We start from the raw sequence: 56,275 nt of genomic DNA on the forward strand, positions 1-56,275 counted from the left end.
CCAGGAGAATTGAAGTCTTCCTAGGACAGTAGGAACACAGAAAACTAAGAAGGAGGAATGTCTTTTTTCCTGCCACCTTAATTCTCTTTGCTTTCAAGCCCTTCCTCAGTCCTTGCCTTTTATTTTTCTGTAAAAGGAGAACGCAGTGCTAAGGAAAGTCAGCTTGCAGCAGCGTTGGTTCATGGGAAAGCCTGCAGAAGCCACCTCCAGGCACTTCTGTAAGTACATTTTTTCTACGCTGGGCTGTCAGTTGTGCTGCTCTATTCTAAGCATAGAGCCATGGAGCAAGATGCTTGGGGTGGATTTGTTGGCAGATCAGTAGGGACTCATAATATTCCTGCCAAATTCATTTTCTCATGTGACCTGAGCTTGACTTGGAACATGGATTTCCTACAGAGACAAGTTTGAGCAGTGCCAGGAATTTGAAGGCCAGGTGGTCTGCAAAGCTTCTCCCCAGGCTCTGCGATCCTATTTCCTCACGTCATTCTTTCCAGCCAGCACGGAGCTCAGGCTGGGGTGCTCACAGCAAACGGAGTCCTCAAAACCAATGCAATTGCTCCTTCCCACCACCACCAATCCTCTGGAAGAGATTGCGACAGAAGTGGGAGGAAAGATGAGCACGTTTCTGCTAGGAAACGGATTCAGACAGGCTTTGACCAAGACTGCTAGTGAAACTTTTCTCTGCCAGAGGAAACTCTAAAAAAAATCTCACTTTTTCATCTCAGCAACATCGAAATTGGGCTTAGCTAGTCCAAACTGTTGTGTCCTTGCTAACTCAGAAAGCCTGTATTTGCCCACCTGGAAGGGAAAGCTATCACACAAAGACAGATAGGCTTTTCTGAAGAAAGCTATCCATAGCCACACTGGTCTCTTGGGACAAGAAAGTCCATACATTAATTTTAGATCTCTGGCAATCTGCATACTAGAAATACCTTGTGGCTCTGATCCATACTGACTTCTATTAAGGAAACAGAAGCTAGAATGAGCTGGAAGCTCTCCCAGATGATGCTCTCTGAATATCCATTGAGAAAAAGCAGTCTACCCTAATATATTATTTGCCCCATCCCTAAGAAGCTCTTATTAAAGAAAGCAAGTTTGGCTTCCTGAAGAGGCACAATAGCATTGTCAGAATTGTAATGTGACATCAGGCCAGGACCTGGACCAAAGATGATGCTTTTCTCACTGTTTTGTCTCAGCAGCAACCAGGGGTAATGCACAGATTACAGTTGTCTGCTTCTGGACTTCTTAATCTCCTCATACCACTAAGGAAGGATCCCTGCTGTCCCACCCCTGACACAGAGCAGGGAGTGGCAGTCTCATCCTAAAACGGTTCCTGTCATTTTCTCTAGAAACGTTAGAGAAGTGGCAATGGCCCTCCACACATATAATCCCATATCTATAATTGCTGCCTTGTTGGCAAATTCCTGTCACAGATTGCACTCAGCTCTATCCCACCCTCACATCAGATGCAATCCACACCAACCTGTGCCTGCTGGAGCGCCTGGCTGAGGTAGCGGGGTGGAGAACAGCTCACTGCACTGCCACCCTCGGGAAACTGAGCAGAGAACTCGGATTTCGGCAAGTTTGAACCCCCTGCCTCGGCTGAAGCCATCCCTGTACCAGGTCTGTCCCCTGAGGGCCTGAGGAAGGGATAGATGTAGCACGTCCTTCCCCGCCACCTAGGAAGGAGAAGCCTGTACCAGGCTCTGCTCCCTCCTGTCAGACTTAGATTTGGTTGCAGCAGCCAAGCTCTCCCTGCACAACTACAATAACGCTCGACACGGAGGGAGCGGTATCTTCCATTGAAGCAGCATTTGAAACAACAGCACAAGCCACCAGAAAGCAACCTTCCTGTGTTCTCATTGTCGGCATCGTGCTGACGACAAGGGAACACTCAGAAACCCTGTGTTTCTCCAGTCTGAGAACAGCGGGATGAACTCAGGAATAGCTTCACCGGGAGCAACTGCAAACTCCCTTAGCGGACACGCTTCTGCTGGAAGAACGTAGCTGGGAGAACGTCAGCAGCAGCTATGAAATTCATTTGCATCAGACTCACAACTTTTTGGCAGTAGGCTGACCAGTCTGAAAATCACTTCTAAAATCCATCAGAATCCAGTTTAAACTTAGTCTTCCTTCAGCTGTAGTTCCTTCACCTCCTTTTTTCCATGCACGCAAACAAATCCAACCTGACCACCTGTCAGTCAGAAAGGAGAGGAGAAACATAGGTCAGGGAACGCTCAGGTACAAGAAGGGAGCAAATGGCAAAGTAGATCGATGAAATCCAAAATTCTCGCCTAATTTAAGCCCTGCTTTCTTGCCTGGAAGAGCCAAGCTGCTTGTTCACAATGTCTGTTGCTGGTAAGAGACCTCCACTTTCAATTGCTCTCCCTTTTACAGTGCTCTCAGTGAACAGACACTTCTCTACATACCTGCCAGCACATGATTACGAGAACATTTTTAAAGATTTCATGTTAGGCCTATGTGGACGTCAACTGGATCATTTTAGGGGAGAAAGACTATCAGTGCTAGGTGGTCCAGAAGCACAAGGGCAGCTATTTTGGACATTCGTCCCTGCTTGTGGATGATTATTCAATCCAAAACCCTGCTGAGTTGCCAAGTTCCCCAACACAGTACTTGCACGACAACGAAATTTCACATCATCCCACTGTATGCATTTGGCTATAGATACTTGATATCTATAGGTATCACTTCCTGCCTTGTTGAGTCACCTGTAAACAGAATTTGTCTGTAGGGTCAGAAACTCTGTTCCTTACATCAAGCACTAACTATAGTCCTTTGCTGAGTCTGCTCCATCACAAGGTCCCAGGGCGTACCATGAAAGGAGTGCCTGGACACCGCTGAGCGTTTCCCAGGCAGCAAACTGAGCTTATTCTAAAGAGTCACTTCCCCATGAACACAGAGGGAACTCCATTAGCCAGGATGGAGAAACACTCATTTCCACCAGAGTTACAAAAGCTGACACCACGCCTCAGTTCAGCTGTCCTGGTGTGCCGTTCCTTACTGCCTAACCAGTACGGATCTGCATCAATTCAAAGTTGCACACCAGCACCGCAATGTTGGCGAACAAATTCAGTCCATCCAGGAGGGCTACAGGGTTTTAATAGAGGCCACTGATCCACTGTGATCCTGATTCAACACCAATTTAAACATATTGCCTGCCTGAAGAGCTGCTCACAAGCGCAGCCATGAAGTAACACAGGAGAGAGTGACTCCTGACATAATGAGACCTGCCAAGCTCATGCTAAGCCAGAAGCTGTTTCCTTAGCTAATTAAAGGTCGCTCACCAAAGCAGTTCCTCACCATATTGCTGCCGCTGCCAGGCACTGAGAGGCAGCCCACCAAAGGGACAGCACAGCAGCGTGGAACACCCTTTCTCACACCTTTGAAGCTTGAGGTTTCAAAGCTTCTCCCATTCTGATCTTCATCTGAACAAAAGGAGGCCACCCCCATGGCAGCTCAGAGTCTGTTAGCCCAGGAGAAGTCCCCATACAAGTCCTTGTTTTGAACTCCAGCCTCGCAAGAAGTAAAAAAGTTCCTCAATTTATACAGGCCATTCTGGAAGGGGAGCTTTCTGCTAAATGCCGTGCTTGCTCCTGGTGCTGAGAAAACTCCCCTGCTGGTATGCACATTCCCACCACATTGTACCAGCACTTCCATAAGAAGCTTTGGACTCAGTGAAGTGGTATTTTCTGAGAAGAACAGTATTCACTAGAAAATTCCCACCCACCTCAAAACCTGGCTGCTACAGTAGTAACTCCACACAGCTATTGAGATCGGTTGGTGGAACCGACGAGGGGAGATGCAGAAGCAGATGAATGCTTTTCTCTTTGCACCAAAGCTGGTTTTGTTGCTTCTACCCCTACTACAGTTTGAGAGACCACATGACTCCAAGGCCAGAATTTCTTTTTATTCTTAGGCTTGCGTACATTTGCATCATGAACATGCAATGCAAACCACAAATAAATGTATGCACGTATCATTGCCTCTGCTCTGAGTGGTGCTAAGTCTGCTTTCCTCCTTCCCATTCCCTTATTCAAAGGTGCACACTGTGGATGAATTGACAAACGCAGCAACAGTTGTCCAAGAATAACATCCCAAACTCTCAGTCACTCACTCCATACATGGACGTATGTCACCTTAGCCACATCACAAGTATGGCTATCCTTTTCAGAGAGGACCAGAACAAACTTGTCCTACATTTTCTTCCTGCATGCAAACAAATGGCAGAGGGATAGTATATAAAAATCACCTTCCTGCTCCAAACCTACCATGATGGAATGTTTTCCATCTCTCTGATACTTTTTTCCCTATGGAAAGAAGGTGCCAAAGAGAAGAGGCCATACAGCAGACAACCTAGTTCTTTCCTTGGGGCTGAGCAGCAGTCCAACCCCAGACAGCCACAAAGAGCTTGTGCTGAGAGCATGCCAGGGCTCAGCAAAGCTCAGCTTTACAGTGCTCAGAGAAAGCACGAAACAGCAGCCCCGTCTGCAAGTCCCGCTTGTGTCAAATTTTGTCACTTTGCAGCAGTCTCAGCCCCAGCTCTCGGTTTGGTCCTGGAGGACTTGCAGGGACAACGGGCGACTGCAGGAGCTGGGTGCCTGCCCAGCAGGTGCTGCGTTGGCAGCCAACAGGGCTGGTGGGTCCCAGAAACTTTCCCACCCCGTGGAAGGCAAAAGCCTCGGAGGCTCGAGGCCCTGCTGGTCTGTGCTCCTGCAGGGCTGACACTGTGCACGAGCCTCGTCAGGGACGCTGCTGACAGCGCAGCACTTCAAACACTCCCAGCACTGCAGAAATCTCAGAAAAGAAAACTCACTTTCTCTCAGGTGCAGCTGGAAAGGGGGGGGTGGCACATTAGTTTGCATTGCATTTCTAGGCCTTGGTTTTTTTTAACTAGAGTATTAAATACGCTATTACAAGCACAGTAGGAAAAGTTGACTTAGGGAGAGTGACAGTATCTCCTCTGAAAAGTCTCATCTATTTGCTGAGAAATTTTCACTCACTGTCTTTCACTAGCAGGAGACCCACACTGAGAACTATGAAGCAGAAAGCTTTTTTTCCAGAGCGAATTGCAAGAAAAAGGAAGAGAAATCAGTGAAGCTTTTAACGTGAAGCTTTCCCTGTGGAAATGTATCGTTGTACAATACAGGTGTACAAAAAAATGCCAAAGGCAAGAAAAAAAGATTTTGGCTTGAAAGAAACAACTTAAACTTTGGTTAGGACTCACCTTATACTGGACTTGCACAATAGAGGGGAAAAAAAAAATCTTTAAATAAAAGAAACTCTTAAGAGGAAACACCATTGCTGAGATCAGGTGAAGCACTATCCAGGTCTATGTTTGAAAAAGTTTTGCAAACACAACTACTTGGCTAGGGAAAACAACATACCCATAACTATTTTGGCAAAAGTCAAAGTGTAGGTGCAGTTGTACGAATGCGAGCAAGAGGCCCCGTTGGAGCACCGGGCCTCATGACTAGCTAAACCTCTGCAGGGAACCCAGAGAGTAATTAAAACAATTCAAGGGCAAGGATGCTGTGTGAGCACAAAACAGAGCATGAAAAACACATAGCTTTGTTGCTCTGGTATGCAGGCTGCACCTCAGATATGAAACTACTTGCATTAATTGGAGGGAGGTAGAGGAATCAAGGCTAAAGTAGTGAGTGTATGAAATAAAAAAAAAAAAAAAAAAAGCATTGCCAGTATGAACCAGATAATTGTAGATAATTGTAGGGGAGTTTTGGGATGTAGTCTTAGGAGGCTGCCTGTGCCTCGGCAACTGTATCAGCAATACCCCACAAGGCCAACATTGCCTGAGTAAAGGTGCTGGAAATATCAAATTTGAGTACAGATATAGCAGAATTGAGACCAAGGTGGGGGGGGAGGGAGGGCGGGGAGAGGTGAATTACTTGTTTGCAAAGAGGTGGGGTAAAGAAAGGGAGGTGGTAAAGGCAAGAAAAAAAAGGATGGGTCCTGCAACAGAAAAAAAGGGGGAATAAGACATAATATCAGGTAAAGAAAAAAGAGGGTGGGATCTTCTGACAGTAGGAGTGCAGGCACATACAAACAGCAAGCACTGAAGCTACCTGTGCACCCAAGGCCACCAGGACACTGAAGGAAACACCTGCGGACAACCCACACAACTCTCCATCAGGTCCATGCCTGAAAGACTCAGTGGGGGCGAGTGAAGAGGGACAGGCTTGCACTCTGGCACCAAGTAGTGTGGGTGGAAAGGGGGGCAGAATTATAATAAAATAGTTGGGTGTGGTTTATAAGATCTGAGAATGAGAATTAGTTTTATATTTGGTTGTAACTCTGCAAAATGATACAATTGTAAATTAATGGTAACTGTGTATCTATTAATAGTATATCTATAATTAGGCTACTTAATAGTATGTTGTTTGATCAATAGATGTTGCTGTCTATTAAAGCAGTTATGACTCAATATTGACTGCAATCTAAAAGGGGAGAATTGGACCCTGGAGTAACAAGGAACAACAACAACAACAAAAAACCCACACCAAAAACACCTCTTTATTGCTATACTTTCTCCAAGAAGCTGGTACTGGCTGTTGGTTATAGGTATGAGAGGCTAGTGGTATAAGCTACTTGGGGGTGGGAGGGGTGTGTGATTTGCTGATACAGTTATATCAGCAGTCTTGTATCAGCCAACCCAAGAAGTTGCAGACATTGACGTAAGATTTATCTGCTTACTAGTCTGCTCTCTTTGTATCTTTTACTCTTCCCAATTATATTACAGATATAATAATCTTCTTGATTAGGAACAAGAGGCTTTTTCACTCTTTAATACTGCAGAAGCATCCAAACAAGGTGAAGAGTGCTCTAGGTATATGAAGCCACTGTCCCTCTTTAAGTAAATAGCTTTCTTTACAGGCATTTTTGAGCTGCTTATCTCCATGGTCAAAGCCTTCAATCAGGCAGATAAAGAAACATGCTTGTTGGCCAGCTAAGCAACCTGCCAAAACAGAATTCCCACTGCCAACACTGATACCACTTCGTTTAGATGTAGTTTCTCATCCCACAGGCTTCGGCTGTTTGAAAGGAAAGCAGTTCTCAGAACAGATGGAGTTGGTAATAAAGCTCTTTCTAGGAGATACAAGGATTACACAGGGAATGAAATGGCGAAACAGTGTCTGGAGTACATGTTGTAAACTTGAACCACTCAAAGTAAAATTCCCTTCCCACTGAGAACAACGTGGTGGGGCAAAGTGGAAGTGACAGCGTGACTTTCCAAAACATTAGCTATCATGGCTGTTTCCCCTCAGAACATTGGCTACCCAAATACTACTTGAGACACACGATCCAACCTCACACCCACAAAAAAAAAAAAAAAAAAAAAAAAAAAATCTTGTGACTTGTCATTTTGAGTCAGTGTCAGGAGCACTGCCAAAAAAAAGGATGAAGTAGCTGCCTCAAAAGAGCAAGAGAGAGTCTATGCACCAGACGGGGAAACAGTGCAGGCACTTGCCTGCGTATAGCAGAGCTCCTGAGCTCGTCTACAAAGTCGTATTTGGTTTCTGCTAGGAGATCTACCCCAGCCATCCTGCTTTCAGTGAAGCAGGAAGATTTGTATCCTGAAAGTCCAGTGTTGTTCCACTTTCCCGGGCTGTCTGCTTGTGCTTAGACTGAAATCTCTGCAAGGCAAGGGCCAGACTCCTGGGTAGCTGCCGAGCAGCTACCACAGGGCTTCTGCAAAGACGAAAAACTGCTTTGAGTCAGCACTTCGAAAGCCACAAGCACCAGCAACACTGTTCCAATAGGATGGGGGTGGGCAGAGCAAAGGGGAGGTAAAGAACAAGCCCAGTGTGCAGGTAAACCGTTCTAGTCCAGACCAAGGCTCCATTTAACCCAGTAACCTGTTCCCAGCAGTGTGGACAAGCAGGCATGCAGAGAAGAGTAGAGCAGGGCAGGCACGTATGGTATTTCTCCCACATATTTTCCCAGCTTCCAATGATTTTCATCTCAGAAGAGGACCCGAGCCTGATTTGGTTTGTTTATTTAGTGATCCCCAGTGGGTGTCTCTTTGAAGCATTTGCCCTATCATTTGATTTGCTTTCTTCATTGTTATTGAGCATTAAGCTGACATTTTAAATGAAGGACCATGATGATGTCATTCCTAAAAAAAATCTGGAGGTTATGTTCTCACAGTCCTGATCTGAAGTACCTTGCATTTTGTAATAAATTGCTATATCCAATTTTCACTGTCTTTGCAGACCTTAGTGGGAAAGGACTTTTACTTTATGTGATTCTAGTTTAAATGTATTACAGTAATCCTAGACATTGTCTCTCGTTACTATTCCCTTTGCAATTGTGCTTGCTTTCATCAACTATCAGCTAGGTACAACCAAAGTCCAGTCAAACCAGACAGATCTGTAACCCAAATCTCTTTACGTGACTCATACTTGTTCCATGCCTAAGGACAGTTGCCTGGATTCTCACCCTGGCCCTGGACATACAATTTACCATTATGATAGTATCCAAAAACACGAAGCAGGCCTGAGCCTCATTATTCAAAGCAAGGTCTCTTGGATTGCATTGGATTGGCTTTTAAATTTAATACATCATGGTTGAAATCTTGGCCCCCTCTTTAATTTATGGGATTACTTTTATTATCTTCGCTCAGGCCAGGATTTTGCCTGAGGAAGAGCTCTACTGTTTAGCATTATTTTGTAATTATCTTGTTAGGTGCTCTCCTGTTTGCTAAAGTACGTAGGCTTTCCCCTCTTCAACTTCACTCAGTGGCAGAGCAGATGATACTCGCAGCCTTCAGAGCAAGAAAGACTGAGATGGCCAAACTGATCTTTTATCCAACTCTGTCATGCTACAGAGCCAATTTCTCCTTGTCTCCAGCTCAGAGAAGACTACTGCAGACATTTGCTTTAGGGTTGAATTTAGCTTGTAGCTTTTTTCCAGTTGGTGCTCTGTCCAGGAAAGACCTTTTTGGCAACTGCATTTTGAAATTCTATTCCAACTCTGGATCTTAAACTGAATTGGAGAAGTTTACTGGAGATGAAGTAACCCTCCCTCCTTTCCTTACTGATCATTCCCTGCCATCTGCAACAGCCACTAATTTCTGCATAAAGCACAGCTTTAAAAAAAGCTAGTGCAAATAACAAATGCACAGTGTCACTAGTGGGCAGTTAAATAACCAGGAAGACAGAAGGAAAAAAATTAAGCCTAGGTTTACCTGATTGGGTATACTGTTAAATTGTACGTTCCTAAGAACCATTGAACAAAATGAACGTAAATGCAGTATTTAGCATAGTCAAACAGAAACGATTCATTCCTGAAAGTTTCAATACTTGCTTATTTGGTATCAGCTTTATCAGACACACCTCCCTTCCCTCTAGCAGACAGATTTGTTACTAAGAAGAACATAGAAACCAAACTGTCCATCTTGCAAAATTTGGTCTGACTTTGTGTGATTAAGATGGAACGATTTGGATCGCGATGTTTTGCAGCCAGAAGGGCTAAATAAGCCTGTCTGAAGTCTTGACCCAAATGCTTTGACTTCAAGAGAAGAAACTGGCAGTGAGAGAAAAACAGTTTGCTGCATTGTTCCAGCAGGCACTGAGGCAGAGCTATGCCGTGCAGCAAGTAGGTGTGATTAGCTCATTTGTCATTAGTTTAAACTAACATGAAGCAGAAAGCAGAAGTCTAAGCACACAGAAATAACACCCTCCAATTCTGATTAGCCTCTTGTTTATACCACATTGTGGTAGGCTAAGGCTGCATTGGCTCACTTAACCCTTCTGCAGGCGCCAATGTAGTAACTCCTCTCTCCCTTGGAGAAAGGAAGGAACACCTCCCTCCACAGAGACTTAGCAAGAGACAGGGAAGTAATCCTGCAAACTACTACCACCACCACCATGAAGACATCAAATGTTCTTGTTCTCATCTTAGTCCTGCTTTACATCAATGCCAGCACAGAATGGCCTACGCACACAGTCTGCAAAGAGGACAACTTGGAAATATATTACAAAAGCTGCGGTGAGATTTTTTAAATTTCCGTTTTCCTTTTAGCTGGGCAACAAAGTTGTTCTTACGCAGTGAGAGAGGCTTATAAGCCAGGCAATGAATGGAAGGGTTACACTCCCAAGCCAGTAGTGGCTTTCGCAGCTAGAATATTTTTAGTCTTTCAAATATAGTTGGTTTGGTTGACACACATGCAAATCTAACTATATTTGGATAGAAGATAATGAAGAGGAAATAATGTAACCTAATTCAGAATAATAAACAGCTGTCAAAAAATCCAGTTCAGCTTGAAAGAGATGACTAGGATTTTTATCTTGAAGTTAGGTTAAAAAAAAAAGAGGAAGACCCTAGATCTTTACCTTTTTTTACCCCTGGGGTGACACAGACTGTTCAATGCACTGATCTGCTGTTTTCCTAATGTGCAGTAAGGCTGTGGTGATCTGCTTTCTGTCCTCCCACTTGGAGTGAGAAGGGACCCAGCGTGACAGTGGGAAGGATTCGTGTTCTCCACCATTGCCACCGTGCTTAGCAAGACTTCAGCCGCAGCACTTAACAGAGGCATTTCCCAGGGACCATAGGGTTTTGTTTGTTCTTTAAATCTGTAGAGAAGAAAAGGAGCAAGCGGCACTGGAATGACTGAAAATGAATTCACTGAATAGTGCCTGCTTTCCACCTCTTGCTTTGCTGGCCTTGTGCCTCTCCTATTGTGCTGATCTGCTTTACAACTGGGACAAAGGGAATTAGATTCACAGACGCCTCGTTCATTTTCCGCACGTGATGTGAAAAGCGATTCATGGCAAATGAGCACCCTAGAGTTTGTTTTTCCAATTCATCCTGATACAAAGGGTTTCCCAGGGGGCTTTTTCTCCCCTGTAGCTTTCATGCTGTTTTGCACACCCATTAAAATAAAGCCAGTGAGGGACAAGAGAAGTAAATAAATATTTGTAATGCTATTCTTTACTGGCTTCCTCCCAGGAGACTAAAGCCAGGCTTCACATGTTATAAATGGGTATACTGCAGTAGGAAAATATTTAATTAGATATTGAATACAAGCTTTGGTATTACCTTTATTTTAGTAAGAACTCATTGTATAAGTTAATTCTGTTCCCTCAACAGGTCTCAGTTAGCATGAGGTGCCTTGACACAGAGGCACAGGCTACAGTTTGAGTCAATTCAAATGATGATGAAATTTGTCTGCTGGGCACGTGTCAGTCAAGCATTGCTTCTTACTATGCACACCACTGGCCTAGCTAACGAAATGCATTTGTTTAGAGCTTATGTGTCACTTATTTTGGTTTGCCATGCACAGAAAGGTAATAGGTACATTCATGCAGGAGGAATTCACAGCTTGAGAAGCACAAGCCAGAGATCATACAGGTCAGGTCCCAACACTAAGAGTGGTTTTCTGTTCTCCCGGGCATAGCTATGGGAGATGAGAAGATTACATAGATGTGGAAACAATGCAAGAATTAAATCAGATTCCTTGTATGAAGCACAATTCCTCGCTCCCTTACAGCTCTGGGAGATTCAGTTGTGGCAACACTCACAGCTGCTGTCACAATGTTCTGCCCTGCCTTTTTCCAGAGGCTACCACACCTGTAGCATCAGACCAGGATGCATCATCTGCATCTCTGCTGACCCAGATCACAGTCTGGTAGCTTGCACAAAGCAGAAAAATACAAGGTGTTTTGGGCTGAGCCCAAAAAACTGCAGGTGGTGAGGATAAATCCGAATGCACTAGTCTATATTCCCTTCAGAGGGGGCACTGCTCTTACTGAGCTCACTGGCAAGCTCACAACGGTGCCAAAGGTGCCAATCACCCTGTCAGGAGAGGGGAAGCTTTGTCTCCACTTAATTTCACTGTAAAACACAACTAGATGGGCAGAACATAGCTTCATTCTTTAGCTGTGTCCCGCCAATTGTTCTCACCCAGAAGGGAACAGACATGCTAGTGCCTAGGTTTGAGAAGACCCTTTCCCAACAAACCTTCTCATGATGACTTTGTAATGTCAACAAGCACAGAGTCAATGCTAGGCAACTGCCCATACTCTAGCTGTTTCAGGGGAAGACTGCCCCGCACGTCTCTCCAATCTGAGAAATCCCCATGGTATTTTCTGCTTCACTGAAGATGCCAGAGGATGACATATTTTGGGGATACAGTGGCCACAGTGAAGTATCTGGTATGAAATCTTGGGTAAAGGATTCCCTGTTGGCTTCAAGAGGGTCAGGATTTCACCTCTATTGTTGTTACTATAAACTCTAGGATGTTATCAGTGAATCAAGGTTGAATCAAGTAAAATTTAAGGAAGTTGAGAGAATTTTAGCCAAGTACTTCACAACTTTATTTCTGGAGCTGAATGACCTCTATCAGCAGAATAATAGAGTTCAGTCTGAGCATTTAAAATGGAGCTAAGTGTTCATTTTTACTTTGCAGTTTATCAGATCCTCTCCTATAATGCAGTAAAAATCTGACTAAAGCCAAAAATATGAGCTAATATAACTGTGATAAATGTAGCAGAGAAGCTTAGGTGCATAACTGAAGACAGACAGAGAAAGCGTAGCAATCTCCTGTACCCAGGAGCAAGTCCCATTTCCCTGCTGCAAGCACCTGCTCTAGCTGCACCCTGCCCCTACAATGCATAAGATACAGGCATGCATCAAGCCCCCAGCCTCACTCCATGTTCCGGATCCTATAGAAAGGATCCCCATTCCCACCCAGCCACGTCAGACTAAACGCTCAGTAACCAGGACCCCAAGGCATGCATCAAAAGAAAGGGCTAGACAAGACCCTAGTGATCAATATAATGCACTTGTAAAAAAAGAAGTCATCTAAAAGAAATCAGACAGAAATTCTCAGCAGCAAGTCCATGGTGAGAAACTCAGGTTGAGAGACAGGTGGTCTAAAAGTAAATAGACAGTATGCTGCCTCCTCTGTATAACCGCAGGAGACATAACACCGAGACAGCCTATAAATAGCAAGGCATTTCCCATCAGTGCCACTCTTCCTCCCAGGAACAAGTGACAAAAATGAAGGAAAATCTCAAATGACCACAAATCACTTAAGAAACCTGGGTAGGGATCCCGAGATAAAAGCAGCACAGGTTAATATCTCTGACTGAGAAAAGAGAACTGTAATTGGCAAGTCTACGCAGAGACATGAAAAGAACCTGCTACACAAATGGCTGATTCCTATCCCTTTTAATTTCACAGTGATTTTTACAGTAATAATGCTTTTGATCTTTTCAACTACATTTTAAAAGGCAATTGTCTGGGAAGAGAAAGGCGGGAAGGCAATGGTACCGAAGTGCCCCTAGCAGATTCCAGTGCTATTTGAGTGTCAGTCACCCACCTCAAAGTACAAAGTGCAATGCAGTGAGAGCCTACAAAATGTAACTCTTGAACACGTCTACCAGCACCTGCTTCCAGAGCATTCATGTAAGCCTAATTGTCTTAATTAGCCATGAAAACATTCTTACAATGTAGCATTCAAATGGGGCCCTCTTCATAGGGTAAAGCAGGTGATTGCTGCTGCAGACGCATGAAAAACATTTTCCAACTGCTTTTACAGCTCTTTCTTGAAATGTTAGCTGGGCCTATGTCAACAAATCAGTGTTTCAGAATGCCTGGTTTTGTTTCGACCAGCAAATCCAGACCAGTATGCTCAGTGATTAATAAAGCTCTACATTTAGATTAGGACCTGGGAGATTTCAGAGCTGCCTGCTGCCTGAAACTGTAGATTTCTTGACAGTGTAGAAAAGGTTACTGGTAAGGCAGAAGGTTCTTAGAAAGGGTCTGGAGAGCATCAACCATTAAGGACTTTGTTTTCTGTGCACAGGAGTAAATAACAGGGAATTCAGGAAGATCTTCAGGAGAGTCAAAGTAGTAGTATTTGAAGATGACATCCTGAGAGATACTCCCTAGGCTTTATAAAACATTGTTCAGACCACATGGGATTTTTTTACTATCACAGACAAACACATTTCCCAATTTATGTTTGACTTTGCTTTTTCTTCTTTTTTCATCTGAAGCAATGTTAATAGCCATTAGCTGAAGTTTCAGGAGAAGGAATAATCAATCAGTATTCATTTCAACCTCCAGAACCTAAATATGAAACTGGTTGTACCCTTCTTTACAAGTTTTATATCTTCATATCTACAGATTTAAAAATAATAAAAAATATTTAGGGCTATGGGTAACCATTTGCTTTAATTAATGTCTTCTGCTAGACAAAGAAGCAGGGTCCTATGGTCATCTAGAGAATTATTTTTGCATGCCAATGCCTCTTCCTAAACAGAGCAAAGTCAGACTGAACTTATGTCCCCTGAGCTCCATGACTGCTTGTATAGCTTCTATGTCACACTTCAAGCAGGGTCATTTCTATAAAGCTTTTTCCTGCCCTGCATTGGTACAGTAGGAGAGAGCAGCACTACCCACTTCGGTACAGGCTTGCACTGGATTGCATTTACAGATAGAGAAACTCTCATTTGTATGGCTTTTCTTTAAACTTGTGAGCTCAGATTTGGATCTCCATTAAAATGGCCCCTTGAAGTCAACAGGGTTATTGTGGGGTAGAACCTCTTCTGTTCAGATAGTGCAGTATAGACACCCTCCTGTTAAACTCCACTTTGAGGGAACTTTTCAGTGCTTAAAAAAAGGAAAAGAAAAAGTGGAGACTGATAGGCTGGTTAGATTACAATTTTCTGATGATTTGTCTGTCCATACTGAATAGTTTCAGTCTTACTAGGGTCCCCCTCACACACTCAGCCCATCATATCCTTTCTCCTACATATTGAGAGATCAAATATACTATTTCTCTTAAAATCCTTTTTTTCAAAAATAGACCTGCAACACCCATCCCTGCTCAATCAGCAATACCAACTTGTAAACAGACTTGCTAAATTGTCATCATTGTAGCACTAATTTTACAGCACATCACTTTCTGTTTTCTGTGTCAACCAATGTTACTAGTCCTTTTTCCTCCCTGGCCACACACTTACATCCTTTAGTTAAAAGATATAAGTAACCCGATAGCTTCAGCTGGCAAAGAAAAGTCTGAAAAAAATTCTCACCTCATGCAACTTCAGGGCAAATGTTCTTCTAGACACTTGGTAAAAGAAGGTTCTTTTTCCATTATTCTTTGTTTTTTTGGCAGACAGATTGAGCCAGATGCTTCTCTTGGACTTATTTATTTATTTCGCTCAAGCAGTCTCCAGCAATTGCTTCTGCTTCTAAATTATTAAAGCCACATGACACCAACTCCCCTCTGATCTTTTGTTGCATAGATCACTAATGGGCAAACAATCAAAGAACTTAAGAATTTCACTTGAAAACATTTTGTTTGTTTGTTTGTTTGCTCTGTCCAAGCCATCTTGGTGTCATAGCCTTGCTGCTATACTCATCTGGTATAGCTTATTTACTCCAGGGGGAAGGCCAGATGTTGACATGCATATTTCTGGCACCAGATCCTAACAAACAGAAGCTATCATCAGAATCAAGGTAGCATAGATATGAGTGCACATGCAAATCTTCTTTTAAAGTTTTGGTCCCTCCATGAATTAAAACTACCTTGTCTGTTTCATTCTCCACTTCATTAGAGAGGATTAAAACTTTCTTTTCCTATGTGACCTCTTAAGGTGGTTCTGATTTAATTTCACCTCTTCTTTCAGACAGGGGAAAGTATTTAGTAAGTTTTAAAATGTAAATGGTAAGGACGAGCAGGAGACAACTTCATACCTCCAAGGTACCCTGGCAAAAACATTAGGTTCAGCATCTAGACTTTGAACCATTTGGCAAAATCAATATTAATGCTTTCACTGAGACTCGTAGTGGAGAGAATTAACCTCAGCTGAACTTTTCCCCCCATGCTTTAAATTTTCGCATCTAATTTAGTTCTCAGAGGTTTCCTCACAGTGTCCATTTCTTCACCAAATCAATGAAGGTCCTGCATCATGGACTGCAAAAGAGGGTTGTTTATGTGTGACAGCCCCTCCTGCTTATCTCCAGCTGCTAAATCTAAACTAGCAGATACGTTTTCCACCTATTGACTTTTGCCATGTCTTCGGTTGTTGTAGCTGCTGAGTCACTAAGGAATCACAAGCAGGAGGGGTAACAGCCCACAAGGCAAGCCATAGAATTAGGGGTTCTCCCCTTTGGAAACAAATAGGAGAGACATACCTAGAAAACTGTATATTGCGTTACAGTCAAGAAGTACTGTGGGCAAGGCAGAACTGTCATTTGCTACTGCACACTAAATTTGAGTCTCTATGGAGGGAGAGGTCTAATATACTAAACAGGTGAGTCACAGCTACGTTAACAGTTTGATGAAAATTTGAGCTTAGCTTCCTGTATTACATAAAATAGAAATTATCAAAAGGCACATTCACTGCATCAAGTCAGGAACAAGAACAAGCCACACTTACTCATAAGTGCTCCCGTGTAAAGCTTTCTGTGTAAGCATATGAAGCATTGCTAGGCTTTCCTGACATTGCCACACCATCTCATCTAGAGCTGTCATCAAGGCCTCAAAATAGCTCTGGACCCTACAATGCTTACAGTTTACCAAAGAAAATAGAGGCAGAAGATCAGGTTCTCGCAGCAAAAATATCCAGAATAATCAAAGAAAAATTAACACACCTCAGAAAAATGCAAAAAGGACTTCAGCATTATTGTGTGTTGGTGTCACTGCACCAACTTCAGGGAGGCTTATGGCAACCTAAAACTAGGGAGGAACAGTGGCCATCAGGGACAAGATACCTAAATACCCTGTACAGAACCACCATGTACCAAATCCAAAACCTCTGATCTGTCCCAGATGCTGCATTTAGACTCAGGAGAGCTTCCAGTTGCCAAAAGCTAGGATCTTGAAAGTTACCACAAATTAATTCAATGCACCAGTTTCCTCTTCACCTGAAAATGGATGGCTCCTGTCAAATGATCCAGCAGTGATTGGGCAGGCAGGAACCCAGCTAGTTTCCTCAGCAGAGGGAGCATGCCTTTCCAATTATAGCTTACTGCCACGCTCCTGTGGTGGATTTCAACCCATCCTGGGAAAATGGGAACATTTAGCCCATTTATATGCTGCTGATTACTGTTCTATATAATCAGCGGTAAAGTCTGTTATCCCAGAGCATGGCATGTGTCTAACAGCAGGGCAGTTTCTAGTAATGTTTGGTTCTATTTCTGACACAAGTCTGCAAGTCTGTTGTGAATCCCCAGTCATACTGGCAAGCACTGATGTCCAGAGATCTCTGTCTCAAGTAGAGCAGTATAAAGAATGATAAAAAAACCACATGAAGAGAGAAGAGACACAGCTGATTAGGAATACAGGCAGTTACTGTACACATCTTACTCGTGCAGCGCATGGTGTTTTCTTACCAACAGAACAGAAGAACAAAGACTTTCTCTCTCTAATACATTCCCTGCTGGGCCCAAATTAATGCAGCATTTTCTTGTTACACTGCTGTAGTTGAAGCCTGCCCTGCCTCCCTTTCTCTCTCAAGCTAACTAGGACAAATCAGGATTATCAAATACAGATACAGATCTGTATGTGCTGTCTCTCAAAGCTGGCATCTTTCAGTTTTGTCTTCTCAAACAGGCTTAGACAAAGCTTTGTCATACCACACAAAGCACAGAAACCCTCCTTTTCAAATACCATCGCTGGCAAAAGGAAGGAAAGTCTCCATGAACCTTCAGACACTGGGCCTCCCCTCAAGCCCCGGCAAACAGCTCTAACAAGCCTGCTGTCAAGAAAGTTGGTTCGGGCAGGAAAAGGCAGGGAGACTCAGGTCAAGTCTTTGGCAAGGCTGCTTTATGCATGCTGGTGACACCCCCATCCCCAAACACAGCCCTCCAGCTGCAGAGAGCCCCTCACACCTGCTGTCTTTACAGGGGCTTCCCTCCAGCTCATCACACCACACAGCTCCTCGCCCAGGCCACCGGCGGCACCATGGCCACAGGTGGCAGCTGGGTGACCTCAGCTTGGTACCGGGCAAATCTCTTCCTCTCTTCTCCATCTGCCGCACCTCAAGCCCTTTACTCACGGGCTGAGCCCTCCGTCCCGCATCTGTTCCTCACACCCCAAATGCTGCTACTATTGCAGTCAGTGCCCCAGCAGCACGTTTGGAGAAGCTACCAGCCTTCCGAGTTACTGCTTCTGAATATTTGCAAATTTGGACATCGGTTATACTCAGCAATGAGTTTTATTTGAAATAGCAAGAGACAAAGTCTTCGTCCTTTATTTAAACTAATTTCGTGAGACACTGGAATCACCTTGCTCCAAAGCTAGGGCCATAAACATCGGCCAGTAATGCCTCTGCCTTAATCTAACCAAGCAGTATATAATTGCTCTTTGCATTACCAGTGTTCAGTATTCTTGAGAGAGGAGTGGAAATGATTTAAATATTGCATAAACACTTTTTTTTTTAAGCCATATTTTAAGTTTCTCTTGCTACTGTTCTGGGGTTTTTTAGCTTATAGGTTATACTGAGGCCAAATCTTCAGGCTTCCCTTTACAGCCATGTAAGTTTTATCAGAAAGGAAGCAGAGTTATTCACTCTACTAGACATCTCCAAGAGCTTCAGGTTTAAGGAGACCTCAGAGACCACAGGTTGATAGCACTGTTTGCAAAGGGGAATGCCCACAGTCTGTACCCCCAGGACATTATGTGTACATGAACTGCAATCTTCCCTATTCCTTCATCTGCGTGTTGCCTAAGCAAGCCAGAAAGGTACAGGAGATAAAACATACCATGACTTCTGCAAAGGAGGCCAGATTGCCTGTCCGAACTAGGCAAAAGCCCAGAGCTGGTCACTTCTGAGGTGAGCGTCTTGGGATGAAGCATCCTCATGATAAACTAGACACAGCCAACATGAGTCTCACAATTTTTTTCTGCTCCCCTCTGAACAGAGGGTCACTCTGCTCCTCCCAGCCATGTCTGGACATGGCAGTGGCATGCAGTGAAGGCAGGCCCAAAGGGAAGCTCATTAAACTGAAGGTGCTCAGGGAAATCTAGATGCACAACTGAAGAGCTGCTAATTCACCTGATGCTTCTTCCTCAGTACCTTATAAGTAGATTCCAGTGTGAAATATAACCTTGAGCATTCAGGTTAATTTATTTAAATATACATTAAAGGGAAAATGTTGAGTGAATACATAAACTCTGAGATCCCAAACAGTTCCTCATTCTTTTCCTCTCCCTTCATCACCTTGAATGTTGTAAGGACTAATGATTTAATTTTATTAAGAGCTTTGAAGGTGAGGAGTGTTGGGTAATTACTAAATAGGTTTCTTCCTTGTGCTAATTTCCAGTTCCTCTAGCACCAGTCTGTCCTTGTATAACCCTAGCCAAGTGCAGCTATGTCATTCCATTCAATTCCGTGGCTTATCTGCTCCTAAAGGTGTTCTTTTGAAACACCCAAAGCTTACCAATTTGGAGAGTCTTCTCACCACTGCAAGACTTACAGATGTGGACTCTTACAAGCAAAGCTTGCCTGCTTGCTGCTCCTATTGACTCATACCACTGATTTTCATGCTTATGTGGAAACAACGTGATTTTAGAGCAGATTCAGATGAGACTAAAGCCAGTAGAGGATAGTTAACAAGATGGGGGGAGGGAGAGAGAAGAATAAAAGACAGAGGCTGTTGTACACCAGCCCAGAAAAATTCCTGTAACAGGTGCTTCCCATCTGGCCTTGCAGCTTCTGTAATGCCCAGTTAGTCATCTAGCAGCTCAGGCTCCGAGGAACATAGCCATAGTGGGTTAGCACATTATCATTCCCAGCTGTCTGCTGCACCTTCCTGCTGGAGATCAGGTCCCAGAGCACAGGAGGCTGTGGGGTGCAAGGGCAACCCCAGCTTGGAGCCCTGTGGCTTGGTGCACACCCATGTTCAGCAGAAGCGTGAGCTGGTGGCCCCACAACTGCAGTAACTGAGGCATGAAAACGTGTTCCCATCTGTTGTGCCTGTACTGGGGTAATCATCTCCATCAAAGGTACAAGGCTTGCAGCTAGGAGGTTCACACAGATACACCACTGTAAATATGTCTGAGCTAATTTACCTATGAACCTTCTGCCAAGAACAAGAGCAGCAAAAGAAACTCTAGGAAGAAAAGTTCAGGAGCTCATGTGAGCTTCTAGGCTGTACTACGCACGTCTGCTCAGTCTTCTACAAAAACACAGCCAAATTCATCGCTGTGAGCGCCTCGCAATAGAAAGCCAGGCTGAAATCTTGCACTATGGTGCCACTACAGGTCGTATGCAAGGAAAACCACATACCAAGCCAACATAGCAATATATCTCCACTAGGGTACTTGGGTAAGAGTGAAATGGGAGGTGGGACGCATGGGGTCCGCTGGCACTATGCCACGTAAGGGGTGATCAGTGGCAAGATGCCAGGTACATCCCAAATTTACCTCTCACAAAGCAGGATTGTACTACAGAAGCCAGTCTTCAGCGAGAGCTGTACATTCAGTGCTAGATACAGGTGAGAGCTCAGCATTAGCCACAGCATCAAGTTCAAATAACAGGTCTAAGATCTTACAGTGCATTGATTGTTTACAAAAGCCAAAGACTTGCCTTTTTCTCAGAGCAGTTGCCTGAAAGATTTAGAACTGTCTAGAGAAAAACTTCAGTCAAAATCCTGCTCCCAGACACCTTCATGCTAGCTGTAAATATGTTGCAGCCCAAGCCCTTCTCACTAGATAGAGACACACAAAAAATGCCCTTTTTCCCCCCAATAAGCAGTTTTTCACTGATAAACCTCAATGTGTTTGCAAAATTTCCAGCAACGTTTTAAGTGTTGGTGATATATCAAAGCTGAACTGGAAAAGCAAAACTCTGCAACCAGTTGAAGAGTTTCTAGCTTTAATTATGGAAGAGGGAGCAGATTGAAGGGAGTGGGTGGAGGGAAGTCTGGGAACATACAGTACTGTGCACTATGAAATGTTGCAGGGAAGTGGAAGGCTGAAGGGCAGCCCCACATATTTTAGAGATTTAACGGTAAATGTTATTGCTCTACACATGTGAAAGACATAACATGTATTTTTTTCAGTCTAACCAGCTCACTTCAGATTGAGGCAAACAAGGAAGAATAAGTATTAAACCTCCATAAGAGGCACACAGTGACTCACAGTTGTGCATCTGAGATGAAACACAAAAATGGCAATTGCCTCAAGTTGCCTTTGCCACACGAGAGACTCCTCAACATTTAAAGAAAGAGGGGTATAGCACATTACCTTAGTTCATAGTGCACAGATTAATTAACAGACTTCTTCACTTAAATGGTTAAAAACCACTATTTTCTTTAATTTCCTTTTAGCAGCAACATTTCTGCCTACATGTTTTGGAATCCAGACTCCCTGGCACCATAGCTTTAGCAACGCAGCCATCCTTTCAGTTGATTTCAGCAGGAGGCCCCCATGTACACCACAATATCTAAGATGTTGGATTGAAAAGTCATAGCCTGAATTTCCACAGGGAGATAGTCAGAAAATTAATTAGGGTTTCTTTTGCCGGTGGAAAAGTTTATATTTCTGAGCAACAGAGTAACAACACAAAATCTAAGTGTTCTAATTCACAAATTAGATGGAATTTCTCATGTGAGTGCTTCCACACTCTCTTCCTCTCTGGGGACCAGACAACACTTCTCTGGATACACCAGAGTCATATGCTGCTTCACTAGCAGTGCAGTAGAAGACACCCATGGCTACAATGCACCATGAAATATGTCATCTGGCAAAAGAGCTCAACCTATAGAAAAAAAACAAACAGGCATGAGACATCCAAACTAAAACAATCCTGAGGTCAGGTTCATTGTAAGAAGCCCATGCTTTCCAGAGATGCTTGGTTTCATGAACATTCCCTTTCCATCCAAACAGTTATTGGTGAGAAATTTTGAATTAAAAATTCAACTTCTAGCCGTGATACCATGATTTAATTTGTTGACTAAAGCACAGCCTAGTCTTTTTGAAAAGAGAAGAGCATCATATGTGTTACAGTGCCTTTTTTGACCATAGCTTCCTCTGGAAATTACAGAGCCGACAATTTTAGTCATTTGACAACCAGCACTGTTTGTAGGCATCAATGCCCAAGTTGCTCTGAATCTGAGCAGCTGCTTCCTGAACCTTATCATCGCACCACACACAAAACAGAAACGAGAGGGGCTCTTGCAGAAGTCCAGAGGAAAGAGGAAACCAAGCCCTGAGAGGTGGTAGAAACCAGAGGGGAAGCAGGCGTAACAGTCCTGGAGAAAAAGAGAAGTTTGACATGCTTTCCGGCTGGAGCAGGAAACTGCTCTCCTGCTCGATTGCAACAGCTTCTGAAGCTGCAATAACAAAGTGAGAACTGACAGCAATACGGAAAGGGAGGAAAGACAACCCTCTGACTCTTGTCACACTTGAGCTGATAAACAACTCCAGGCACTAGTTTTGTTCATTTGTTCTTTCGTTCATTTCATGCTCCCCTCTAAGCAACCAAGCTTTGGTCACCCAGGCTTGCTCCCTGCCAGCTGCTACAGCTGTGGGGCACTGCTGCAAAAATAGGGTCAGACTATGGAGATGCTAGCTCAGCCTCACAGAGGACACTCATGACTCAAGTTTCACCACAGCATCAAAGGAAAATTCTCCCAACCCATTATTTTCAATTCAGTGAGAAGATTACCTCAAGCAACAATAACTTCGAAACAGAATTCAATTCCCAAGTCTATATTTTGTCACCACCAGCTCTATGTAAACCGGGGAGCCTACGGCTACTTCCGCATGTGCCGTAGTTGCTTTGCTTCTCTGGTTTCCACAGAGAAGGAAGTTGGATGCACAGGTTGGCTGAAAAGCCACCATGAGGGACAAACCTATGCCTAAAGCACGTCTTGAGGCTCAAGATGATATGCTTCCAAACTGGCCAAGTCTTTCACCTCCAGCCACGGCTCTGGAAAACACTTGCATGTGCTGTTGGTTGTGGTAGCTGAGCTGTCAGTTGTTGCTGCTGGCTGTCACCAGAGTGACGCATTGGCAAGCCTCCAGGCATAGCAGAGAGTCTCATGGAGGCTAGCAAGGAAGAAGGTGGAAGTGGGGGGAAAGCAATTATGTTTGTACAAGAGTTTGGGAGCTTGATGCAGAGAAAAGGGTACTGTAGGAACTGGTAAGAGCCAAAATCATGTCAGTCATCAGCTGTAAGGCTCCCTTTGACCCCAGCTCTGCTAAAGTCTCCCAGAAAGGGAGAAATGCAGAATATTTCCTGGGTTAGAAATATCACATGATGGTGGACCCAGCATGAAATACTGCAGGATCTCAGTTACACAATTTTATTTTCATTTTTGGACTTTTCATCCCACTTCAGAATTCAGTTTCCCAATCAGCCTCGACAAGCCATCTTGCGATATAAATGAATTAAAAAACATCATCATAACCAATTGCTAAACAGTGCTGAGGAAGGAATGGCGATGTGCAGAGCCTGGGAAGAGCAGCTGTGCTAAGACTTCACTGTTGAATAAGTATTGACTACCCACCACTGTGGGGAACTTGCTTTCCCTGAACTTGGCTCATTTTCCCACACAGTAGGTTTTAGCCACACATAGGCTATCATCTGAATGTGCTTCAGATTGAAGTGGCAGGAAGGACAGAAGTAGCTATTAAACACAGGATATGGGAGCTTTGAGCACATCTTGAAGAATTTTTAAGGAATATGTAATCTGTTTTTTATAACACTTCTATATTCTATTGTTTTCTTCTATACAGTCAGTATCTCATTAAAAATACAACTTCTTATCCACTGCTTTGTCTCCAAACAGATCCCCAGAAAGATTTTGCTTTCAGCATTGACCGTTGTTCTGATGTCACAACTCACACCTTTAACATTAGAGCTGCAATGGTCCTAAGTAAGTGAATTGTTATTTTCTCACGCCATAAACAGGTAATTCCCCTGCAAGTGATGGTATTAAGAAGTAAGCAAGGGTGACAACCTCCTATAAAATATAAACAGGCTTCATTTCTGAGAAATTTCAAAATCTGTGCAGGGCTACAGAAATGTCAGTTCTGTTACCAGCTCAGCCTCAGACTACATGTGTCACCCTAAACAGGTCATATTGGCCCTCAGCCCCTACTCTTCTCCTGCCCTTCATTTGTACATATGGATAGCCAAGGCGGGGGCTGCTGTAGAGCTTGTCTTCACAGCTAAGTCTTCTGGGGAGAGTCTTGTTGAATGAGACAGCTACAGTACCCATATGCTTGTGTCAGCACCAGCAGTGCTCCCCAAATTGCCAAGGCTGACTCTTGCAGGTAGGAGACTGAAGGGACTCCCACCGAGCAAGGTGGGGGCACCTCTCTGCCCCTCCTGGGCATGCAGAGAAGCATGCTGGGGGAGTGCTGGGGAAGGGCTAGCCTGAGGCAACACAGTCATGACATCAGCTGTGCTAACTGAAATTATACCCTTCAGCATTTGACTGATCAGCAATAAAAGGTCGAAAGCAGAACTGCATTTGAGCTAATGGGCTGGGTGTGCAAGTTAATATTAGCCATAGCTTGCTTTGTGATCCTTGCACAGGAAAGCCACCTTCTTGCAACCCTGTTGGCCCCAAGCTCACCTAGAACCTCTACTACCAGACCATAAATATGAGAGCACTGCTGTATGCTCCTGGTGCTGAAAATAAGTTTGTGTGCCAAGTGTCTTTTAGCACTTGGGAATGCTTCCTTGTATGCAAAAGGTCTCCCTCCTGTGAGACATGCTGCCCTTTTGCCTGGGGAGCATCAGTTTTCAGGTGGCTGCAAAGCTAAACAAGCCTGCAAAAATCACATTACAGGCAAATACTTTTTCAACAACTCAGAGTACAGGACCTCCCTCTAAACCCAGTAGCCTCACTGGCTGCATCTATGTTAGCAAGCCAGGCACAATCAGGCAACCTCCCAGCACTGCCAAGCTGCTATGCTGGTCCTAGCACAGGTTCGGCTCTGGGCAGCTACCATTTTCCCAGGCAGCAGGTACAGGCCACAGGCTGCTCCCAGGGGCCCATTGGATATGGTTCTTCTGCTAGGGACAGTAGGAAAGAAAGTTTAGATGTGTGGACACAAGATTTACTATGCCAGTTGGCCTCAGAGTCAGAGAATGGTCATGGGCATAGTTTATTTAGCTATAAAGATATATGCTAATATGTCCCCTGTTATATACCTTAAGGGACTTAGAGACCTGTTCCTGAAGCATGGATTTCTACATATCAGGAGTTCTCAGTAAAGAGAAAACATTCGATGGCTTAAACAGCAGGGGAAAAAAATTGAATCTTTTTAAAAATAAAGTAGTAAACCTCTTTACCCTTGTACTTCCTCTGAGCTCTCCTTCTGCTTTATGTGTAGGACACAGCATCAAGGAACTGTATGTCAAGGTTGACCTGATCGTAAATGGGAAGACCATCTTAACCTACTCAGAGATGCTTTGTGGGCCGGGTCATTTTAAGCTTATTTTCTGTGGAAAGAAGAAAGGAGGTAATTTACGTAGCACTCTAAGTGTTTGATGGCTACCGAATACTCCAAGCAGGATGCACCCGCTGTGCTGTTGAACGTACCAATACATCATAATGTTCTGTTTACTTCAACAGCATGTTAATGGATGACAGAAACACAGTAGGACAGAGATGTTTTAATTTCAGAGCCTGCTTTTTCCCCTAACCTGTTTGCTTGCTTTTCTTTTAATCACAGAATATTGCACGCGCATGGGATTTCAAGTCCATAAAAAATAACTGTGGTAATGTGACCCCATCCAACAGCAGAGAGGTTCATAAGCCCTATTTATAGCCACATGGTTGTCATGTGAGCAAGAAGTATAACAAAAATAAAGGCCAGTTCTGTAAAAGAAATGGCTGAGCCAACAAACAAGCCATTCTGAACATGTTCTTCACTATTAAAGCAAGTAACACTTCCTGTCCTTAAAGGCAGTTCTTCACTCACTTTAAGAGGAATTATACTTGATTAAGGCTATTTGGACCAAGATACTATTTGGTTTTATCTTGTTTCTGCTCAACACGTGCCTATGCGGTAATCAGATGATTTCAGTTCATGCCAGTCAAACTGCCAACTGGTGCGGACTTGCACGAGTTGGTTTACAGTGGCATCAGCTGCCCCCAGAAAGCAGGCATCCTTGGTCCCAGGTGAGCCTGGGCACCTCAGGGTCCATTCTGCCACAACCCAGGCCAGGCAGTGCAAAGCTAGCCATGGTATGTCCGGAAGAGCTATGGTCATGCCTCTGGACTGTAATAGCCACATATCTTAAATGGTTATTTTGAAATCCCTCTTACATCATGATCATCTCTTTAGGCTGATTTTAAAATAAACAGGTAGAGCTGCAGGGAAGTTTCAGAGTTTAGAGCGCCAGTTAGTTTCAGAAGCTCTGCTTTCCTTCCATTCACTTGCGTCTCCATTCTGATAACGCTGCAATAATTCACGTGCAAGGGCTCTGAGTTTAAAGACCACGCACAGCACCACTGTTAAGACAGCCCCTGGAAAATTACTAAGACATTTCACACAGCATAGAAATATCACAAAGAATAAGAGAGAAATGCTGCATGAGCAACCAATTGTGTAAATCCTGTAAGCCAGATAGACAAAAAAAAAATTAGATTCAGAGGTTTCTTCAATTGTATATTGAATTATAAGGGGGAAAAAAAACACACCCACAGACAGCCTGAAAAACTACCTTATTCTGATGAAGTACTAAATAACATCCTTTAGAGAATACATTAAGGAGAAGTAGAGTCAGTCCTGAGCTGAGCACAAACTGCTATTCACACATTAAGCCACAAAGCCAAAACCTCCTGGGGTTTCCAAGTCCCTTAATCTTAAACTGACACGTGATTGTTTCTACTAATTGAAGTACATTATGATATAAAACCATAGTTGGTTGTTTAAATAATGCTATATATCTTCATTTAGAAGCATCCCTAAGTTAGTACAAGGACCTCTGCCACACACTTTTTAATACACACCCTCTTGTTCAGCAGCTGTTTTTATTTTGTAATTAAGTCACAGTGGGAAAGAAGTGAACTTTCTCAGACTAAGGTTCAAACTGAAAATGTGGTATTTCTTAATTAGTTGACATTTGATTCTAACCCATGCTTAAGGACACAGAATTGAGCTGAAGACCAATTTGAGGCAATGAAGCACAGCCATAATTTACCATATTAGCACAGCTGTAAATCTGACCTAATACCTATGCAGAAAGGACAACATTGTGAATGGCCAAGTATGCAGCTTAGCAAAGGTACAGAGGAGCAGATAGCCCTTTCAGCTGAAGTTTCTTATGCAGAGCCCCTTTTTCGCTGTTGTACGGGCAACATTTCCAACATCTGGCCAGACTTGACCCGAGTTTAAATATAGTTCCACACAGAATTTGCTTGCCTTCCACAAGGAGGCCAAAAATTGCCTGTTCCTCCCTCTCCCAAAATGAGACAGAACATAGCTCTGCTACAGGCTTTGTTGGTTCACTCACTCATGTGGACGAGCAGAGCAGAAGTTACAAGGAAAAGAGACTTGTAAGAGCCAGATGTGGCAAAGTCTTGGGTGTTTTGGGTTGTTTTATTTCTCTTTGCTCTCCTATAATGCTACAGTTTTGCCATGACTGGAAATACTCTAGGAGCCTTAATAGAGGTGGAGGTTTCATGTTCATCATAATTATATAGTATTTACTATTTATGTTAAGCAAAGGTCACGTCTGGCACTGCTCACTGGGACTCCTAAATAGGATTCCAAGATCTTTTTCTTTGAGCTATATGCCTGTTGTGAAGTTGTTAGCTCAAAGGTTGCAAGGAAATGGGCCATTGTCCATTTAAGAACAACAACACTGCTAAATTCTTTGTGGCATAACGTGAACTCGGCTCTTCCTCTTTTTTAGTAGAACGTGCTGGTTATTCCCCATTTCCTCCAAAGAAAACAGTTACATAAGATTTAACAGACTTCCCAATGCAATCACTAAAATGAGAGAAAAAGACCTACCAGGGTAATATTTAGCAGTGTGCCAACCACAACTTGCAGGCTTAAACAAAGCTTCCTGACAAAAGACAGTTGCATCCTCTGCAAGTCCGCAAGTTTTCTGTCAGGCCCAACTGATAAAGGCACCATCAGAGCACTTGCACAATTCCTTGTGCACACTCCCATACCATAGAGAAAAGCCCCCTTGCTTCGGACCTCCATTCTTTAAATTATTGCCTCTTTCAGTAGGTGTTACAGTGAGCAAGTTTCTAAAACAGTATTTGTAAATAAAAGTAGAGAATATAACATGAATTACAGAACTGGGTATCACATTGAGAATTGAGGTACACGTTTCTGAGAAAGCAGCTACACCACAAAGCTAGGTCTTTGGGCTGATATAAAATGCCATCTCGCTTAGCCCCTTCATCTCACTTTTTCCTCCCCAGTAAAGAGAGTGGATGTTTCTCATCTGGCTATGTATTTATATGTTTTTCTCACTCAACTATACATCTATAGCTGGCAGTTATTCAGATCATTCCTGCATCCCTAAAACTCACAGAAGTTGTGTGTCAGTTGCATGGCTGCAAGATAGTGTCCTAGAAGAACTCCAACATGGAGCATTTAAGTTCTAAAAAGATTTAAAACATAGAAAAAGGAAGAGGTGGGTGCAGATGTACAGGGCCTTTATATAGCACAAGACTGTGAGAACGTATAAAGATTTTCAGTGCAAGGAAGATTTGAGAAAGAGGAGTGAGAATTTCATTATAGGTGTTTTGTCAGGAATGAGAGGCATCTTCACGATAAATGATAACTAGTAACTTGAAGTAATCCTCGGGAAGTTCTTACTTACACATTTGAAAGCTCTGCTTCAGACTGGAAGCTACTAGAGGCCTGCTCACTGGCAAGGAAAAGGACTAAGTTACTTTTGGTAGAAACAACAGTGAAAAGCTGCTACAACAAATGCAATATCACCTTGAATCAGTGGTACATTAGAAATGTTTTCCAGGATGCTCTACAGAAATCACCTTCAGTTAAGTCTTTAAGAAAAAGGGCTGAAAATGGAAGGTGGACTGAAATCACACCACTGATGACAGCATGCTTGACAGATACCATAACTTATCAGCAGACCAATAAAGACATAGGGGAACTTTTAATTGGAAAAGTGCACTTGTGATTTATGCTGTTCCCAGCATTCATATATATTTTTTGCAACTACATCTGGGCTTGCTGTAAAAAGACCACAGAATTCTTTCAATGAGCTAGGCTCAGTGTTTGTGACAGTTACACTTACTGCAGCAGATGTGTTCATCCTCTTTCAATGGAGGAATGTAAAAATGTATGAATATATGGAGAAAAATGTATATGAAGGATGCTATGATAAACTATAGTCCTTAAAGCCTTGGAGGATGTTTACACTTCTGGAATTATAGCAGAAATCCTCATGTGAGAGGAACATTGAATGGGCTTTGAAAAGCCTGATCCAGCCAGCGTAGACACTGAGGAGGTTGCCATAGTCCAAAGTGAGTATGAATGAAAATTCAGCAGATCTATGGATCTATATTATTTCCTGGCAGGTCTCAACTATCGAGAATGAAAGCTGCCCTTGCTTTCCTATCAGGACATACTTTCAAAGCAGCATAGCCCTTTTTCCCCCCCATCGCTGAAGCAAGGAAGGTCACAAGAGTTTTCTAGAGGCCTGGTTACAGAACCACAGAATGGATGAGGTTGGAAAGGACCGCTGAAGGTCATTTAGTCCAACTCCCACATATTCAAGCAGGGCCACCTAGAGCCCGTTGCCCAGGACCATGTCCAGGCGGGGTTTTTGAATATCTCCAAGGATGGAGAGTCCACCACCTCTCTGGGCAACCTCTGCCAGTGCTCAGTCACCCTCACAGTAAAAAAAAAAAAAAAAAAAAAAAAAAAAAAAAGTTTTTCCTGATGTCAGGAGAAACCTCCTATGTTTCAAGTTCGTGCCCACTGCCTCTTGTCCTGTCACTGGGCACCACTGGAAAGATCCTGGCTCTGTCCTCTTTACACCCTCCCTTCAGGTATTTGTACGTATTGATGTGCTCTCCCCTAATCTTTCTGTTCTCTAGGCTGAACAGTCCCAGTTCCATCAGCCTCTCCTCATTGGAGAGATGTTCCAGTCCCATAATCATATCAGTGGCCCTTCACTGGACTCTCTCCAGTAGTTCCATATGATTAATAACTGTGAACCACTGCAAGACCCCTGGTTAGAAAGACCTAAATAAGGGCAATGCTGAAGCATAAAGCAGTAGACGTGGACCTCAAACTGGATACACAGCACCTAGGTCCACAGTCGGAGGCTCCCTAAAAGATAGCACAGCCCATGAAAGTGACTCCATTGATTACTGAGCAAAGGCATAGCTACCACACATCATGGAAAACTTCTCAGAGAGGGCTGAGGCAGAGCCCTAAGACTGCATTCATCTAGCTCTGATGTAAGCATTACTTTGTCACAGCAAAGCGGGGGGAATAGCTTCTACCTACACTGAAGGAGAGATTATCATTGCCATCATTTCAGAAGCAAATTTATGGCCTGATGACTCCTACTTCATTTTAAAATACAGGCTTTGCAGAGCTTGAACGTTGCATCTGTATGTTTAGATTCTGGATGGCTTTGTGACAGCCTAGGTGAGACCCTAACAAGCCACATGATCCAGGAGGAGTTTCCATGTCCCTGTGGAGAACGACTTTGGGGAAGTGTGATTGTTCACAGCCCAGTTTCCTCTCCACTCTCCTCTGCTGCCATCCAAGATTTGCTAGGCTCAGAGTTGACTGAAGGAGAGACAGTCAAATAAGGCGCTCTGCTGAACGAAAGGACACACAAACCATGAGCCACACCATTGCATGGTCCACACCACCCTGAGGGGGCAGCTCACAATATGGCTTAGCACACATCAACACACATACAGCTCAAGTCCCAAGGGAGTCTCTTATCACTCAAGTCATGCAGTCTGCAGTGCCTTTAACTCCCATTTAGACTCTAGTAAAGTTGTGAACTGAGAAGTGGGCTGTACTGTATTTTTAAAATTCTTGAGTCACTGCTCTCTGCAGCGGAGATGTGTCAGACTCCAGGGCTCTTGCTTCATGCACAGAAGCAAGCAGCAATGGTGACTGCTCTTTGAAAAGGAAAAGACTTCTTGGTGTCCAGGTGAAGTGGCCAGGGATGCAGAGGGGAATGAGTACAGTATGAGTGCTGCAGCATAGTTGATCAGTTTGAGAGCAACAAGCCAAAACGTACTTATTCTGTTCTCTGTTTTGTTATTAGGTTTTTCAGGGCAACACTGAAGTTCTGCATCTTCTCCACCTCCCAGGATCATCAGGGCATTACATTTAACAAAAATCCTCATTAATGCAAAGGTGTAGAACATTGGTGATGTCTCAGGTTTCTCCTATTCTTTTCCTAGTTTATCTTGTAGTCATGATTCTTTCATATAAGTTTGTTACAAGGTATTTACTAACATTTCATAGCACGTGTGTGGAGGACCTTCTGTGGACTTTTCCAAGTCAGATACCTACTGCATGGTGGGACGGACCATACAACATAAAGATGTTACAAACCTTTTGTCCAACCTTTCACAAGAAACAGTTTAAACCAGCACAGTGAGACTGGACTAAAACAACTCTCTACAAGTGACAAGCATCAAGATGCCAGCACATACTCATATAAATATGATCAAACACTTACTCCTCTGTCACTGTCAAAGTAAAGAATATTTCATGACACCTACAAAAGAGAATACTTAAACAGCTCTTAGACTTTTCCACAACTTGTGGAGGGCAAGTTGTGCAAGAAATTCTGAAATACTGAAACATCTACAAATTTTATTTTCAGTCAAGTCTGCACAGTTTGGCCCAGTAAGCTATGAAAAAGTAGGAGGAACTGCAGAACAGCTTGCTAATTCTGTCCATTAATGCCAAACTTGCCCTTTCTTCAACAGCAAAGAACAAGAATGCCTCGTGATCAGGGAGATCAGGATTGGAAGGTGGAGCTCCTGGGCTCTATTCCAGTCACCAACACAACTTGTGATGGCTTTAGTACATCATGTAACTTCTTGGTGAACGCTCCCTCAGTGGTGAGATAGACATGTTCTTATTACTTTAAGGTCATGTTCAGCAAGCAGTCAGAAGTCCACACCTACAGAAACACTCAGCTCAGACTGGTTTTTCTTAAAGTTACCAAAACAGTATAGTTCAACTATTGCAGCTGCAGGTGTTTAATAGATCATGCTAAAGGACTCGTGTCTGGCTATCCCCCTCCCCTTTTATTTCCCCATTTGCAGGATGCATGCTGACATAGGAACACCCACCCAACTGTGCAAAGACATGCCTCCCTCCTCCACTCAGACAGGGGCTGCAGGTCCTCCTTGAGCCCAGGCTCTGCCCTGCCTTCCCCATAAGGCAGTACACATCCTGACATTTCTCTCAGGAGGGCTGTTGCAAGACTGCGTATAGAGCACTTTGCAGTTCCGTAACACTTGTCACCGGAGCACTTAGGTGCTATTACAAAAAAGCATCTGCGATCAGCTGCTTGTTTCCTTCATGTGCTGCCTGTCTAACCACCCATCACCATTTTTGCTTTTCAGAACACCTCTACTATGAGGGACCAGTCACATTGGGAATCAAAGAAATCCCACAGGTAAGTTGGTCACAGCTGCACTCGCAAGCGGAAAGGCTTTCTGGATGAGTTATGGTCAGAGGACTACCAGCAATCACATCAGCATATTCCAAGCTCCCCCAGCTGGCACACTGGATCTGACAGTGTTTACATGACTAATCCTTTTCAATATGAAATTAAGTGGCTTTGCTTAAAGCATTAGAGAGCCATCATTATCCAGAGACAGACAGGTTTTCTCAGGATAGCAGATCCCCTCTTCCAGCACTAAGTCATACAGCCATACAGTTCTTTAGTAGGCTCCCCATCTATTACTCTTAAAATAGCAACAAAACAAGCAGCTCCAGGGGACTCCTGAGAGACCAAGGCTGCAATTCAGCTCACTCCTTAGTGGGCTGAACAATTTTGAGAAGCTCCTTCATCCTCACTGGCTATAAAGACAATTTAGATAACTATTGCAATTGTATGTGTTCCACTGTACATATACAGTGTTAGACACAGAGACAAAGGTCTTCTAGGTTGCAACTGAAAGTACAAGTTATTGGGCCAAGAACACTTTCTCTGGACATAGAGAGTCTTAAAATAAGAAAATAATTTCTTAGAAAGGTGAGAAAACAGGCAGTACTCTAGGCACTGCTCTGAATTTCCTGGTCATCCATTACAGATGCTCTTTACAAGCAGCCTTCTCCAAACTCCTTCTAGAAGGTCAACCAAATCACACTGCAAAGCAAGATAGGTCTCAAACGCTGAACACATCACAGTGTCTCTTAACTGTGCACAACATGAAGCTATATTTGACCAGTAAATAACAGGATTTTTAGCCACATACATGAAGAGACTGGATCGAAGGGGAGAAGGCAAGATGTGGATCATCAAGGCATCTGGTTGAAAATATGGTGAAGAAACGATCACGGTCACCACTGCAAAAGCACACAGTTCAGGTGGTCAGTCAAACACTCCTTTGATTTACGCACACAGAGAAGCACAGCATGAGCTGTCAATTCTTCAGCAGCAGACATAAAGCCTATGTCAGAGCCTCAAAGATGAGGTCTGGGTTGGTCCAGGTGCAGGAAAATGAGAAGTCAGGATCAGAGCAGGGATACAGAACAAGGACATGAGTCCCAGACAGCCAGGCTTGCGAAGACCTGCAGAGGTGATAACAAGGATAGCTGGCTTCTGGGAGGATCGAGCCTCCATAACAGCTACCATCTCGTATGTCTCAGTCTTCTCTTTGTGACAGCAACAACCACAACCTTCATTTTCCAAGGTTTTCACACGAGGATCTAGGCCCCATATTCAGGCTGTTATCCCACCCTTACCAGCCTGCTTCCCTAAAGGCTACGCGTAGAGATGCTGTGTTGAGCAATGCCTTTTGATCTCTCACACTGGAGTGCCCAAGTTCCTATCAGTCAGCATCCTGCTCCAGGAGCAGCTTTACTAATGTACTGAGGACACTTGTTTAGTAAAGGCTCTAGACAGAGGAATAGGTCTTTAGACCAAGAGGAAGCCCTAGAAACATCCACACAGACCAGTAAAACTCCAGTTCTGGGCAAATTAGCTGAATTTGGAGCCAGAAATTCTAAGACTGTTCACAATGCTCTTTTAATAAGAATTTTTACCCATGAGCAAAAAATTATTCTGGAGGAAGAAAAAAATCTAATCACTAATGAGCAATGAAAATTAGTTATTATAAACTCCTTTCCATGAATGAAACTATAAGCTTCTGGAGAATTAACATGCTTGTGAGAAAGGGAATAGGAAGCCTTTTTTGTTAATTAATCCATCAGGCAAATAACACCATCCTTCTATGCCAGCAATAAGGAGTTATTCCATGCAGCAATCGTCTTCTGCTCATTACAAAGAACAGCCTCATCTGAGCAGCCTGAAGGACGTTTGTGCAGTCTGCACAGCGATTACAAGGCTGTGTTCTCATGAGCATGCTGCCATTGGGCCTCTCTCTAAATTTGGATGTTACACTTAACTTGAACCTCTCTGTGGGGACACAGGCCAGTTATTGCTTTAGAAATCCCATGGTAAAAGGCAAATGCCAAGAAACCTGACTCATTCTAGCTGTGCCTCCTTCTACTCCACAACCAGAAGAGTTCTGAGCAGGGCAAGAGCTTTCTGTGGTTCAAAGCCAGGAGGCCACTGCTGCCAAGCTCTCCTACCCCAGGTTTTGCTCTCCTCCACGCTCCAGAAAAAAAAAACAGAAATACTACAGTGCCAGCAATCTAGAGTGAATGAAATCTAGTTCACCTCTTCCTCCAAATCTGTTAAATGAGCCTTGTCACCTCCCCTGCCCAGTGCTTCTCCTTCTCCAAGGGTCTGGAGAGAGCAGTTTTGATCATTACAAAAAAGCCATGGCTTCTTTAAGGTTGAGATTTTTTGCACTGCAATGATACAAGTTCTCCCCAGATCCTGAATTATTAGTAGTTTTAACTACACAATTTGAAATTAAACTACCTCTTGTTTTATTATATAGGAATTCATCACAGATTGAATCGTCTATACACACATCCCTCAAGGTCCTATCTTATAAAAATTCATATCAGTAAGAGTGTACACACTGAACAACAAGATTCAAGGAATAGAAGTGCCAGACAACTGAGCACCTCTTCCCCTTCCAGTTACTAAACAGTACAGGCCATATTGTGCTTGCTTATAAGAAACATGAGAAGTTACACAGATTTGAAAGGAATTTTTATGCATCAAAACATTTTGTTCCACTTGCACCATTTTAATTTTGAACTTGTGCTGTCAGCATTGATATCCCTGATGAGAGTATTTTGGCAGAAAATATGGGCAAGTCTTACCAGTTCTGAAACATTTGGACAGGAAAGGTTTTGGAGGAACTTGATGGGAAAAGTGTTATTCTGTTTCTAGGAAGAGGACTCCCTCATAGAAACAGAAGCAGTCATATACTACTGGTGGGCTAATCTCCTGCTTTGTGTTTGTCTCATACAGGGAGATTACACTATTTCAGCAAAGCTGACTAATGAAGATCGCGTCACTGTCGCTTGTGCTGATTTTACCGTGAAAAATTATTTAGAGTATTATTAGCCACAAGCCAATTTCATGAAAGCTACAGACTACCAAAGCTATTCAAGCCAAGTGAGTTGCTTGCATGCTACAAAGATTCTGAAGGAAATAATCCCTACATGGTGGTTCTGATACTATTCCTCTTTATAATTCACTATTTTCAAGAAATCACTAGACCCTCTAGTGGTAATTTTATCTCTAAATGCACACTGTAGCCCACTTCTTGCTTCTAATATACACAGCTGCAAGTAGAAAGTATCCGATACCAACATTCTCATCTTAGGACGAAAATAGCATGAGGCAGAACAGGCGAGAGCCTAAACATTTTTTTGCAGTAAGTTATGGAGGTATCCATTTCTAACACAGGCTAAAGACAACTTTCATATGTATCACATACTATGCAGTTACAGCACTCAACATTTTCAATCTTCCCTGGGGCCTGTCTGGAGCCTCCACTAGTATAGATTTTGTTATAACCACAGAACAGAGACCAAATAGGATGAACATGCTTTTTTTCCAGTGATCCATGTCCTGTCACTGGATTCATATCACTCAAGTCTTCTGGAGTCTACCTGGAATTTTTTGTTCTTTAATGTTTTTTAAGAGATATGTGAATCATTCTGTACCTAAGCCATGTGCTCTTCTTGCTTCTCAATAAATTAATAATGAAAGAATAATTTTTTTCTCATTTTTCCTCATGATTCTAGGATCTATCCAAAGCTTAAAGTGGGGGAAAAAAGGGAGGGAAAAAAGATTAAGGGAAAAAAGTTAAATGAGCATTTTTTTTAATATGAAATATCAGTCATGTTGACATACATTTTATGTTAGCAGAGGACAAACTGTTCCTTGCTTTGCACGTGAAGCCCCAGGAGAAGTAAACATAAATTGCACTCCCAGGTGCAGCACATCCCCAAACACTCTTATTCCAGGAGCCTTTGCAGCTGGCATAGCTGATGGGTAGGTAGATAAGCATAGGGCAGCACATGGGATTAGGATCTTGGGTTGGAGGGTGTGGAGACCTGTTTGGGAGACTCGAAGTGTAGGGGAAGGATCAAGAGTAGGGTTGAGTTCTGATTTGGAAAGGTATGGGCAGGAATCAGAGCCACAGGAGGGTCCTGGAGCTGAGCACAAGCTTACAAAGGATGGTAGCGAGCATTGGGCTGCATGCCTCGTCTTGGAGAGGTTCAGTATGTACAGCTAGGGCAGCTGTGGCTCACAGCTGGCCACACAGGAGCTCTGACACATGGCCTCCATCCTACACACCCACATGCTGTGGCTCAAAAATTCCTGAGCAGCAAGAGCATCCCTGCTGCAGATGACCAACACCGCAGAGCAGCCAACAGCTAGCAGCAAGGGATAGTCCCTTGCTTCCCTCCCATACAGCAAAATTCTCACCTGCCATCCCAGCAAAGGTGAGCAAGTCTTTGAGGCCTGACTCGCATTAGGGAGGCTTACCAGTGTTGAACATGAACCAGCAAGCACCACAAAATGGGATAGAGCACATTTAACACATTGCTGTTTCAGCCCATTTCTATTACACTTTGATTTGGAAAAAAAAGAAAAGAAAGAAGGCCAGGGGGGTTCATCACAGCTTTGGCCACCACTCTCCAGATCAGGGTTAAACTCTAAAGTGCTGATGCTGTTTTGGAAGCAGTTCATCCAAGTCACCACCATTATTGAGGTTTAGGTATTCATGACTAATAAGAGTATCACAATACAAACACAAACTCAGTTTTTTCTCCTCGCATCAGTAGCTCTTTAGATTCACCTCTCTTCCCATATTCCCATAAGATATCAGAAAAGCCATACCTTGAGGAGAAGCTAACAAAACTACATTCAGCAGCAGCGCTCACACAAGAGTCCACTTGCTCAGCTCCGTTCCACCACAACCACACAACAAAAGCATGACTAAAACCCAAATTCCTGCCACCAAGCTTCTTGGTCTGTTATCTGATGAAAGACTCACCAGATGAAAAACAAACTCAGTGCTAGTTTAAGCACTTCTACTTGAAATCAATCCCATAATAGCCAAGATCCTCTTAGCCAAATTCACCAGGCTCCTTATACCCTGGGGCACACCTCGAGGGGCCCCCAGGCCCACCACAGCAAACAAGCCAGCCTTTGCCTCCACATGGTATGGGGGCTCCCCTAGAGCATCTGTAGCAAAGGCTGCTGCAGGACGTCTCAGCTGCCCAAAAAGCAGGCATTTAATCTCTAAAGCATCAGACTTCTGGCCCTTGAGATCTTCCATTGCTTCACTGCCCAGCTCACAAACAGACATTGCAGAGCCTTGCTCCCAGCACCAGCTGAACAACATTTGGCTTCCTATCACAAAAATTGCTTGCCCTTTTTCTCTTGGAATTAAGCTGAAGAACCAAGACTAAATCTTAAACCCACACTCCAAGGCTTAAACTGGAGCTTTCTCCACAGCAGGAGAAAGGTATGTTTGCCATACCACAAAGCCATGGAGCTTTGTTGTCTAAAAATCATTCAGGGCTTAGCAGCTCAAGGCCTCAGCTGCTCATTAAATTGAAAAGGGCTCTGCCCCTTCAGCCTAAGAAATGCCTCTGTTTCTTCCTTTAATTCCTGTTTCTAATTGGACACCATAGTGCATGGTCAAGCAACAAAAACAGGGCTCATCTTCACTGATCCCAGCACAGCTAATGAATACCTTGCTGTCCCAGAAGGTCTGTGGTGTATTCACACTATCACACCAGAATTCAAATACATTTGGCAGCTACTGCAGTTGTCTTTCTGAAATAGCCTCAAAAAGCTTAGTAAAGGCACTGGAGCAACATCCAGGCTCTGAACATAGCTCAGCTGTGCAAGGGTGAGAGCAATATCCTCCAGGGATTTGCAGCCTGACCAAGGAGGCAGTTGGGTTTTGACAAAACAAGGATCTGCACATTTCCAGCCAGCTCTCCTTCAAGTCAGGGGGATGAGGCACAAGTGAACCCCACAGCCAGATTCTGGGCTCTCAGCCCTTGCTGGCAAGATTGCCTGAATTGGAAGTGTCTTTATGCTGTTAGTTCTGTTATGTTGAAAGATGATACTCTTTCCATAAAGATCCATTGTTTAAGTTTCTCATATACCATCTTCTACACTATCCAGCATAGCCCTAAAATAATCACAGAGTGGCTTCATTTTATTCTTTTGATAGTGCTCTGCAGCATGAGAAAGGGGAGCAAGGGTGTTATTCCAACAAAAATCAAGTTTTTGTCCCAGAGGACACTGGAAAGATAAAGCACGAAGCTATCTTTACCCTCAGCTCTCATACAATGGACTATGATGAAGAATCTGCCTAGAATATAGACCCCAGTCTCTTTAGTGGATTATTCTGAACTAACCTTCTCAGGACTGACAAATGCTTCAGAGAGACAGATGGGATGGGAGTCTGGTCCCCAGGAGCTCCAACAGGGCTCAGGCAAACACAATGATCAGTGTGCTACGAATACACTCACTAATCAGTTAAAGCTGAGATAAAACAGCTACTACAATGTTTCTACCAAGTCATGCACAGCATAGTCACAGAGACTTCTGTATCTCAGCAGGCAAAGTCCAAGACTGCCAGACAGAATCAGATCTCCTACCACTCCGTTACAACGGCACATCCCTAGATCAGCATGAAGGTCCACCCACAAATCTAGCTCTCGCCCACCCCGCCTCATTACATGGCTGTACACCGCAGAGACCCTCATTTCTGTGCAGCAGTAGGATGGGGCTCCTCTGGAGGGCAGCTCTCAGACTGTGGCACACACCACAGTGTTCAACCAGCCTAGAAGAGGAAAGCCTTCCTGGATCTCACATGATGGATGCAGTACCTTCCTCATGCAGTGCAAGAGAGCTGGCTGTGGCAGATATGAGGACAGAAAGTCACATATGGTCCCCTGGGACAGCGAGGGGAAAGTCTTACTTGGATTGCTCTGCCGGCCTTCCAGATCGCTCCAGTTTCCCCTCAATACCCACACCTCCAGGGAGGCCCCCGCAAAACAAGTACTCTGGCCTAGCTCTGGCTAGATAACGCAGAGCCATTTAAAAGTAAGAATTGTAAAAAAATGTATTATGAAGCAATCCTCTGCAGACTAACACCCACAGGGTTAACTTCCTGCTGTCTGCTCTCTCCCGTTGCTGCTCAGCCTGCCCTCTCCTTTGAGGCAGGGATACTCTGGGGTTCTTCAGCACTGCCCTGACCCAACGAGGAGAGCCACAGTATTAGCAGGTACATTCAAGCCCAGCTCCCCACTTGCCTCTCTAGTGTAAACACATTAGGAGCTGGCCTTAAACTGAATCTGAACTCAAGCACACTGGTGTCTACAACAATCTCCCCAACAGAGCATTAAAAAAAAAGAAAAATACAGAAGGGACAAAAATGGTGAGAAAAGAAATAATGGAAAGAAAGTCAGAAATAAAGCTGCCTTTGTTCTGCTGTTAACATATAAAGTGAGATGCAAGATGTTTGCACAGAAAGATCCTGCTCATGAGGCCTTAAAACTTTCTCCTCCTTCTGCCTCTCTCCATGACACTACCGCATTCCTCACCTATGTTACCTCCTCCCAGAAGCTCTAAGTATTTCCCCAGCAAGTGAGACTGGGTGAGAACACAACATTCACCGAGTAAGCCCCCCTGCCAGACACCAACCATGGAGCCTGAAAGGATCAGAGAGGAGCAATTCGTTTCAGCTAGGAGACTAATTGCCAAGAGGGATTCAAGCATCTCTACCTGGGGGAGAAGGGGGTAACTCTGAACAAAGAGATCAGACAGAGAAGAGGCTCCCGAAGGGCCCAGCCTGAGGCTCAAGGTGATTTCTGCCAGCGGGGTATTTTGTTGATAAGGGTTGCAGAGCTACTCAGTCTGCCAGGCATGAGCCTGCAAGATGGTAAAGCATTCCCTGTTGGCCCTGTGATAATGCCTGTACTATCTAGTTATACAATAAGCCTTAGGTTGTTTTCCTAAACCAGGCAGCGGCTGGCAAAGCTAAAATAAGCTACTGTTGTCTCACACTGCAGTAAAGCAGCTTCACACATACTTTCTTTCTCCCTACTGATACTTTCCTCCTTCCACTCAGCTGCACAGAGGATACTGATGCCATCAATGCAAGAGCAGGGCGCTCCCAGAGCGAGCAGGGAACAACTTAAAAGAGGTTCAAACTCCAACCGCTTTGATCAGGAGAGTGGCTCCACCAGAGCCAAAATAAATGTTTGCCGATAATCCCGTGCCCTCTGTTTGCTTGTGTGGCTCCCATTTTATTAGCTTTCCTATGGTAAATTTTACAGCTGGGGTTAGCAGAGTGATAAAATGCTCAGATTATTCTTCAGTGTTGCTGATTTGCTTCTCCCCAATTTAATGCAGCGTTACCTTGAAAAACCAAATACTTTGATCCAGGATGCTCTCCTGCCCCTTGCAAAACTTCACTTCCTTCTACCACCTGACAAACATCAGTTTGGAAAACAACAGGCTGCTCCAGGGCAGGAGGAGAACGAGTCATAATCAGGTTTCCCTACTGAATGCTTGAGATGCTCTTTACTAGAGCACCCAAATCAAAGATCCTCCTCAGTCTTTGCACCACTGTTCTGACAGTGATTTACCCCCTCCTCCCTGCCTCCCTCCCAGCAGGGCGCTGCCTGGGCTCCCACAGGACCCCTCAGGTGCTGAAACACAAATAACTACAGGATCAGGAGCACAGAAAACTATTGACATCCTATGATTTGATTTCTCACCCCATCATCACTGAAGCAGAAACTTCAGTGTCTGCGCAATAGGTTTTCATTCAGCCCAAAACACAATGCTGTAACTTTCATCTGTTCTTTCTACTTGATTTATTCAAGTTATGCCCCAGCTATTTCCCATTCTGAAAGCCAAGAGAGAAGCCAACAGAAGGAAGGGGCTTTGTTTTGCCTGTTTTTTCAAGTTCAAACTGCTCAGATTGGAAACTACACTAATCTGCATCACTTAGCTGGAGACATCTTCGTTGCATTTAGATAAAAATAAAAGCTGAACCAATTTATTAACTGTGGCACAGCAAAAGCTGAAGAAGCTGTCAGTAGCTTTCTAATCCAAACATGGATTTCCTATTGCTTTGCAGGCTGAGAAATTACTACTCAGTCTTTACTGTTGAATTTTATGAATGGAAAACAGTTTTGCCCCAGAGCTTGTATTTATTATTCATATCTTGGTTTGTTCGCTAAGAAACAGGAAAGTAGCATCAAATTCAAGGTCTCCCTGGATGTTAGGGAACTGCAAATCCAGATCAGGAATACACAATACTTTTCCATTCCTAATTCTTTCATCAACATCTCCAAGGGTAAACACACAACAAGAGACATGAGAGTTCGAAAATACATCAGTACCTTGTGGATGATGAGTACAAATAAACAAACAGGCCTAGAGCCACTACTACAATGAGCTTTGGTACTGCAATTGCAGAAGGTGGCAAGCAAACAACACTGCAGGATTTTTTCACCTCCAAGTCACTGCTGCTTGCTCACACAGTTCTCTCATACAGTACTGTCTACAACAGCTAACTGCTCCCACTGGCCAGCAAAAAAGAGCTATGTGGACAAACCCCAAGTACAGCCAAGGTAAGAAACTTAGACTCGAGTAGACTTTTGGGTATCTCTGGGTTTAACCACACCAGAGTATTCTGTGGCAAAAAAATAATCCTGGTCCACTTGTGATGATGTTTCAAGGAAATTTTTCTATGTTGACTTGACTGAAATAAAGGCTGTGCAGACCTTCACACAACTGATATTACCATCAGGATTGACAGGTATTTTCTCTGCAAATTTTCTGGTTTTTACCTTCCACTTAGGATGAAGCCCCAAACACAAGTGAGACAGAGCTAACAGACAGATATTAAAGTTTGAAGATCTTCTGCTCGATGTCAGGGGATGCAGCCAGACCAAGCAAAGCACTTTGTCTGGAAAAGGTGGTGGCTAAAGGATGGATTAAATGGAGGAGCCTTCCAGACACAGACTGGGGTCACACAGCAGAAAGGACTGGTAGGAAGAAGACGCATCATGAGCTATTTGGAAGAAAGTCCAAAACTATTAAGTTGTACCTTGACAATATGGGGGCTTCAGCAGCAAAATTGGCTGAAGGAATTCCTGGTTGTGTCAACACATTGGACTTGCGCTGTAGCTTTACTTATTTTAGGCTTAGCCAGCTCTCTGGCCTGGCTCATACCACAAATCCTTCAGCTCAGCTGAAGGGTCGAGGTCACAGGATGCAGCATTCCTCACATCAAAAGTGTTGCTGAGGTTTCTGCATTGCCCCACCACAGGCTGAAGTGCTGCTCAGGAGGCACTACCACACTACCAGGTTTTTCCATCACAGCCATTTCAAGATGTTTCTGCCACCCCTACTACACCCACAGGAAACACTGTAGGATGAGATGAAAGCGAGGAGGATGGGGAACACTGTGAAATACAGATATAAATCCAAAGAACTTGCCAAAGTGGTACAACGGAGGGAAGACTAGAAAGCTGGTCTGCTGTATTGCATAAATGATTATATTCTGTACCATCTAGAGCAAAAAAACCAAACCGATGCTGTTACTGGAACTTCTGCAAAGATAAATTGTTTCCTTAGAGAGGGGAAAATGCTGCCTATAAGGTCCTGAGCATTTCCAAGCGCTCTTGAGAGTACATTGAGGCAGCTGATGTGCCTCAGGAAGTGCACCCTGCTGCTAAAGGCCTGCCCCAGCTGCAATGGGGCCCATCACAAACACAGCATCCAGAGCAGAGCAAAGCACTGAGGCCACTGGAGCTGTGCTCATGCCCATGCCACCTCAGCTGTGCATTCCCATCCCCTCCCTCACACCCACACTAGGCTCACCCTGCTCTGCTGCACGCCTGTTCACAAAACCACACCAACAGAAAGCTGCTTACCCTGCCTTGTGCTTCCTGCTGGTTTAACTTCTTGAACTGGCTCTGCAGGGGTCATCAGAGTGCTGTAGCCAGGAGTGGGGAAACAAGGTGGGAAGTTAAGAGCTGCCTAAACTGCTGTGGCACTGCCACCCACATGCAAGGCAGTCCTGGATCCTGCTCAGCTTCATGGAAACTCAAGTGCAGCAGTAAAAATAAGGCTCTAAACCCAATCCTTGGAAGAAACCTTGGTTTCCCCAAAAGCTGAGACCCTAGGTGCTGGTGTCCCTAGGGACAGCCTTTTCCACAGTACACCAAGCTCCAGCTCCTCAGTCCCAGGCACGTCCTTGCTCTCCAGCTGACACCCCATCTTGAGGAGGCACCTAGCCATGCTGCCCTTGCATCATCCTGGCTCAGGAGGCATTTGCAGCAGCACCCAGTGCAGCCCCAGCAGGGCTGCCTGGCTACATCCATACTGCCTCATGCAGCAGCCCATGTCCTGTGCTAATTGGTATTAACAGATCAGGGGCCTAGAGGATGGGGCAATGGATACTCCCTCACACCAAGAAATCCCAGCCTGTTCCTAAGGAGAAAGCGTTACACCAGTGCTATAGGAAGGGGCTTTTCATTTCAAAAAACCTTTTTAACTGTTGCCTGTAATTAACATCTTATGAAATTTAAATAATCAGCATTTGGACAATTGATCTGACCTTACCAAAGAGGATCTGTCCTGCCTCCCTATGAATCAAAACGTTTTATGTTCTGAGCCCCACATCCCTGGGAGAGGAGGTGAGATCAGGACTTCATTTCATCCCATGCAGATGAAAAATATTGAAGACTTGTGGTGTTTGCATGAAGTGGAAAAATCCTGCCTGGGCCAGCCTTCGCACACCAAAGACCGTTCCTGGCTGCTGCGCTGACTAGGTATAAGCTGCAGCTGATTTTCCCCTTTGCAGCCTCGCACCGTCCAGCGCTTCCCGAGAAGTCCGTGTGTGGGACTTCACGGCTGCTGCTGGTAACTAATAAGTGGGGGACACGTCAGTGCAAAGCTGGGACATCCCTGCCTCTCACGGCCATCCAGGAGGTGGCACTGTTAAACTGCTGAGCCTTGCCACTAGTCTTTACCGCTCCCCGCCCCCCCCCCCCCCCCCCCCCCCCGTAATCTTTTTTCCTGCCTTGAGGATGGAGACACACCATTGCAAAAAGCTTGGCTAAAAAAAAAAAAAAAGCTCCTTAAACAGACGATGGCTTTGTGATTGCACGAGTGTTTCTCTCTCGCATCAAGATTTTAAAGGGCTGGCTAGCAAAGATGGAGATGTTTACTCGGTGTGTTATACAACTTTCTCCCTCCAGCGACTGCCGGAACTGTTCTGTTTTAACCCTCTGACACCTGGACCCAGCCCATTCAAAGTCCCTTTTTTAATTTCTTTTAAACAGCCTACACCCTTAACGCACGGCAGTGCAGAACACCTACCTAGCTCTGACCCAGCAGGCAAACAACAAAAGCACTTTATCATGAGGGACACGTTATCGCCCTGACTCCCGCTCCCTGAGCGAACAGCAGCACTCCTCTGCCCAGTGCCCTGGCTGCCAGACAGTGAAACGGCACAGACCTACCCTCCTCAGAAGTTTGCACCAAGATTTGCTGAGCCGAGGGGACATACTCTTTCCTGCTGCAACTCAACGGGTCCTTAATCCCCAGGGAGGAGGCAGCGATGCTGCGAGGTTTGCCAGAACTCATCTGTCGGCACTTTCATGTCCCAGCAAGGCCCCACGGGAGCATGGCTTGTTCACTGAAGGGAGGTGACCGAACAAGCTGCTGCAGTTCACAGCAGCGCTTTGACTCTCTGTGAATCTGGAATAAAATTCAAAGTGGGAAAAACATTGCAAAACATCCTGAAATTATTTCCACTCACACTTTGATAAGGCAGACACCAGCTTTCCTCATAGACACCACCCACCCACCCCCCATTTGCAACACTCACTGCAGTGCAAAGCCCCATCATCCAGGAATTACTGATATTCCTGCAACTATTTAATTGTTTCTTTGCAGGAGAAAGATGACGATGAGAACGTATTTGCTGGATTTTTACTTCTCAAACTTGTTTAGCAGCAGTGGAAGCAACAGGTGGGAAGAAACTAGCCAGCCATGACCTGCTAGCTCTCCCTAAACTGCATCTGGCCGTGGCTGGAGGGAAATCAGTGGTTGGAGGCTCAGCATGGGAACCGCTCACCTACACCAATTCTGCTTTCAGGGCTTCAGCAAGTTCACAAATGAGTGCTGCTCCCTTGAGCAAGGAGGTCCACAACTGCTCAGCCTGCCTTTTTCAAATAACAGCCCAGATGAGTCATAGCAAAGATTGCAGTGTCTGTGTCTTTTTTTAGTGATTTAAAAGTTCTCATGGCCACTTTTTTCCTCCCTGAAACTTGGCCCTTCTCTACCACAATTGCAGAAGCTACCAGCAAATGAGGCTTTGCAAGCTACGTGCTCTGGGATGGCCATGCCCAAATTTCTAGCTAGAGACAGGCCACAGATTCTTCTCACCACAAGAGTACTACACACCTGATCTTCCCTGAGCATCACATATCACACACAGGTTGAAGACCTGACCTGTGTACATGCAGTCAGCTCAATGCCTCTCAGAAATGCTGCCTTTGCTGCAGGCATTCACACAAGCCTGTACCCACCTTGCTTCCCACCAAGGCCATCAGGAGCATGGTCCTGGGCTGGTGGTACCAGAGCAAACCATTTTCCAAGAGCTCCTGGGATTCATTAGAGGGGCTACCCACAAGCACCAATTCTTCTGGAAACCAACCCAATTACCAGCTTTCCTGAGGACCTGGCAGCCCCTCTTCTCCCACAGAGAGAGCTCACACCTGGCCTCCTGATACAGAAAAGACCATCATGAAACACAGATGAGGCTGCAGTGCCTCAGCTGCTACCTCTGCCATCACCAGCAGTGGCCTACTGCCTGCTTTTAAGGGCCCTCCAAACACACAACAAGGACCAGGCCACAAGCCTTATGAATTGCCCCACTGGGCCCTTACTTGTTAGAGCAAGTCTAGTGTCATACACCAACACAGTGCAAGTGCCTTGAAAATAGAAAGTTTCCAGTTAAGCAATCACCTTGATTTTTATCAAAGCCACTTTCCTAGGACTTTACCATGTGAGGAGATATTTATCACTGAAGTGTTAATGGCTTAAATATCATCTGTGTCCATAGTAAGAGATGACTGCAGCTTATATCAACAAGACAGAGCTCCCTCCTCATAACTAGAGCAACGCTAACCCCAGCACAGTGCTACTGTTATCCCTTGTGACCTCAGCAACCAGCCAAAAACGTACGGAGCAGCAAGTTTCCATTACAAGCGGATTTGGTAGCTGAATGAGGTGTTCTCTCCATCTCCTGCAAAGAATGCACAAATTCCTTTTCTCTCCCCCAGCAGATCAAGCAACACAAAGCAACGTATTTGCTCACATTCTCATGTCGCCTTTTGAAATTCATACTCTGTTTAAAAGCCTCTTCAAACCTTGACAGCAGCTCTGGCTATTCCTGCTGCAGCACTCAAGGGCACTGCCAGTTGTGGGCCACTGACCCCTCCTCTGCCAGAGATTACTGCCCTGCAGAGGGGACAGCCAAGTATAGCACGTACCTGCTCCAAGGCCACCTCCAGTAACAGGCTGGTGCACTAGCAAACCTGTCAATACCAGGCATTAATACAGCTGCCCATCCTCTGCAGGCAGATCCATAACCAGTTCATTAACAGCTTCAGCTGCCAACACAAGACTCAGCAGATCTTTTCTTTTTTCCCCTCAGAATCACCCTTAGATCACTGCCTCTTACCTCCTCACAACCCCTGTCTGCAGCTGTGCTTCTCCCTCAGGTCAGCATGATCATCCCTGCCATCCCACAGCAAGATGATCCTACTGAAGAAAAAAAAAAAAAAAAGATAAAAATCATTGTTGGGAGGGTGAGGGGTGCTGGGTTTGTTTGTGTCTCCCCAAGTAGTTCGCTTCAGAGTCAGGAAAGAGGAACAGAGGAAAGGGGAGAGCTGGATGGTGTGTTCAGCAGTAGTTAGGCATTAGGACAGCCTTCCTCTATCATTAAAACACCACCATCATTTTTCCCTACTCTTCTCAATCCTTTCTCATTTGACAAGTCAATAGCCACCTGAAGCCCCTGCCACCTGTCATAGTGTGCATTTGGGGCAGGGGCACCAGTATTTCCACCTTTCAAGTTCCATTAGGGACCTTATCTGTTTCTTACTCCTACCATAAGCAGGGGGCACAGATTCTCCCTCCACCACCAGTTTCAGCGAGGTTTAGTCTATTTGCAATTTCACCTCAGTCTATTAGTGTCTGCAGCAGCCCTCACTGAAATCAATAGGAAAGAGCCCATTTCACTGATTAAGGTGGAAATTAGATTCCTTCACTTTCCAAGCAGCCTTGAAGTATTGCTTTCTGCTCTTCAACACTACTGTGTCCTGCAAACAAGGGCTGAAATGACCCCTTCTACTTCTGCTCACTTTCACAGAAGTGAAATTGGGGGAGGACAAGTCTGATCTGAAAACCCCTACTCCAACCTGTGTTGCCCCAAATAAGGTCAAGGTGTGTTTTCAAGAGGTTTAATTCTGTCTTCTTTTGTTGCGATTTTAAGGCTGCTTGCAAACACATCATTATTAAATTGGGTTTCTGCTCTTTTTCAGGGGAGTTTCTTGGGGCTTGAGAAATACTAGATCTCTTCCCATGATGGGGGAAATTAAGTGTGCTTCCTTTCAGGTCTGGGGTGGGATTTTTTTTTCCCCCTCTTCTCCAGCTTTAGGAATACCAAGAAAGCTAAACATGGCCTTCTCTGGTTTTGCAGAGATCAAGAGGTTTTTAGGGCTGAGCACTGAGTGCTCTCGTGACTTTTGTGAAAGAGAAGAGTACTGAATGCTTAGGAAAGCATCTCTCCTAAACACTTGGGCACCAAAAGCACTTACTGCATTAGTTTCCTCATTGCCGGGATGCCTTTCAGACTGGTCAAAACCTCTGTGTTAAGATTTAATAATAATAAGGACCTGTTTAGTGCATCCTAACAAAAGAGGGAACACCCTCTTTTTTTCATGCAACTGTGGTACAAAAACTTTAAAAAAATTCTTAACCATGCTTATTCTTACACTGCATTAACAGCTGACGCAAAAGACTCTGAACTATTTTGTCAATTGACTTCAGCTTAGTAAAAAAATAGGCAAGCAAGCTACACGATGAAGAGCCTGTTAGATCCCCAGATCAGTTCCATTTTAATAAGCACCAGTGTTGCTAATAAAAACACAAAACAAGCGATAGTCCCATGAATACTCCCTTAAGTAATGTTCAATATTCCAGAGCTTGAACTTCACAACAGAGTAGTTATTAGCCCTATTTTGTTTCTACAGGAAGCTGAGGCCAGTAGCACAGCTGGGAATCTCCTACACTTCCAGATTCCCAGCCCAGCTTCCCCACTAGAAACTAGCTGTCCCTTTCCTGTTTCTAACATACTTCTGGATCCTCAAGCGAGAAATCACCCCAAGAAGAAGCGAGGAGCCAGCCTGTGACTCAGTTTCATCCCATGCCCCCAGCCTAGTTTCATCCAGCTCCCTCCTCCAGCAGGGAAGGAGAGGGGCTGTGCCAGCTCCCCACTCACACAGGCTGGGGCAACGCGAGACCTCGAAGCTGTGCGAGCTCGCCGGCCTGCTCGTGGCTGAAGCCCAGGTGAGCCGCGGGCACCCTGTCAGGGGGCTATGCCAGCAAACACCGATGTCTTTCCCAATCGCTGCCAGAGCAGACAGCACCAGGTGCGCTGCTCAACCAGCCCGGGTGCGGCTCGTACCCATTACAGTCAGTCCCCGAGATACTTCGCCCTGAGTCAGCCGCTGGCAGGGCTCCCAGGGAGGCAGCCTGCTTTGCCTCTTCCATCGCAGGGCAGCTCTGGCAGTAGGGAGAGGATGGGCACGCAGTGGTACACCTCTGTTCTGGGACAGCATTACACCTCCTTTTTGCTAATGTACACTTTTATAGGAGGGAACAAACAGTGTCTAGAAGCAGATGAATCAAAACAGGGTTTGAACTGTTTGGCTAAACACGCACAAACCCATATGAATGCACTTATGCGAGCTGACAACCGGTTTTTATCTGGTTAGCGCTCATCAATTAATTACAGACCAGCATGTCCACACCATGGTTTCTCTGTGATTTAGCCAAGTCAATTTTCCAAAACAATTTTAACTAACCCAGTCACAACTGAATATGTAGAAACATATTTCATGATCTAGGACAGCAGAGTACAGTCAGGAATCTCAGGCACACATTGCACATAAATGCAGCCCTTCCAAACCCATTACAGAAACTTGCTGGGGCTGCTTACAATATCCATGCCTACCCCAGCCCTCTTGCACGGACTGCTGTGCTCCCCAGCGATGCTGGGGGAAAGTGTACATGCCTGCGTCTTATTTGCTTCAGGTTAGAAGCCAGTACATTAAGCCTAAGCTGCTTAGGAAGGTTTGTGCTCAGACCCCAGCCTGCAAAGGAAAGGTAACAAACAGCTGAGGAGCAGTAGCATCTTAAACAGCTGCAGCTGTTTCCCCAGTGAACGTGATTCAGAGCCACAGTGTTCAAGAGCTGAAGCTCAGAACATAGCAACGATTCTTGCAAAATATTTTGCTTCTCGTCTTTTTTTTTTTTTTTCTCTCTCTCCCCTCTTCTTCCCCGCACAGCTTTTTAACCTCTTGGTGCCTATGCTGAGTTCCTCCCTAAAATAGGTTTCAGGGTGGAACATACTTGCCACTTGATCCGTGGCTTGCTAAATTTAGCCAAACACAGACTGCCTGTATAAGATGGTTCTCTTGAAATGTCAGTAGCCGCACGTAAAGTTGCCAATGTCATCCAGGAAGTGGGACACCACGGCAGTTATATTTTTTACTTAAAATAATAATAAAAAGAAACTTTCATACTCTGTGGAGAAGCAACCATAAATTTGATTCCAAAAAAATAGAGAAAAGAAAGGACAGACTTCAGCAAAGCAGCACTTGAGCCAGAAGAGAACCTTTGTGTTTAACATATGTAGAAGAGATTAACTCTTTGTATTTGACTAGAGTCACTGAAAGCTGAAAAAGAGAACAACCTGTTTCAAATGGCTCTTGGCATTACAGAGTTAAAGTAGAAGACAGACTAGTAGTCTAGAGGAAGGGAAAACATGGAGGAAAAAGAAGAATACACTAACATAACACATAATTCCACCTTCTTAAGTTACTAAGTGTTTGATGTCAGCATCGGACTTTGTAAATATGTGACTTCTGAAGAAGTATCAAATACCCAACTGCTCCTCCATCCAACAAGGCACTGTGATCCATGGAAACAGTTTTCCCAGGATCTTTGCAGGGGTGACACCACTGGCTGCTAAAGAGCCTTTCTTTTGCAGTCCACAGGCAGCTGTTTCTCCCTGTGCTGCTTGCAGCACCACAGAGAGCCAAGTTCTGATACCGAGCATCAGCCTAGGTCTAAGTATTCCCAAAGTAGCTTTAAAAAAACAAACAAACAAACAATAAAAAGGACAACTGTTTATGAACTTAAGCCCATATTTAGTGAATTAAAAATAAACAATACACTTCTTTAAAAACTGCATGGCAACAGTACCTTCAGAGTCAGAGAAGCTCCTGTAGATAGAGGGAATATCAGGTCAGCTTGTCTCTCCATGAAGGAGAGGGCAAGAACCTGCCCTAGGAGCAATGTTTCCAGCCACCTCACCTCCCACCTTCATCCTTCCTAAAGAGAAAGTAAAAGCTGCTAGTGAGGCTAAGGCCAAGTCCAAACTCTCCTTCTTGATTGCTAGAGGGCCAAATATAAAGGCGACAAAAATGGTGGGTTGTACCAGCAGCTGCTTCATCACTCGACTGAAAGCAGGTAAGCAACTTGGGACAGCCCTAAAGGCAAGGGAGTGCTAAATTAACCCCATTAGCTCCATTTTACAAATCCTCCCCTGCCTCTACAGACAAACCTCCTGTCCAGGCTCTGTTGGGCTCTATAGCTTGGAAATGATCCCAGCTGTAAATAAGTTCCTCTCTATCATGCATGTAAGACTGGTCACCTGCTATACATTCAGGCACATGATGAACCACATGCTGTAAGCTCAGCTAAGCTAAGGGGAGGAGGCATCTAAATGCAGATGCAATTAAGGGTTTGTTAGCATGCAAAATCATCATGGTTCCCACCCAAAGCCTATAGCAAAGCTAAGCAGTTGCAGAGCTAGGCTGGCCCAGGGCTGCTGAGGTTCTCATCCCAGGATGTACAAAAAAAATGAGGGGCCTAAAACCTGGGGGAGGTTAAGAAGCGTCTCTGGATACGGAGCTGTGAGAGGCAGCTGGGGTATAGGTACACCTGGGCTGGAGAACTGGCTTGCTGTGTCAGCAGAGGCAGTGTCTCGTGTCTGACCAATACTTCAGTCAGAAAAATGTGATATTGCACCTTCCTGGTAAACACAGTCCCCAGCCTTAATGATGCCTCTGTGGAATAACCTGTTGCATCTCAAATTTAGCTAACTGCCTGGGCAACACAAAGCTATTTTCAAGGCTAAGATGCCTGAACTTTTCCTCTCAGAGACTGAGGCAAAGGAATGAGAGATTAACTGTGAAAAATGTATGCATATGGAGAAACAGAGCTGTTATTCAATATCATGCAACGTCTTCGCATTTGAAGAGCTGCCTGACTCTTCAGATAGATAAGCTTTTGGCTGTGATGGGATGGCTGTGGGATGGGATAATGCAGGGTTTTGGACAGCAGCGGGACAAGAAAGTGTTCGCTGTGCAACCAGTGGTACAGATGCTGCAGTGTTTTGTCATCAGTATTTTGCAGAACTCTCCATAAACTAAGCTGTTGACCTACTTGCCCAAAGTCATGGGTAATTATCTTCATATCCAATATAAATTAGCAAGATGTGGGTGTCACTGATACTGGGACAGTGTAACTTGCATCATTTCTGGCATTCAGTGATCTGTAAAATAATTCTAACTACGTGCAGAGAACGATTACAGCAGGAAAAGGGGAAGATGCATGATTAAAACAGGTGGGTGGAGCCACCAGCATCAAAATTGTGCTGATTCATCTTCCCCATATTTTACATTTTAAACTGAAGCTCTTTTCCTCCCCCCACTAGATATCCCTAGGGTCATCCCAAGGTATACAGTTTCGTAGTCTCCAAGGCAGCAACATAAAAACATTCACCTTTTTTTTTCAGCTTACTTAGAACTTCAGACTGTGGCACAAATCAGAAAACTCAACTGAGTCCCCTGGAGATGTTCACCAGCATAAAAGTTGCAAGCTAAAAGGGAAGCAGGGCCTTTATTCTTAATTAATTCTTATTTAACTCAAATATCTAGCAATCAGTTGGATGAAAATCTCTCTTTGTTTAACATTAAACAGCTGCTGTTCCATTAATGCCTGTGTAAGCTACTAATCTGTGTTCCCCAAGGAAGACCTCCAGCGAGAAAAATCTGAAAGAAATATCAGATCTTAAAAACTGTGGCTCTTTTTTCTTTAAGAGGTGGGAGGGAGGGAGTAGGGTGTTCAGAAACACTTTCCTTTCCAAAGCTTTCAGAGGCTTTGCACAGTCGCACACTCTCTTTAAATTCAGAGTTCCTGGCTGGGGACTTCCACTTTTCACAGCCAACTGCAGCAGCAAGCTGCATGGATGCATAAACCCTCCCAACCAGCGTGAAGCGGGTAAGCCTGGCAGGGAAACGTAGGGCATAGTCTGAGCAGATGCTGTCAGATTTGTAGACCTGCAAACTTCCAATCATAAGAAACAGACCTGAAGCATCGTCCTGGACCAGAGCTCCCCTGAGTGCTAATGGTTTCAGAACCTGAGGCAGAGCCTTTGACTACTGGGCTCCTCCTGTTCATGGTGTAAATCTCACTGTTAGGAAGAGACAGAACTGCCCAAGCCATGGCAGCACTAGTCAGGCTACACTACTGTCTTGGCCGACAGTGGGGTAAAACAACCATCATTTAGTCCAGTGCAAATGTTATCCTCATTAAGCCCGTGCCAAGCGATTTGCTAGTTCAGCTAATCTGAATTGGCTGTGGGTATCCAAATGCAAAATAAGCACTTTCCCCTCTTTAATTATAGTCTTTATGTTTCATGATTTAGGTTGCTCCTGTCATTGTTTGCAAGAGAGGATGGGGTTGCATAACAGTGTGTAACACGATACAGCTGCAGACGGGGCTGCTCAACCAGCGCAAGCCCAAATAGAAAACAGCTTCGTCTGTTAACCAACAGCTGAACAACAGCAGGGAAATCTCACCCATCCCTTTTCCACTGGTAGGGGCAAGGGAAGGCCTGTGGGCTGTCCCTTTGCCCTGTTTATATCCAGCTTATTACAGCCACCAGCATCTTGGCAAGATTCGACAAAATTCTCTCTGGTGGGTCCTGCCTAGGAGAGGAAGCCAAACTGGTTCTGTGCAGGGCATTGCTTTTGATGGGAGTGTTGGCGTGTTTATTTGAAGAAAATGGGAAAGTTACCCCAACAATTTCACTTTTAATTCACCAAGTGTCAAACCTGGTAGGTCTCCCTCAGGCAAAAATCCAACCTGTGTCAGCAGGACTGTTGGATTTGTCTTTTTTGTTTTGTTGTGTTTTGTTTTGTTTTGTTTTAAACAAGGCCTGTAGGATCCAGTCCAGCAACTCTTCAGCCATCATGTTCGGGTCTGGGATTAGTCTATACTTGACCAGATCCTCATTCTTCTGAGGCAAATTCTGTGGAAAGAAGGGACAGTGTTGCACCAAACAAGCATCAAGTGATTGCTTTACACGCTTCTGGGGCCTACAGGACATTCTGAGATCAGAGCTTGGGACCAAATTTTCTTCTTGCGTTCTTCAATGTAGTTCCTCTGAAGTCACTGCTACCAGATAAGCTGCGGAGCATAGCACAACCTTATGTGGACACTTGGACTGAGTGACTTATTTTTAGCTCTAAAGCTCTACCTTAGAGTTGCCTGTTGTAACAATCGAGCACAGCCCTTGGTGGTACCCGTGAAACTTTCCCTACACAAGGTGCTATGCTTGGGTGGTACAATATTAAACTAAATGAGTTTAAAGTTGTACAACCACTTTAAAGCATTGCAGACATGTGAATGTTCAGGTTAGTTTGTATGGCACCTTGCATCCCAGTGTTTTAGCGGAAGAAGCTGCACAGATGTAGCCATTTTTAAAATCAGTGTAGCTTCTGGGGTAAAAACTACACTGCAGCTTATTGGTTTCACTGTTCTACCCAAAATAGAAATTTTAAGTATGTTAACTGTTATTCTGGAATATGAGGTGTAGGATTTGTCAAATGAAATGAACAGCTGCACATGTTCTTTGCTGCGCAGACACAGACTGGGGAATTTAGAAACTGATGAGTGCTACCAGATATAGAAAGACCACCTGAAAACCCCACGGGTGCACACTCACAGCCACATAGACGTGACCTAGAAATCCTTTTCACACGTGGCTCCTAGTTCAGCGTGTTGCACTGACCTATAATGGCAGCTTAGAAAAAGCAACCCGTCTAACAGAGCAGTTTTTTAACCTGGTGCATGCCCAAACCTGATCCAAGTGCTTTGGCTACCAAGTGCGGATTGCTATTAAACCGACTGCTGCCTACATTAGTCAGGAACGTTGCTTACTAAGTATGTTCAGACTTCTGGTTGTCTTGCACTCACCTATTATCTGATCTTAAAAAGCTACCCAGCATTCCCCTGCCGGTGAAGGCATTGCAGATGGCTACATGTCAGAATTGCAGCTCTCTGCTGCGATCAGGTTGGTCTGTAGCACATCATTCTCAGTTCAGGCAGCGAGAGAGGAGATGGAGAGCACAAAAAAAGCATCTAAAACACGGCCAACTAAACACATGACTTCTGTGCCAGTTCAATTTCCTTGGGACTTTCCCAGCATTTTTACCCCAACTGTTTGCAGCAGTGTTGAGGTTCAAGATTTCTTTCTCTGGCCCAGGCATCCTAATAGTTCTTCAGCCTGGCTGCAAAACTACATAAACAAGGATGAAATTCTGGCCTATGCAAATCATGGCAAAACTCCCACCGATTTGAATGAAGCCAGGCTTTCACCCCCCACCTTCCAAAATGTACAAACCCAGATTTAAAATACATTTTATAAATAGAGCACTAAAACTCTTCTTTCCAGGCTGGATAGAAAAGGGAACATCAAAGATTGCAGCCTTGCTGTTTTCATTAAACTTTCACTGAGGCTGGCTAACTGTGATGAAACAACAGTCGTGATCCTGTGTTCTCATTGAGATTGTTATCAAAATTAGCAAAAGTAGTTAAGTCAAAAGAGGAAGAAAGCTGTGAATGAAGTTAGGCTCCAGCCCCTGGAACTTTCCTCCAAGAGCTCTCGGAGTGCTTGTTTGTCTGCTTAACTGCCATTCATCTTTCGTTTTCCCCTGTCGCTTATGGCCTCCAGTCCTCAGTAGGATGCTAGATTCCTTGGCAAAGAGATGCAGGCTGTGTCGGTACCATTCTTCATACTCCACTGATCGTTAACTCATCTGCAAAACTCCTTCCAGATATCTTACTGCTTCCCTTGTGCTGCTCCAATACAGCAGTGTACCTCCAGTCAGTCTTAAAGATTTTGTTTTGGGGGAGAAAACCAGAAGAACTCCACAACACTCGATGAGCACCAGGCTTTCCAGGGAGCCCGTGCTGGTTCAGGAAATTCTCCTGAGGGAGCAACATGCTGTACCTTGCCCGCAGATAAGCAGCTGCAAGCCATT

At 44.4% G+C, this 56,275-nt stretch overlaps 1 protein-coding gene across 1 annotated transcript; it reads left to right on the plus strand.

The window, feature by feature from the left end:
• The first annotated feature begins 9,897 nt into the window (after positions 1 to 9,897).
• Positions 9,898 to 36,296, plus strand: LY86 (lymphocyte antigen 86). The gene is made up of 5 exons (XM_050892257.1): positions 9,898 to 10,026; positions 23,791 to 23,877; positions 25,346 to 25,474; positions 32,563 to 32,615; positions 35,556 to 36,296. The coding sequence occupies exons 1-5, from the start codon at positions 9,906 to 9,908 to the stop codon at positions 35,649 to 35,651; spliced, it is 486 nt and encodes a 161-aa protein (XP_050748214.1). The 5' UTR covers positions 9,898 to 9,905; the 3' UTR covers positions 35,652 to 36,296.
• The last annotated feature ends 19,979 nt before the right edge of the window (positions 36,297 to 56,275 follow it).

This window comes from Gymnogyps californianus, chromosome 2 (assembly GCF_018139145.2).
Source record: "Gymnogyps californianus isolate 813 chromosome 2, ASM1813914v2, whole genome shotgun sequence".
Classification (NCBI taxonomy): domain Eukaryota; kingdom Metazoa; phylum Chordata; class Aves; order Accipitriformes; family Cathartidae; genus Gymnogyps; species Gymnogyps californianus.

What these genes read in the sequence shown, in the direction of transcription:
- LY86 (XM_050892257.1), top strand. Translation starts at nt 9,906, where the DNA reads ATGAAGACATCAAATGTTCTTGTTCTCATCTTAGTCCTGCTTTACATC. An exon ending in AATATATTACAAAAGCTGCG is followed by an intron (nt 10,027 to 23,790) that starts GTGAGATTTTTT and finishes GTCTCCAAACAG; the next exon opens with ATCCCCAGAAAGATTTTGCT. An exon ending in TAGAGCTGCAATGGTCCTAA is followed by an intron (nt 23,878 to 25,345) that starts GTAAGTGAATTG and finishes CTTTATGTGTAG; the next exon opens with GACACAGCATCAAGGAACTG.